General features: G+C 50.0%; 6 protein-coding genes and 1 long non-coding RNA gene across 9 annotated transcripts in view; 1 reads left to right on the top strand and 6 right to left on the bottom strand.

Moving 5' to 3' along the window:
• Positions 1-5,630, bottom strand: part of LOC121448412 (kallikrein-8) — an 8,657-nt gene extending 3,027 nt beyond the window's left edge. The window contains exons 1-5 of one of the 3 annotated variants that reach the window (XM_041652452.1): positions 5,460-5,630; positions 5,010-5,087; positions 4,354-4,513; positions 3,833-4,095; positions 671-804 (exon numbers count right to left, since the gene is read on the bottom strand). In XM_041652452.1, coding sequence (XP_041508386.1) covers positions 671-804; positions 3,833-4,095; positions 4,354-4,513; positions 5,010-5,079 — 627 coding nt within the window. In that variant the 5' untranslated portion in view covers positions 5,080-5,087; positions 5,460-5,630. Of the gene's footprint in view, positions 1-670; positions 805-3,832; positions 4,096-4,353; positions 4,514-5,009; positions 5,424-5,459 lie in introns of those variants that run through there. The other 2 variants (XM_041652435.1, XM_041652443.1) reach the window with 2 other exon arrangements.
• Positions 5,631-6,988: 1,358 nt separating this feature from the next.
• Positions 6,989-11,245, bottom strand: Klk9 (kallikrein related peptidase 9). Its single transcript, XM_041677013.1, has 5 exons — positions 11,203-11,245; positions 10,906-11,062; positions 8,783-9,048; positions 7,471-7,607; positions 6,989-7,147 (listed from the first exon to the last, which is right to left on the bottom strand). The coding sequence occupies exons 1-5, from the start codon at positions 11,243-11,245 to the stop codon at positions 6,989-6,991; spliced, it is 762 nt and encodes a 253-aa protein (XP_041532947.1).
• Positions 11,246-17,727: 6,482 nt separating this feature from the next.
• Positions 17,728-22,001, bottom strand: Klk10 (kallikrein related peptidase 10). The gene is made up of 5 exons (XM_041652477.1): positions 21,148-22,001; positions 19,813-19,996; positions 18,920-19,194; positions 18,549-18,682; positions 17,728-18,164 (listed from the first exon to the last, which is right to left on the bottom strand). Exons 1-5 carry the CDS (start codon positions 21,515-21,517, stop codon positions 18,012-18,014), a joined length of 1,116 nt encoding a protein of 371 aa, XP_041508411.1. The 5' UTR covers positions 21,518-22,001; the 3' UTR covers positions 17,728-18,011.
• LOC121448443 lies at positions 18,024-23,566 on the top strand. The gene is made up of 4 exons (XR_005974365.1): positions 18,024-18,194; positions 18,514-18,660; positions 19,825-20,000; positions 22,232-23,566. It is a non-coding gene; the product is annotated as an uncharacterized LOC121448443 (long non-coding RNA).
• On the bottom strand, positions 23,463-26,201 carry Klk11 (kallikrein related peptidase 11). Its single transcript, XM_041652464.1, has 5 exons — positions 26,135-26,201; positions 25,674-25,830; positions 24,885-25,150; positions 24,320-24,456; positions 23,463-23,860 (listed from the first exon to the last, which is right to left on the bottom strand). Exons 1-5 carry the CDS (start codon positions 26,172-26,174, stop codon positions 23,708-23,710), a joined length of 753 nt encoding a protein of 250 aa, XP_041508398.1. The 5' UTR covers positions 26,175-26,201; the 3' UTR covers positions 23,463-23,707.
• A 2,955-nt stretch (positions 26,202-29,156) lies between these two features.
• On the bottom strand, positions 29,157-33,279 carry Klk12 (kallikrein related peptidase 12). The gene is made up of 6 exons (XM_041656746.1): positions 33,243-33,279; positions 32,705-32,864; positions 32,641-32,643; positions 31,398-31,654; positions 30,474-30,607; positions 29,157-29,312 (listed from the first exon to the last, which is right to left on the bottom strand). Exons 1-6 carry the CDS (start codon positions 33,277-33,279, stop codon positions 29,157-29,159), a joined length of 747 nt encoding a protein of 248 aa, XP_041512680.1.
• A 29,757-nt stretch (positions 33,280-63,036) lies between these two features.
• Klk13 (kallikrein related peptidase 13) overlaps positions 63,037-68,499 on the bottom strand; it is an 11,791-nt gene continuing 6,328 nt past the window's right edge. Inside the window, exons 3-6 of the mRNA XM_041655242.1 lie at positions 68,382-68,499; positions 68,012-68,280; positions 65,905-66,041; positions 63,037-64,367 (exon numbers count right to left, since the gene is read on the bottom strand). The exon at positions 68,382-68,499 is cut by the window's right edge and continues 72 nt beyond it. Coding sequence (XP_041511176.1) covers positions 64,185-64,367; positions 65,905-66,041; positions 68,012-68,280; positions 68,382-68,499 — 707 coding nt within the window. The 3' untranslated portion in view covers positions 63,037-64,184. The remainder of the gene's footprint in view (positions 64,368-65,904; positions 66,042-68,011; positions 68,281-68,381) is intronic.

Below are 68,499 nucleotides of genomic sequence, written 5' to 3' on the forward strand. Positions count from 1 at the left end.
CTCAGGCATGGAGCCAGTCCCTGAGGGTCCATGGGGGGAATCTCTGTGGAACAGATGTGGTCTTTAAGTTAGGCTGGGAACAACAGCATCCTTGGCCAAGGAAGAAGAAAGATCTGCTGTGAGATCTAACCATTAGTGATGGGGGAGGGGCTTCCAGGAAAGAGTCAGGGGAAGTCCTAAGGACACAGACACCCCGCAGTTGACAAGAAAGAGAATGTGACAGCTGTGGAAGAACAAATCCCAGGAGGGCAGGATGGACAGTCATTGAGGGGCTTGGAAGTCTCTAACTCCACTCCCTGGCCAAGTGGGAAGGCAATGTTGGTCCCCGAGGACACAGCGACAGAAGAAGTTCCTTTGGGAACTCAGTGGCAGAAACCACAGCAGTCCAGAGAAGCACCCTGGGAGCAAAGCATTGCCTGCTTCCTAGATTCAGGTTGCCTTCCACGCCCTCTGTCACTTCCTCACAGCTTATGGTGTAGACAAAGACTAGCAGGACACTGAAGATGGTCAGCAAGGCTCCCGAGCCTTCCAACCCCAAGCCCGCTGTGTGACCTTCTGGGAGTAGCTAGCTTTCTCTGAACTCTGCCATGTTGGCTGCTCTATGTACGAGCTCCTTTGGGTTACCCCCATCCGCACTAAACTGTGACCGGTGACTTCAGAGGTCACTCACCTGGCAAGTGTCAGCGCCATTGCTGCTGCCGGCACAGACCATACCCTCGGTGACCTTCCCGGGGTAAGCCTTCTCGCATTTGTTCTGGGAAAAGATTTCCACTTCTGCACAGTTGAGGGTGTCCGGAAAGTTCTCTGAGGAGGAAAAGGCAGAGAGAAACAGGAATCTTTCCCTCCATCCTGTCTGCCCGTGACATCCCACACCAGCGCACCTTCCTCTGTCTAGACAGCAGCCCTCGAGTCTCACCTTTCCTTCTTGCTTTCGGTCATCTTTAAATCTAGGGGTGGACGATGGGGGAAGAATTGGAATACCTCTCTGTGACACTTTCTGCCCGCTCCCAACTTTCTTGTCGCTAGGCCACTTGTCCTTAATTTCATTTACTTTTCCCAAACAGCATGTCCTCCTAGAAGCCCTTCCTGAACACTCTAACTGAGTACATCTGTCTGTCCACACCTGTGATTGTGTATGGGGGAAGGGCCAGGAGGGCAGAGGGAGAAGGAGAGAGAATACAAGCTGAATTAAAGCCCTCATGCGTGTTAGATAGGTCCTGTGAATTAAAGCCCTCATGCGTGTTAGATAGGTCCTGTGAATTAAAGCCCTCATGCGTGTTGGATAGGTCCTGTGAATTAAAGCCCTCATGTGTGTTGGATAGGTTCTATATCGCTGACTACACGCCCAATCCTCTTTTCCCTTAATTTTGTTTCTTTTGAGGGCAGTCTTATGTAGCCAAGGCTGGTTTCCAGCTCTCTGTGTAGCTGAGTGACCACCATCCAAGTACTGGGGTGACAAAGTGTGCATGTCACATCACAGTTTTTATTTTATTTATTTTTATTTTATGAATCTCGGTAAGCTGCTTAGACTGACATTGACCTTGGGCTCGTCCTGCCTCAGCTGCCTGAGCACCTGAACAGATAGATCTGTGCTCCCTCACCTGAGCACCTGACCAGATAGTTCTGTGCTCCCTCGCCTGAGCACCTGACTGGATAGATCTGTGCTCCCCCAGCCGACTGAGCACCTGACCGGATAGATCTGTGCTCCCCCAGCTGAGCACCTGACTGGATAGATCTGTGTTCCCTCACCTGAGCACCTGACTGGATAGATCTGTGCTCCCCCAGCCGACTGAGCACCTGACCGGATAGATCTGTGCTCCCCCAGCTGAGCACCTGACTGGATAGATCTGTGCTCCCTCACCTGAGCACCTGACTGGATAGATCTGTGCTCCCCCAGCCGACTGAGCACCTGACTGGATAGATCTGTGCTCCCCCAGCTGAGCACCTGACTGGATAGATCTGTGCTCCCCCAGCTGAGCACCTGACTGGATAGATCTGTGCTCCCCCAGCCGCCTGAGCACCTGACCGGATAGATCTGTGCTCCCCCAGCTGAGCACCTGACCGGATAGATCTGTGCTTCCCCAGCTGAGCACCTGACTGGATAGATCTGTGCTCCCCAGCCACCTGAGCACCTGACCGGATAGATCTGTGCTCCCCCAGCCACCTGAGCACCTGACCGGATAGTTCTGTGCTCCCTCACCTGAGCACCTGACCGGATAGTTCTGCGCTCCCTCACCAAATTTCCTATCCTCTTGCCCTTCTCAACTTTCTGTCACAGCAAGGGCATCTCCCTAACAAGTGCTAGGCCCTCTGCCAATCTCTAATACTGATAACAAATTAACGACTGAAATTACAATTAACTTTGCTATTAATCCCTTTTTGGGAGAAGACAGCAAAAAGATCTGGAATCTGTCTGCTCGCCAGTGACCCCCACAAAAGCTCCTTGAAGGGGTCAGAATGCATTTATTCATTTTTTTTCATTCATTCATCCGTGCAGGAAAGTTTACCAAGCCTCTGCAGGGTTCCAGGGAACTTCCAAGCACCAGGAACAGATGGGGCCAGGAGTAGTGGCAGACACTTTTAATACCTGATCTTGAGAAGCAGAAACAGAAGAATCTGCAAATTCAAGGCCAGCCTTATCTACACACACAACAAATAAATAAATAAAATGTAATAGAAGTAAAGAAAACAGAGCCTTCATGGCGCTTGCTGCCAACTGGATGCGGAATCCCTAGCCACACTGGGGAAAGTGAGGCTGGGATGGGAAGTGGCTCCCCCAGGGCTGATGGAAAGATCCAGTCAGTTCCTCAGCGTACATTTTCAAGTCAGACTCTCTCCATAGCAGTCAGACATGTAGGGACCTGACTTCTGGCACCGCCAATTCCTGGAGTGCCCCATTGTCTCCCTGAATTGTGTTTGGACTCCTTGGGATCATGGAGGCTGGGTGGTGATGAGGGGGAGTGAAGAAGAAGGATGGGATCAAGCTGAAGCTTGTGCTTGAGTCTGCTAGGGAGTGTCTACAAAGTTCTATACAATGGAAGTGTGTGCAACATGAAGGACTTTCTTTTTCTTTCTTCCAATCTACTTAACAGTATCAACCTGTTTAATCTCTTTCCAGTATCTATCATTCAAGGTTTCTAATGTGGGCCCAGGTGAATGAGTGTGTTCGTGTGTTCAGCAGTTAACCAATGGCGTTGATCCTCAAGACAGATTCTACCTTGCTTTTTGAGTCATCAGTTCAGCTAGGCTGTCTGGCCAGAGCATCCCAGGGATCCGGCTGTCTGTCTATCTCCCCAGCGTTGCGGTCACGAGAGCACACCATGGTTGGCCGAGGTGGCACAGCAGGTGAAAATACTTGCTGTCCAGTCTCACAACCTGAGTTCCACCCCTAGGACTGATTTCTACACACTGCCCTCTGACCTTTGCATGTGTGCATACATATACAGACAAATAAATAAATATGATTTTAAAAACAAACAGTGTCTATTCTAGATATATGCATTAAGACGGGGTCTCTCATTGAACCTGGATCTCACCCTTTAGGCTACGCTTGGCTAATGAACCCTGGGATCCACCTATCTCCACTGGGGTTACTAGCCATGTGGCTACGCTTGGCTTTAACGTGGGTGCTGGGAATCTGAACGCAGGTCCTCACCCTTCTTGGCAAACAATTTACTTGCAATCCTGCTCCCTCCCCCAACATTCTCTCCCCTCCTCCATAAAACTTAATGCCAGTGGTCACTTTCCTCTTTCATGTCTACCCATTAGGGTGCAAGGCTTGAGGTCCTGCCTGCCTTCTCTTCACCCTCCGAGCAAGGGCCCAGCTCATTACCTCGAGGACTGGTGACAGTGCCCCAGCCTGATATGACGCACTTCTGGCCAACTTTGGGACACAGATTGGCCAGTTTGATGGGCTTCACTTTGGGCCCGAGGTTTGCTGAACGGCGCATTCGAACGAGCATTACGTCATGACTGTGATCCTCTGGGTTGCTATTGTTGTAGCAAGGATGCTGGATAGACTGAGCCACCTGGATCTCCTGTTCTGGGGCATCTCGATTCTGCAGGCTGTGATCTCCCAGGCGCACTGAGTACTTCCTGCACAGGGGTGGGGGATGGAGGTTGAAACCCAGGCAGGAGTTGGAGGTATGTAGGCGGTCTCCCCAACCCTTCTCCTTTAGAACCCAATTCTCTTCCACCACCGAGTCCAAGAGGTCCTAGCCTGTCTAACTTAGATCCAGTGATCCTCCCTAACCCTCCTCCCTCCGACCCAGGGCTCTAACTTCCTCCTCCTCAAGGAGAGCCCTCACCCCTTCCCTCCAGTCCCACCCACCTCTGCCCAGGCCCTCCACTCACTGTTTTTTGCAGTGGGCTGCAGTGAGGACCCACTTGTCTCCTACCAGGACACCCCCGCAGACCAGTCGCGGTCCCTGGAACAAGGCTGTCTGCCAAGGCTGGGAGTGGGGTTCACACTCCTGACCCTCCAGGACCTTGGAGCCCTGAGCTCTGGTGAGTCCTGCATCATGAGGGAGAAGGGTGGGTTGCCACCCTCTGGGGGCAGAGCCAGGGCCAGGAAAACCACTGTGGGTTCATATGGACACGCAGGCCAGTTCCTCTGCATGCCATCTCTTTGGACTTCAACAGATGAGGTCCTGGCATCCATAGGAACGCGGCCACGTGGCCGCACATGTAAACTCATTGAGACCTGAGAATCATCAACACTAGGCGCAGCCCTCACCATCCTTCCCCATACATCTAGATGGGTCTTTATGTGTCCCCACACTCAAATTCCACTCCTTGGCTGGCAGGACATGAGTCTCTTCTGCGGTCATGCACCTACGGAAAACTCAGCCCACTACCCCTGCCGCATGTTGCCACCTCTACTCACGTCCAAGAAAGCTCCTCAGTCCCCCAAACCACCACATGCACCCTCATGCCAGCAGGAGCTCGCTCAGAGTTCAGTAACCCCCACCCTACCAAAAGCCCTGATTGGTAGCACCTATTCACCTCACCTGCCCACGCTCCCATCAGCAGAAACAGAAGGATCCATGTCTGGGTTGCACAGGGTGGGGGGCGTCCCATGGTGGCCTCTGAGGAAGAGGGTGGAGCTGAGAGGACGGCGGAGGGAGGAGCCTGAGATCTTGTTTTGAGAACCAGGAGAAGGAGGTGTTGCCGGGAGGATGGAGTTGGGGGACAGAGGAAGCTGGGACAGAGCTCTAGATCGAGGAATTTTCTTGTGGGGGACATCTTCCTGGTTAGGATCCCGACATTCTTAAGGAAAAAGCTCTGACCCACTCGTGGGATGGCGGAGAAAGATCTGAGGCTGTGACTCTAACCTCCTGGGGAGGAGGGAGCTGGGAGGCCTGCTTGAAAATCCTGAGGGAAAGGATGTGAGGCTTGGGGGTCCTGGGCTCAGGGGAGGGGGAGATCCCTACGCTTGTCTGGGGACCTCTGCGCCTCACCTTCCAGAATGCAGGGGGCGGGGTCACTCGGACTGGTGGAAGAGGCCCCCGGACTTCCTTCTCTGTGTTGGGTACACGATTTTGCAGCCTTTTAACTAGGAAGCCCCACCCGCGGCCCCGCCTCCTGCCCGCATCTGGCCGCAGTGCGGCTGAGCCCGCAAGCACGCGAGGAAGGGCGGGGGCTGGAGTGACTTTAGAAGGAGGGGCTGGAGTCTCCGAAGCCCAGGTGAGGACTGGAGGGACTATGCACCGACCCCCGGACTAGAACAGAAAGAGCTGGGTCAGGGAGGGATGCAGCGGGAATCTGCTCTCTTGGGTCTGAGGGAGGAGACTAGGGTCTGGATCCTTGCATCTGAGGGAGTAGGGAAGGGTCTGGACCTCTGGGTCTGAGAGAGGAGCGCTGAATCTGCATCTTTGGGTTCGAGGGAAGAGGGCTGGTATTTGGTATCTGGGTCTGAGAGAGATGGGCAGGAGCCTGGACCCGAGTGTGAGGGAGGAAGGTGGAGCCTGAATCCCTGAGTCCGAGGGAAACGATCTGAATTTTGAATACCTCGTCTGAAACTCTGGATCTGAGGAAGGAGGGCTAAGATGTGGAGCCCTAAGTCTTAGGGTGGAGGCTGAATCTGAAGGAGGCGGAATGGGGTGTTCTCCAGGGTCAGATGGAGCAGGGGACTGTTTTCTGTCGGAACTGAGTTTTGTGGAAGGTGGGGAAGGCATGTGTTCTGGTTGGGGACTTTGAGGGTGGATCAGCAGTCGTCCTGGGGCATCTGGGTAGGCAGGTTAGGGTGGCGCTGTGACCTGGTTTCCCCTTCCCCCTGGGGCGGCGGGACGAGCCCTGGCTGAAGTCCCAAAGTGCAGCAATAGGCTTGTTGTTAGGGTTAGCCCAAAGGTTCGGCTGGTGTCGGTTCCCTCATTTGCCCTTTCCTTCCCACCTCTGAGTACCCTTCATCTAACATATCACAGACGAGAGGAAGTCACCGCCCTGTGCTTTATTCTAATTCATACTGTGACTCTAAAGAGATCAATGCCCCCATCATCCTCTCTCAAGAGTCAAACCCACGACACAGCCTGGGCAGAACTCAAAATCTTCAGAAATCCACGTGGGCGGAGTTAACGCAGTCCTGACATCACCGGTGGTGGGGCTAAGCAGGGTGGAGACCGGAGAAGAAATCTCATAAGGTAGAATTTGGAGTGATGCAGCTATTTAGTGAAAGATATTTCTTGGCGGTGATCGTGAGGGTTGGGCTACCCCAGAGAGTAGTTATTAAAGTCAGTCTGGGTCAAGGGTAAAGAAGGCGTGTCTCTTGGGCTTAGAGGGGGCGTGGTCTTATAATTTATTTGCCTGGGAGCAAAACCCGAGAGGTCAGATGACCTAGGTGGGTGGAGTCTTGGGCGGAGCCTAAGCGGTGGAGTCCGAGTGGAAGAGTGGGGGGGGGAGTGGGGGGGGGGTGGGGGGGGGTTTCAACGTCCAGAGCTGTGATGCAGAGGCAGGAGGTCCTGCATCCATCTTCCTCTCCTGTCTGTCCTTACTATAGACTGTTTTCTTCCATGGTTTTTTGAACCCAGTCCCGGTAGTGGCATACGCTGGTGTAGACAGCGGGTCTCTGGGGTCTGGAACAAGGCTCAGATCCCCCAGACACTATACCCGCCAAGGTTCCGTTGCACACCAGGGGTCCCCCAGAGTCACCCTGTGCAAGGTGGAGAGCAGAGCTGTTAGCTGGGTCTGTTCATGGGAATCGAAGCTTCCTTCTTCTGAGAAAGCCTCCGGTTTCCTGCTGTTCAACACTCTGGAGGCTTGGCTTGCAGTCTCCCCTCCCTCAGACCAAGGAATAAAGGATCACAGACCTTATCCCCACCCCATCATGTAGCATCCTGGGCTCCCAGAATCACTCAGGGCTTAGCCTGGATCCCCAGGACCCTTCTTCCCTAGGTCCTGGAGTCTGTGACTCCAGGCGTCTCCTGCCCTAAGGTCTAGAAAAGGGCCTCCATTTTCCTGCAGGGGGTGGCTCACCTGGCAGGATCCTCGGCCACCCTCCCACAGGCCAGCACACAGCATCTTGTCAGAGATGTGGCCCGGGTACGCCCACCGACAGAGCTTGTTGTCCAGGATGCTGATGTTGGCGCACTGAAGTGTCATTGGGTACTGTACTGTTGGGGAAGAAGGAAGAGGATGGAGGATGTTCCCAAAATCCCAGGCAGCACCCTCCAGAACCTTCCCTACAGCCCTTCCTTCCCCAGGACCCCTACAGAGCCACAGGGCCAAGGTCCAAAGACAGAGGTAAGAGATATCAACCCAGTCACAGGGTTGGAGAACAGATGTCTAAGAGGGGGAGAAGACCAGAAGGAAGAGAAGACCAGAAATAGGAAGATGTGTTTGTGCGCGTGCATGTGGGGGCATGCGTGCATGTGCGTGCATGTGCGTGCGTGTAGCTCACAGGGGTGGGGTGAACAGAGACCAGGGAGGGAGATGAACACCCTTGAGAGAAAAACCACTGTCAGAGACAGATGGCAAGGCAGACACACAGAGAAAAGGGTTGGGAGGCGTTAACGGGAAGCAGACAGCACAGTGGGAGTACGTGGTTTCTTGTAGACAGAAATTCCTGGAGTGTAGTCTCTGTATAATTTGATCTTGCCAAGTGATGCTATTTTGAGAGTGTGAACACCTTTTAGCCAATCTTTGAATTTTATTATTTGTTTATACTTTTTTTGAGACAGATTCTATAAAGCCTTGGGTAGAACTTTCTATGTAGACCAGGCTGGCTTCAGATTCCTAGAGATCTGCCTGTCTCTGCTTCCCGAGTCCTGGGATTAAAGACATATACTACCATACCCTGCCCCGGACTTTCTGAGTGTGTGTGTGTGTGTGTGTGTGTGTGTGTGTGTGTGTGTATGTGGTATACACACATTCGAGCGTACACAGCTGTGTATGAGTATACAGAGGTCAAAGGAGGCCATTGGGCCCCTACTCTGTCACTCTACTTATTATTCCCTTGAGACAAGGTCTCTCATTGAACCTGGAGCAAGGCTGGGAGCTAACACATTCCATAGTGGGGAGGCTTGGGAGGAAAAAAGGAGGAGGATGGGAAGAGGATAAAAAACGGAGAAGGAGGAAAGGAGGAGGAAGAAGGGGAGAGGAGGAAGAAGGAAAGGAAGAGGAAAAGGGGAAAAGAGGAAGAAGATGGAGGAGGAAGAAGAGGAAGCAGAAAAAGGAAAGGGAAAAGAAGAGATTAGTAGGAGGATGTGAAGGAGGAATGGAGGAGGAAGAGGAAGACAGGTGGGGGGAGATGGTTAGGAATGAGTGAGGCTCAAAGGCACATCCGTACGTTTTGAGCTGGACACGCTGCCCCAGCCAGAGATAAGGCACTGGGAGCCCACGGACGGCAGGCTCTGGCTGAGGTTGAGGGGCTGCACAGCTGCACTCATCTGGACCCTCCTGGGTAGCCGGATCAGCATGATGTCATCATTATGGTCATTGGCAGAGAGGTCGGAGTTGAACCCAGGATGGGGGAAGAAGTCCGTGGCCAGAAGCAGCTTCTCAGGGCCTTCCCACTGCCACAGATGATGCTCCCCAAGGCGGACCCACAGGTACCTGTGAGGACAGGTGGCTCAGTCCCTCCAAGACACTGTGTGCCTCTCCACAACCACACACCCTCTCTGAGGCTCTTAGCCCACGTTTTGGAGTCAACCACCTTTTTTGCTACCCCACCTGGGGCCTCAGTGGTGACCTGGGTCCATTAGAACCTTGTGGATGCATGGGGACCCCACCCCTGCCCCCACAGGTCTGGTGGCTTCTGCGGAGGTGGTTTTAAGTGTTTTTAGAGTGTGTGTGGAGGGGATGGGACATGGACAATTTCCAGGTTTTCCAAGAGGCCTTAAGCCACTCCCACCTATAATATCCTTTATCGCCCAGACATTTCCTCTTCAGATCTAACCCAGGTTCTCTTGCTGTGACCCTAGAAAACTTGCTCTGGTCTGAGTCTGTGCTTTCAATATTTGGGGACTTTCTAAGGTCTCCGTGTAGCCTAACCTCCGACCTTCCATGGTGATGATTGAAAACTCAGGATCTGGAAGTGTGTGGTGTTATTTCTATGCCTACCCCTCTCTGACAACCTGGGGGGCAGAAGTTAACCCTTTCGTGCCACCTAGCCTCCCTGACTCTTCCTCCATCTGCACAGCCTTGCCTTTTCTCCTCTTATCGCAGGGACTAAATCAAACATCACTCTCTCAGCCCAAGATGGTACCCATCTTGGCGGGATGCATATTGGAAAATTTCTGGCAAGAATGTTGGAACAGCCTGGGTGACCTTGGCCGGGGCAATGAACAGAGAATTCTTTCACCCCATGGGGTCCAGGACCCTAGAACACCTAGAATCATATGCTAGAATTCTAAGTCTAATACCTAACGCTCTGGGATTGTGTGGTGCTTCACTTAGGGAACTGTATAGATCCACACTTCTAAATATTCTACATCTTATTTCATCACAACGTCTGAGGCCTTAGTCCTGGATGAGGGCCTGTCATCCAGCACTCAGGAGGTGGAGGTCAGAAGAACAGGAGTTCAAGGCCATCTTTGGCTACATAGCAGGTTCAAGGCCAGCCTGGGCTATGTGAAATCTTGTCTGAAAAACAAACTCCAGGATTTTAGAAATGTCTGCATTAAACCTAATGGTCAAAGGTCTTAGACTCCCAGCATTCTAGGACAGGAAGGCAAGAGTCTCACTAGTCTAGCAGTCTGTAAACATTTGCTTTAGAAAATGTTAAGGATCCACAGCTTGAGTTCCTGAGAGAAGCCCTCTTGGTCCATAACATTCTGCAGTGGTGGGATTCTGGGACATGAAACCCACCAGATTTATATGTCCATCAGTCTAAGCTTCTAGAATTCTCTGTGTTCCAAACACTGGCTGAAAAATTTAGCAATTTCTGACTATAGGATTCTGTAATTTTTCCTTCTGTCTTTCCTCTCTCTCCTCGTGTCTGTCTCTCTAGGACTTTCTTCACTCCCTTTCGCCCCCTTCCATCGCTCTTCTCTTCCCTTCATCCTCTCTTCTGTGTTCCCTCCATCACTCTTTCCTTCTTCCCTTTTCTCTCTTGTATTTTTCTTGAGAGAGTCGCACGTATCCCAGCTGCTTTAGAGTTTTCAGTGTAACTGAGGATGATCTTGAATTCCTGGTTGATCTAGGATGCCTATAATCCCAGCACTCTAGAGAGGCGGATGTCTGCGGATCTATGTTCCAGGCCAGTCTGGTCTACCTTGCAAGTTCCAGCACAGCCAAGACTGACTACACAGCAAGACCTTGAAGAGCCTAGTTGTTGGGTCTTAGAATAAGGTGTCTGAGCAGGTCCCTAAGAACCCCGGTCTGCTATCAGACCTCTCCTACCTCTAACTCTGAGCCCCCAACCCCTTACCTCAGCCCTTCCCCTTCTGTTTCCCAGCCCTGGACACTCACGGCTTGCGACAGTGGGCAGCTGTGAGGAGCCATCGGTCACTGATGAGCGTGGCTCCGCAGAGCTGCCGGGTGAGGTAGAAGAGGCCCGCCTGCCAGGGCTGAGAGTGGCGCTGGCATTCCCGGGCTCCCACGGTGCGGGTGTTGGCTCCACAGTGGCCTGGGGTGCAGGGGAGGGCACAGGGGTCAGAACCAACAGGCTGGGAAGAGCTTCGGGAGGAGGATGCTAGGGAATCCAGAGGGCAGAGGACACTGCATAGGGTAGCATGGGGTTGGAGGGCACGGGGCTGGGCTTCTCACCTGCCAGCAGAGAGAGCAACACGAAGGGGAGTCCCAGCTTCATGGCCTTGGGCGCAGATCCAGCGGCCTGCAGCTGGGCGCCTGGCCTTCTTTATGGTAAGCCATAGAGATCTTCCTTCCTCCTCCCTGGGGCCGCCCCAGTGATTAATCAGGGTTGAGAAATGTCCCCGGGGGAGGGGGAAGGCCTGTTGCCAGGGTCCTCTGAGAGGGAAGGTGGGTGCATGGGGATTCTCCATGGGGGCTCTCACCAGAATGGGCTAAGTGGGGAGGGGGCTGGATCTTGGAGAGGTCCCGCCAGAGCTTTAGGAGCATGGGGGTTTGCTTCCCATGACCTTCGGCTGTGAGATCTGGGTCCAGAATGTTCTGTGGTTTGGAGGAAGAGTAGGTGTGGAGGGAGGAGGAGGAAGAGAAGAAGGAACAGGAAGGGGAAGGAAGAAGAGAGGAGGGGGGCAGAGAGAGACAGAGGGAGAGAGAATATGAATGTTACTAGAGAGAATGAATGATGCTCTCTCCACCGAACCAAACCTGTTCTGGGACTGGGATCAGGACTCCTTCCCTCAGGCACAGGGGCCTCTCCTGTGCGGTTGAGCAATCTGGTCCCTATCTGGACTAACCCACTCTTTCCCATAGTCCCAAGCACCCCAAGAACCCAAGAGCTCCACTTCTTTGGTCCCAAGCCCAGGCATCTCTTCCTACCCCTCCCCCCAACATCCTCCGGGCGTCCATTGTCTTACCCATCTCCCTCACCCATTGTTCATTTTTCCTGCTTCTCCCTCCCAGCATAGGGTGAATCCCCTGGGGAACCCAGTCTGCGTCTGATTCATTCCTGTCCCCAGTGTCACCTTGTTCTGGGTGGGGCTCTCTGGAGTCCTCCAAAGATGGTAACGATGGAGTAAATGTCTTTCCCCATATCTTTCTTTTTCTGAGAAACTCTTACTTGTCTTCAAGATCCAACCCAAACGCCCCTCCTCTGGCTTACCTTCTGGGTTTCCCTCAGGCCAAGGCTGACTGGGCCATGACCAACACCGTCCACTTTCTGCTGCCCAGCAGCAGTTGAGATCTGCTCCCTGCAACACTCCTTCCCCGTGACATTGCACTCTGAGCTGGAACGTCTGTGCCCAGTTTTCTTGGGGGTAAAGATTAGATGCATGACTTAGCGGCCGGGGGTATTTAATGACAATAATAAGCAGAGCTTCAGGGAGGGGGCAGATGGCACTAATTAACAGATGTTAATTAAGAATGCCTGGGGGTTCGATGGGTAATACACTTGCTGTGCAAACCTGAGTTCAATCCCCAGTGCCCTGGTTAACACACACACACACACACACACACACACACACACACACAGAAAACAAACAAAGAGGCACAATGGTTCTTGTGCTTTGAATCCCAACACTGGGGAGATGGTGACAGATTGGCAGGCAGCCAGGCAGCCAGGCTAGCCAATCTGTGAATTCAGTGGGAGGCTGAACAGAAAACAAGGAGGATCAATGAGAAGCCCAGTGGCTAAGGCACTTGCTGCAGAGTTTGACCTGAATGTGCCTCAGACCCACCTGGTGGAATGCAGATAGAATTTATTTTTACAATTGTCCTGTTGGGATGAATCCCCTCAGCCCCATCCCATGTACATGCACGCAAATTAAAAATAATTAAATGTAATAAGAAGAGGTAGTGGGGTTAGAGAGATGGCTCAGGGGTTAAGAATCCTGACTGCTCTTCCAGAGGACCTGAGTTCAATTTCTAGCAACCACCTGATGGCACACAACTGTCCAGTTCCAGGGGATCGGACGCCCTCTTCTGGCCTCCTTGGGCACTGCATTCACAGACAAGTGCAGGCAAAACACCCATACATGGTGTTTTTTTTTTTTTAAATTAAAGACATATTTGCAAAAAGAAGAACGGATGGGGAGCAATAGATGGAGGCAAATGACGTAGGACCTCTGACCTACACACACACACACACACACACGTATGTGCATGAACACATACACAAACCGAAAAAAGAAGAACATCTGGCAACTGTGTTTCCATTCACCACAGAGCATATGCAGAGCCCACACAGTCTTCAAGTGCTTGCTAGCCAAGGGCACAGCCACTCCCCATTCTGTCCTGGTTGTCTCTGAATCTGGGACTGGATGCTGCGTGCAAAGGGCTGCATATGTGCTTTAAGAGCATATTCTAGGGGCTGGAGAGACGGATCTGTGGTTAGGAGCAATTGCCGCTCTTCAGAATATCCGGGTTCAGTTCTCAGCATCTACATCAGGTGGCTCATAGTAGCCAGGAGATCTAATGCCCTCCTCTGGCATCTGAAGGTACGTGCTCATCCACACGCACATAAAATTAAATAAAGATAAAATAGATCTTTAAAAAAGTACGTGTTAAGCTGAGTGGTGGTGGTGGTGCTCACCTTTAATCCCAGCACTCAGGAGCAGAGGCAGGTGGATCTCTGTGAGTTCGAGGCCAGCCTGGTCTACAGAGAGTGTTACAGGACAGGCTCCAAAGCCACACAACAAAACCTTGTCCCCCAAAACCAACCAACCAAACAGAAGGGGACATGTTAGTAGCTGTCCTTTGAAGAAAGAAAGATTTGTTTTGTGTCCCAGATGTTTGTTAGTGCCGGGTCTCACTGTGGCTGCATCTCAGAGCAGCAAGGGTCTTTTAACTGCCCAGCCATTTCAGATACCTCTTAAAGATTACATTAATTTATTGTATGTGGGTGTGATACAGACCATGTGTGGAGGTCAAAGGACAACTTGTGGGAGTCATTTCTCTCCTTCCGCAGTGTGGGTCCTGGGGATCAGGCTTGGCAACCTCACATTGCACACTGGGTCATCTCGCCAGCACAGTCGTCTACGGTGAAACTTTGTATAAAAAGTAGATTTTAAGAATTTTATTTTATGGCATGAATATTTTTGCATAACATGCATACTTGGTATCTGTGGCGGTCACAGGAAGGCATTCGGCCCCTGGGACCGGAGTTATGAGTGTTGTGAGCCACTGTGTGGGTGCTGGGAATTGAGTCTGTATCCTCTGGAAGAATAGTCAGTGCTCTACACTGCCTGGACTTAAAGAAGAAGTTTGTTCCAATTCAATTATCTTATTTAATATGCTGGCATCCCTGTTTCAGGGTAGGGGACTGAAGTAGAGAGTGTGAGATGGGAAGGCTGCCATCCAATAAAAACACAAACAGGACAAAAGGAATGGGGGCCACAGAGGACATGGTGGAGCCATTGAGATCAGTAACCAGCACGGGACACTTTGTTTATGGCAATCCGGGAAGGCCTCCTGGCGGAAGTGACCTCACAGAGACCTGAATGAAAGGAATGTGAGACTTGTCTGATGAGCAGCTTCCTGGGGGTGGAGCTTGGTTGGAGTCATCTCTGGGGCCTGTCCGAGGACATGGGTGAATTACTCCAAACATGAGGCTGGTCGGCAAGACCCTGCTTACTGTGCTTCAGATCCCAGATGACACAGAGGACTGACATTTCCTGAGTGTGCCAATAGTATGGGATGGGAGCTGTCGGTCACACTCCACGTTCTGATCTTGGAAAACAACACTTCATGGGCTGTGCTGGGAACAGGGACTGTTCCATGTTCATTGTTGTCCATCCTTCCTCTTCTGGGCCTGGCAGTCTCTCTAATTGTTTGGAAGGGGGAAATGTGCTAATTGAGTAAGCGAACACCTTTCTCTATAGCCTTTTTTTCTGCTGAACTCTTTTTTGTTTGTTCATTTGTTTGTTTTTGTTTTTGAGACCAGGCTTCTCTTTAGCTTTGGTGCCTGTCCTGGAACTAGCTCTTGTAGACCAGGCTGGCCTTGAACTCACAAAAATTCAACTGCCTCTGCCTCCTGGGTACTGGGAGGCACCACCGCCTGGCTTCTGATGAACTCTTATTCATCCTTCCAGACCCAAACTAAATTCTCCTCTGCCAAGATATCTGTGCCCCCTTTCTTTAGGTCTGGGCTAAGTCAGTGTGCTCAAACACATTTCCATTTCATCTGACTTCTGTGGAGAGCCCACCCACTTCAGAATAGAAACATTTACCCACAGACCATATCAGCAGGAGGGAATTAATCTCTTTGACAAAACTGTCAGAACCCCTTAACATAAAGCACAGTGTTTCCTAACCCCCACAGGGAGGCTCCTTGGTGAGGTTAGCAGTGAAGACTCTGATGTACCTGGGAGTGGGCATGGGCCCCCAGGAAGGCAGAGACTGTGCCAGGGACCCAAAGTCAGGGTGGTTCCTTCCAGGTCAGGAAGAACTGGTGTTGGGTGAGCCCAAAAATGAGATCTTTGGGAGGGGGAGAGGAAGTGGTTAAAAGACACCTCTGAAAGCTTAGGGGAATGGAGAGTTTGATTTTCCCACTGTGGATGGGGTGGAAGCACAGCCGGATAGAAAAGGAACATGGTGGAAGAGGACCCTTCTCCCAGAGTCTAATGAAGCTGGATAGAAAAGGGACATGGTGGAAGAGGACCCTTCTCCCAGAGTCTAGTGAAGGTTTCTCACTAGCCAAGTGTCAGGGGTTCCAGCTTCTCCCAGGGTCTGCTGAAGGATTCTCACTAGTGAAGCGTCAGGGCTTCCAGCACAGTTAACCGCTGAGTTTGCTGGTTTAGTTCTTGTTGTAAGAGCTATGTTTTTTATTATTTTAAAACCACATATACCTGTGCATGTCTGTAGCTGGGTACATGGATATGAGTGCAGATGCCTGAGGTGGCCAGAGGCATCTGACCCCTTGGGTACTGGGAACCAAATTCAGGGTCCTCTGCAAGAGCAGTACACACTCTTAACCACTGAGCCAACTCTCCAGCCCATATTGTAAAGTTTCGAGTTTCAAGCGTATTGGCATTTTGTCTTCATGGATGTCTGTGCACCACACGTGTGCCCAGAGACAAAGAGAGCATTGCAGGGAACTGGAATTATTGCTGCTCCTGAGCTGCCGGTGAATGCCAGGAGTGGAATCCCCTCTCCTAGCTGAGCCCTCTCTCCAGGCCCTTCTTTCTTTGCTTTCTTTCAATGTTTCTTACATGTACTTATTTTGGGTGTATTCCCACGCGTGTGTGCACAGTATGTGTGATGGTCAGAGGACAGTTTGCCTAGCTGAGCCCTTTCTCCAGGCCCTTCTTTCTTTGCTTTCTTTCAATGTTTCTTACATGTACTTATTTTGGGTGTATTCCCACGCGTGTGTGCACAGTACGTGTGATGGTCAGAGGACAGTTTGCAAGTGTCTGCTCTCTCCTTCCATCTGCGCAAACCACAGAGGTAACTGGTTGGTTCAATATTGCTTTTATTTGAAATATTTTCACATAAGAGCTCTAAAGTCACAATAATCTGGGCCAAAGGGCTGCATGTGTCTGACCTGGGGCCTCCCTCCTCTCCCAAGGACTTCCCCCACAGATGAGCCCCACTGATCTGCTATAGTCCCACCAGCTGCTCCCAGAAGCTACCCTGTGACCTCAGATATAATGGCACCATTATAGGAACATAATCAAACTCCATCGTAAATTCCATTTCTACTGTTGTGAAAACCAATGAAGCAGATTCTCCGTTGAGAAGCCCATAGCCCTGGGGCAGGTGAGATAAGTCAGTGGGGAGAAATCACATACGGGCAAGCCTGACAACCTGGATTCCATCCCTGGGACCCACATGGGGAAGAAGAGAACCAACTCTCACAGACTGTCCTCTGACCCTCTCCCCACACACAACACCTGCACACCTGCACGCACTCACGCAGATAGACACATAAACATAGTAGAAAGGCCATGCCCACGTCTGAGGTGTGGGTTACTTTCTTCTCAAGTGTCTCTCTTTCTTTCACCCCTGTGCTCAAAATCCATGCTTTAAAAATTCATGCAATAAACTCCAACATAGGCCAGTAAATTGCTCAGTGGGTGAAGACATCACCAAGCTGACAACCTGAATTCAACCCCTAAAATACACATGTGGAATGGAAGGACTGGCTCCGGGGTGTCCTCATGTGGACGCATGTGCCCACATACATGTACATAAATAATTTTTTAATTAACAAGGTCTGTCAAGATGGCTCAGTGGGTAAAGGTGTTCCCAGCTGAGTCGGATGACCTGAGTCCAAACTCTGGGACCCACAGGGTAGGAAGAGAAAACCAAATACCTCTGATCTCCATACATGTGCCATGCTGTGTGTACAAACACAAAATAAATGTGATTGAAACAAAACAAACGTGCAACTCCACTGCACACTGGCATGTCATGAAATCCAGTTTTACCTGAACTGAGGTCCCTAAGAGATGAAGGAGTTCTGAGGACGCCGTGGGCGGCAGTGTGGAGCCTCTTCCTTGCTGCTGACTTATATGAAGGCTGCCCTCTGTGCACACACTGGCCCTGATCCCAGACAGAGGCACACACATTGGAGGTTATATCAGGTAGGATTTAATCAGCGCTCACCAGACTGTGTCTACATCTCTGAGGCAATTACCATAAAAATTCATACATGCACCTTCCATCATAGTCTCTACACACATATGTAAGAGGTAGACAATTCATTGCCCCCATATTTCAGACGAGGAAACCAAGACACAGAGAAAGCACCAGGCTTGCCCCAGTCACAAGAAGAGGGAGGTAGAGGAAGCCCAGCTGGATGACTCTGAAAGCTCTCAGAGACTGGAGACTGTCCGCTTCCTTGAGGTTACTAGAAGTTTCTCAGCCATCATTTCCTGCACGTGTGAGCAGAGGACAGGAGTGGGCGAGGGGTGAGGGGAGAGGGCGCATGCTCAAAGGGGTGAGTGGGCATGACAGAAGGAAAGCGGGCGAGGAAGACGGGCGTGAGAGGCTGGTCACATGGAACTAATGACTCTCCGGATCCAGGGCATGTATTTGCAGACATCAGTGTAGACGGCGGGGTGCGGGGTAGCACCACAGGGGTAAATGCCCCACGAGAGGATGCCATGCAGGGTGTTGTCGCACACCAGTGGGCCACCAGAGTCACTCTGAGGAAGTGAGGAAAGAGACATCATGAGGTGAGAGCTGCCACTATTTGGAGGGCAAATGATGGGTTAGGACACAAAAGATGCTGGCATGGGGCTGGAATGATGTCACAAGCTGGGGTGGTAAGGGGATACAGACTTGGGGGTGGCAGCGGAGATGTGATGAGTTTGCAGTTGGAATCGTGACTCATCAGAGGTGAGAAGGACCAAGGATAGGGGTTGGCAGGGTGTGAAATGGATTGAGGGAGGACGTGGGTGGAGAAAGGGGCTACTAAGGAGTAGGGAGGACTGAGGACTGGGGAGGGAAGTGATGGAAGGCAGTCAGCTCCTGCACTATCTGTCTGCCCTCCAGCCAGGACACAGAAATGCTTCCTGACCTGTCCTTACCTGGCAAGAGTCCTGGTTTCTGTCCAGCCCGGCACAAATCATGTTGTTGGTGATTACGCCCGGGTAGAAGACCTCACACTGCTTCCGGCTAAGGAGAGTTACCCTGGAGCAGGTCAGGCTCTTGTTGTACTTCACTAAGAAGAAACGGCCCAGTCAGTCCTTTCCTCCAGATCCGGGAATCCAGTCCCAAGCCTTCCTCCTGCACACCGAGGGGACCTAAACCCACTCCTCCACTCTTAGACCCAGGAGTTCAGACTTCCAGGGTCCTCCCTAAGCCTCTTCCATGAGAATCAGAGTGCCAGCTTCTCTAGAAACCCAGATATCAATTCAGCCCTCCTCCCTAAGGTAGAGTCTTCCCACCCAGTTCTTGCCTCTGCGGGAGGCTGTGGTCCCCCAGCCTGCGACCTGGCACTCCTGCCCTGGCTGGGAGCACTGGAAGGGCAGTTGCACCGGATGCACGTTGGGCGTTATCACGACAGGACTCCTCAACTTCAGCAGCATGAGGTCATGCTCATCTGAGCGGTGGGGCAGGACCGGGCCTGAGCAAGGCTGGTACTTGGGGTGGAAAACGGGGGAATTTGTGGACCGAAGCTGTTCCTTCTGGAAAAGCAGCAGGTGATCATCCCCAATTCGAGCCCTCAGTGGCCTGGGAGAGAAATAGACAGACATAAAACCTTCATGGAGACGGAGCCTGGTCCTTGGGTCAGAGGGTCGGGAGTGACGTGGGGCTCCTGAGACCAGAGAGATCTGGGAGAGGAGCTGGGGCTACTCCCCTGGTACTGAGGCAGAAAGCTGGCGTCTGAACCCCTGGGTCTGATGAAAGAGACTGGAGCACGGACTCCTGGGTATGAGGGAGGAGGGCTGGGACTGAACCTCTGAGTCTGAGCAAGGGAGTAGGACCTTGGGGGTTGAAAGAAAGCTGGTATCTCAACTCGTTGGGTATGCCAGTCTCTCTTTTCTCCGTGTCACCCGGTCATTTCTCCCTGTGTGACAGGCACATGAAGGGACGACAGTGGGTTTTTGGGGGGCGAGGGGAGGGAGATTGTTTTTGTTTTGTCTTAAATACTGACTACAACAGTCCCTGACTTCTGCGGCGCACAGGTGCTATGGGCCCACAGCATCCTCTGGCGGTGCAGCTCCTATCGTGCCTCTTTTGTTGGATGGCTGCCACCCCTAATCTGAGGGAGCTGGGAGAGTGCCTGAGCCCCATCCTCCCCGCCCTCCGTGGCGGCCCCTCGGTGGCTGCCTCTGGGGCGTCCCTTACTTCTTTCTCCAGCAGTGGGCGGCCGTGAGCACCCAGTTCCGGTCGACGAGGACACCCGCGCACTGGAACTGGAGGTTGTGGAAGAGGGAGACCTGCCAGGGTTGTGAGCCACGCGTGCACGGGACGCTAGCCGTCTCAAGGTCCACCTGCGTGGCGTTTCCCGGAAGCAATAACGCCTGCGCGGCTGGGTAGAGAAGCGGGGGATGAGGGCTCACCTGCCCGGGGTTGGGTACCGGGTCAGTGCCGAGTTTTACCAGATTGGTCTGCAGGGGGCGCAGCTGGATCGTGAACAGTGGGAGAATTACGGAATCCAGAGGCGTGAAAGCGCAGGAGGGGTTATAATGGAATGGGACGACAACACCTCTGGGCTGAGGATGGAGGGAGAAGGTCTGGGGGAAGACGGTGTGTAGGAAAGGCTGGGCTCTAGCCTAGGGGGCAGAGACCAGATGCAGACCTAAGGGGATGGGGGGGGGGTGCAGAGAGGGGCATGAACGGGACTCAGAGGGGTAAGGACAGAATACAGTGGGGCAGTAAAGGGAAGAAGAAACACAATGGAGTAGTGAGGAGCAGAGACAGAGTTCAGTCCAGCTGTGAGCAGCTGGAGCCAGGAAGGAGCAGGAGACAGGACACACAGTAGGGGCAGTGAGGATCAGGAGACAGGACACACAGTAGGAGCAGTGAGGATCAGGAGACAGGACACACAGTAGGGGCAGTGAAGATCAGGAGACAGGACACACAGTAGGAGCAGTGAGGAGCAGGAGACAGGACACAGTAGGGGCAGTGAGGAGCAAGAGACAGGAACACGGTAGGGGTAGTGAGGAGCTGGAGACAGGACACACAGTAGGGGCAGTGAGGATCAGGAGACAGGACACACAGTAGGAGCAGTGAGGAGCAGGAGACAGGGACACAGAGGGACAGTAAAGGGACTGGGAGATAAGGGACTGCGTGAAGCACTAGGCAGGTGGGGAAGGATCTGCAGGAGGGAAGGGAAGGGAAGGGAAGGGAAGGGGAAGAAGGAGGGCTCTGCGCTGCACAGCAGACTAGACTGTAGGACTCGGTTAGGAAAAGGCAGGGGCAGAATGGGTCCGCAGGGGGTGCGAAGGCATGCAAAGCAGGAGAGGAGAAGCTGATGGAGCCAAGGGGCTGGGTTCTGTTCCAGGGAGGCGCGGCCCCTGGGGACAGAGCCTACCCAAGAGTGGATCTTGCTTGGGATGGCTATGTGGGTGCTGGGGTGGGGGGACTCTAGGAGGGAGGGCTGAGTATGGTTGTAGCGGCCACACTCCCTCCTCCTCCCGTCCTGGCCCTTCCCTCCCGTCGCCCGGGCCCCAGGCTCACCCCAGAGTTGCACCATCAGTAGCGGCAGCAGCAGCTTCACTAGGGCCAAGGCACCAGAGGAGGTGGGGAAGTAGAGGAGTGGGACACTCATGGCTGACACCTGGCTTGCCGATGCCGGTCGGAATGGAGGGCTAAAACGGATGTTCCCCGTCGAGACCCCTGCTTCAGCACGCCTGGGATACCTCAGCAGGGCCTCTCCAGGGACCCTCAGGACTTCAGTCCTTGCTCGTCCAGAAGGGGGCGATTTGTGCACCCAGTCTTTCTTTGCCACCAGCCACGCTCCTTCGTATGTGTGTGTGTTGGGGGGGGGGGTCCTGCTGAAAGCCCGTGGGGGCCTCTTCCTAACCTCAGAGCCTAGGGATTTCCCCATGTTACAGGGATATCGAGGCTACAAAAGGGTTGCTGCCCGTTGCCCAGGGTCCCCACCCATCCTCTCGCCAACCACCCCAACCAGGGTGGGGTACATCCCGCTTCACCTGGAAGTCGCCAGTGAGAAGGAGGGAGGAGACTCTGAAGTGTCTCTTGCCCTGCAGTGTGGGCTGCAAACAGAGCTCTGACCAGGGACCCCTGGCCAGACCTTCCCTTTTAACCCCCAAGATCCCGGAAGCTTTCCCCACCCTCCCCTCAGGGATTCACTCCCTCTCTTTCCCTCTCCCTAATTATAACGTGGGTGGGGCTGGCACTCAACCAGGGCCCCAGATTCCTGCTCCGGGAGGGGCCCTGGAATACAGGCTTCTGCTGGTGACAGGAACACCTTTTGGAGCTGGCTTCCTTGGGGGTTCCCCATGCCCTGTTCTGAGAAGTGTTCCCAGGTGTGGTGGGAGAAGGGGAGGTCAAGTCTTCTGGGAGCCTGGGGTGATGGAATGGTGAGTGAGGGCGCGGGGAGGGTGGGAGGGCACGGGGGGGGGGGCTTTTCAGGTCGTGGAAGGCAAGAGAGGGAAGGACATAGAGAAACTCCCAAGGTCTAAACCAAGAAACAGTAGGCTCCTTGTGTCTCAGCATGTGTTTAGGCGGGTGGGGTGGGAGTCTGTAGCTTTGCGCTAAACCTGTGTGAGCATCTTGCATCCTCCCTGCATGTCTCTAGGTGCCACGCAAGCTGGTGAATCACAGGAGGCCCAGGCTGCAAGGGGCAGGCCACATCACTTCAGCTAACACCCTCATTTTGGGTGAGGAATGGGAGGCTCAGAGAGGGTTGTGACTCATCAGAGGTCACACAGCAAGCAAGTCCGCCTAACAACCAGAAGATTCTATCTAGTTCCAGCTCTGAGTCCTTCCTTGTGCCAGCGATCTCTCTCCAAGAGCTGGACAGAACGTCTGTGTTACCTGGGGAATCTCGTGCCTGGCTCAGCCCCGTCCAGAGCTTTTGCTACAGCGGCTACGGAGCCTTAGAAACATGTCAAAGGTGCTAGGAATTTCCGTTCTGCTTTCAGGTCCTTTCACTGCAGATACCAATCAAATCTGACCTCAGTGAACTGAATCCGGACAGTTTGAAAATGACGGCAGCCTTCTTTCTACCTCTTCCTCCACGCATGCAGACACGCTCACTGCTATTGCACTTGCTCATGTGCAATTTCCCATGGAGGATGAGGAACTGAAAGCCGTGAAGGAGCTGAATTGAGTTCTTTCTGCCTGGCCTGCAAGATGGCTTGGTGGGTAAGGGCACTTGCTGCCAGCCCGATTGGACCCTACGTGGTGAAGGAGAGAACTGACTTTACAAGTTGCACACTTCCGCATGTGTGCCGTGGCATGAGCACCCCCTCCACGAATGAGTAAATGTAAAAATAAAAATTTAAGTAACATAAAAAGAAAATGGACTAAGCTGTAAGGTGGCATCGCCCTGAAAGTTAAGACTGTCACGGGGCTTTTAAATTCTCCAGTCTTTCACTTCTCTGGCTGTGACAAATGTCTTCATCTATTTTTCTTGTCAACAGAAAATAGGACCAGTCTCCTGGGGGCGGGGGGGGGGGGTTGAGCATTTAGTTGGTTAGTAACATTTACAGGCTCTGGAGGGCTGAAGAGACAGCTCAGCAGTTCAGAGGACTTGCTGCCCTTGCCGGGGCCCCAGGTTTGGTTCCCAGCACCCATATGGTGGCCAGGGGACCAGATGCCCTCTTCGGGACTTCTCAGGCACCAAGCAGGCATGTGGTGCACGTAGAAATATGCAGGCAAAGACTCAACACACATAAATCACTGAAAAGCCGTCTGGATCAGGATCCGAATGCAGATGACATTGAATTCGAACCATTTTATCATTTAACAAATATTTATTGAAACCCTGGGATAAGCCAGGACTTTAGGACTGGGGACAAAACAACAACAACGACAAAACAACCAAACAAAGCCACTGATGATCGTATTAGGAGTCACAACTTAGGTCAAGGGAGAATTTGTTCCAAGTCCCAAGTTGATCATCAGGTCAGAGCATTTCCTATATATATCCACGGTGGGTAGAAGAGAGTACACGCAAGGGTCCTAACTGAGGGCTTCTTAGGGAGGAATGAACGGAAGTCAAAGCATTAAGAAGAGATGGGAGGGGTGGGTGGTGACAAGCAGGTCCCCTTTAGTTGTTTCTCATAGTCTCGTGGATCCAGTCAATATATTTGCAGACTTTTGTATAGACACCAGGCTTTCTGGTGACTGCACACGGGTCCTGACCCCAGGAGATGATGCCTTGAAGAGATCCATCACAGACCAGAGGGCCTCCAGAGTCGCCCTGGCATGAGAGGAGACACAATGAGTAAAAGTCAAGGGGGGGGGGCTTCTGATGGGAGTGAGGACAGTGGTGGAGGTGGGAAGTAGGCGAAGGAAGAATTCAACAGTGGTGGGATGGGAGATGAAACTGGGATTCTGGGTGAGAAAAAATATATAAACATATTTATAATTTATATATAAATGTATACATATTCATATATTTATATGTGTATATCTATACACATATACATACATACATATACACATATATACATACATACACATATATGTCAGGTTAGGGGCCAGAGAAACTTGATGGGTGGTTGGAGTTTAATGAGGGTAGGCATGGACAGACAGCAATTGTGTTGACATCAGAAATGGCAGCTGGGTTGGGGCTGATTGGGGTTAGGGTATGCCCATAAAAATATGAGTGAGGCTGGGGATGGGGATGTGGCTGGAGACCCAGCCCCTGCCCGCTTACCTGGCAGGAGTCCTTGCCCTCCTTCCGAACACTGGCACACAGCATGGTCTCTGTGATGTTGCCTGGGTAGGCGCTCTCACACTCCTTGTGTTTGATGATGGAGACGTTGGCACATCGCAAGGAATGAGGCAGGCGCACTGAGGGAACAGCAGTGGAGGGTGAGCAGTGAGCACCCGATTCTCCAGCCCCACCACAGCAGCCAACACCATCTCTATGCTTGTGACTATAGCAACAGCCACGCTATGAATAAATTCTTTATACTGCTTGCTCTCTACGCATTATCTCTGACCCCACTGTGATAGGTGGGTATGATTATTCTTTTTATGGAGAAAACCAAAGTCAGAGAGGTAACGCCATTTGCCTTAGATCCCATAACTAGAAAGTTACGGTTTGGGAATCACACCTGTCTCACTCTTGAGGCCCCAACGTGAGACTCCCAGAATTTCCCTTTCCCTCTCTTGATAGCCTTTGAGTGACTCTGGTCTTTATCTCTGATGATTCATCTGGTCTCCATTCCCCACATCCCATCCTCCACCCCGATCATGTTTTCCCCAGGAGCCCCTACACTGGGGGCTGGACGTGGTGCCCCATCCGGAAATGAGGCAGCTGGTGCCCGCAGTGACGCAGTGTGAGGACAGGGTGAGTGGCCGCACAGCCCGGGTAACAACGGCAGGGGATGACATCTTCACCAGCATGATGTCGTTCCGGTGGTCTTTGTTGGGGAGGCTGTTGTTGAAGCCGGGGTGAGGGAAGGACTCGGTGGCCGTCCGCTTCTGCTCATAGCCATCCGTCTTCTCCAGATTGTGTTCTCCAAGGAGGACCAGGTAATGGCTGAGGTGGGAGAGGCGTGGTCAGAGGTGGGAAGGTAGGAGGACAGGGCAGGGGTGGGGAGGGAGAGATGAACACTCAGCCCCACCTCACTCCCAGCATCACTCACCCCTCCATTGTTATCCTGACCAGACTAACATCACCCACACTAAGGCCACCTTATCCCTCTGTCATCAACCCAACTAGATCTTCACTGGACAACCTAACCCCACTCCACCCCCACCCCTCCATCTCCAGTCCCATAGATCCGTGTGTGCGCGCACGCGCGCGCGCACACACACACACACACACACACACACACACGGTCTTGATCACACTCAGCATCCACGCTAATGCACACCATCCCCAATCCATAGATACACACACACACACAGTCTTGATCACACTCAGCATCCACGCTAATGCACACCATCCCTAATCCCTTCACCAGCTACCGCCACCCCCATGTACTCTCTAACCCAGCCCCTCTCCATCCATCTCTCCATCTCCAGCCCCCTCCCAGCCCCGCCCCAGCCCCCGCACCCACGGCTTGCGGCAGTGGGCTGCTGTCAGGAGCCATTTGGGGGCGATGAGGGTTGCCCCACAGAGAAGTCGTGTCTTCTGAAAGAGGGCCACCTGCCATGGCTGGGAATGAGGGGTGCACTCGTAACCCTTGATGATCCTCGTCTCTCCCCCTACATGCCCTGAAGGGGGCAAAAGATGAGGTGTAAGCATAAAAGGAGGTAAGCTGGTAGAGGAACCCCCAGAAATGAGGGTGGGGAAGAGCAAAAGTCTTAGTTGACATGTGCAGACCTAAGACTGTGCTTCTAGGTCATTAGAGCTAGAGCTTTTCAAGTGACCCGGCTCCCCTCCTCCTCTTCTGAGACCCACTTCACCAGGTCTGGTGTAGCTCAGACCAGCTCACAGAGACCTCCACCTAGGTTTCAGAGGGAGGGGACTTGGAGGAGGAGAGGGGAGCCCCACATGTCCCCCTAAGCCCCACCGTACCTGTCACCAGAGCAAGTGCGATGAACCGCAGAATCGTCATGGCCCGAAGCAGAGCAGGATGGGCTCCAGGATCCCCTGGGGACAAGGAGGAAGGCCTAATCACTTTAACAGGAGATCGGAAGGCTGGCTTGTGGCTCTGCTTCTCGACTAGCTGCCTTCTTCTCCCAAGGGAGCCTCCTGATTCTCACACCACCCCCAAAGCTGTAAGAAGAAGCTTAAGCTTCTAGAGAGCCCTTGGCCACGGACTGGGATCCTGGCTGGCAGCTTCCTGGGTGTCGAGGAGAATAGCAAAGCGACTGGGAGGGGCTCTGCTGGGCAGGGTTCTGGGCTCACTTGGTTTAGGTTGCCAGTGTAGGAGGAAGCCCCCTAGGGAAATCTCAGAGAATATTTCTCTTCTCACTCACCTGGGAACCTGGCTTGCTCCACACCTCCGAGTGATGGGAGGACAAAAGGAAAAAGGTCAGCCACTGGGTAAGGACCTCATTTTGGTAATCCCAACAGCAGTTCTAGGGGCCTGTGGGGTCTTTCTGCTATTGATGAAGTCCCTCTCTCCACCTTGCTGAACCCCTGTGAAGGACAGCTGGACAGGGCTGGGTAGAGTTGGCTAAGTGGCAGCCAGTGCCTATGGCTGCCCTGGCTGGTGGGGGTGGGAGAGAAGGGCAGGACTCGGCCACCTAAATTGGGGACAGAGGTCATGGAGTTTGGGGGCAGCAGTTTGATGGTGAGAGATACAGAGAGATGCAGAGAGTGGTCTCGAGTTCTTCCCCATCCTCCAAAGACAGACCATGGAAATGCATGCTGGGACAGAAGAGGCCTAGCTTCTAGGATGGCAGTCTCTTGGAATGGGTTGGGCAGGGGGTGGGGGGAGCCATCCCTTCCCTCCTGACTCACTCATGGGCTCTGAGGATAGGGCTCTAAAGAGGCCAGAGGTGTCAGCTGCAGCAGGTTGGGTCTGAGCAGCAGGCAGTCAGGCAGGCAGGGAGGGGGTTGGCCCCAGGCAGGCCCAGGATGACTGGGCTCCTAGCCCTGCTTTATCGCCCTGGGGAAGGGGTGTGTGTGTGTGTGTGTGTGTGTGTCCCCTCCCAAGGCAGCCTTGGGGTCTGGGAGACAGACCATCGCTCCTCAGTGGCTACGTCTCCTTTCCAGCAATTCCCAAGTCTCAGGGCCTCCCTGCCCCCTCTCCTTTCCTATAAAACTGTGTATGATTTTAGTTTCTCTGCCACTAGGTTTCCGCCCCTGCATGTCTTTGGATCTTTGTCTCCTCTTGTCTCAGCTCTTTGTCCTGTCCCATCCCTCTCTAGATCTCTGTCTGCCTGTCTCTGTCTCCTCTCCAAGGCCTCCATTTCTGCCTCTCCTCCTGCGGGCCTCTCCTTTCTCCCAGCCTGGGCCCAGTGGGGTCCTTGGCCTCCCTTGTCCTTTCCAAAGAGAGAAGGGGGGAATCTGGGGCGTCACAGAGTAGGGGCTGCTTGCCAGGTGAAGGAGCAAGACAGATGGTGGGGGAGGCAGATCAGGGCCTGTGACAGCCGTGGCTCAAGAAGGGAGGAAGAAACCTCAGCAGGTGTGCCAGGGGCCCTGGGCTCCTGTGTGGGCCTCCGTTCCCTACTGACCCTTCCCTCCTCTCCCCAGCCTCCACTGCCCAGGCCTCCAGCACTTACTGGGCACTGTAGAAAATCTCCAGTCACTCTTCAGCCTCCTGGGCCTCCTCATTGGATAGCCCCAAGTTTGAAGCCTCGCTTCTCCCAGCTTATGTTTTCATTCAGATCTTTCTTTCCTGGGCCTTCCTCTCCTCTCTCCCCTAACCAGATGTGGGGCAAGGCGGAGTAGGCCCAGGCTCTGCCGGCAGCCAACCCAGCCAACCACCGTGGCCTCAAACCCTACGGGCTCAGCCTCTTCCTACCCAGGTGACGTTGACGGGCGGCCCCACCCAGGGAAGTTCAGCTCCCTAATCTGTGGCATGGGGGTGCAGGCCCTGCCTTGGGGTGGAGTGGGGGATCAAATGCCAAGAGGATGCTGGGAAAGGCCACCCCTGTGCTTTTCGATCAGCACAGCAGCTCCCCTCTTTGGCATTTTTGAGCAAGGCCTTCGTTTCTGCCTCCTGAAGAGAATGTGGAGACAGCACCTATGGGCGGGCACTGTGCTGCTTCAGCTGGGTCGTCTTGTCCCCAGAGCCAGCCTGGACCATCTCTGACATAGTGAGGCAGACTGGCATTCCGCTCTCGATATGGTGCAGTGAGGCTAACACACCACCCCCACGATGGTCATTAGAAAGCTAGAAACGGGGACTAGAGAAATGGTTCCGTGGTTAAGAGCACTGGCTACTCTTCCTAAAGGATCTTGGTTCGATTCCCAGCAACCACACAGTGACTCACAGCTGTGTGTAACTTCAGTTCCAGGGGATCCAATGTCTTCTGGCTTCAGTGGGCACCAGGCATACAGATGGTGCACAGACATACATGCAGAAAAATACCCGTAACCGTAAGATAAAGAAGATAATAATTTAAAAATTAAGACCAAAAGCTTTGATTTTTGAAACAGATTCTCACTATGTAGCTCTGTCTGGCCTAGAGCTCACTCTGTAGACCATGCTGGCCTCAAACTCAGAAAGCTGCCTGCCAAGGGCAGGGACTAAAGACTCCACCATCAGGCCTGGCCTGTTTGCTTTTGAGACAGGGTCTCATGAAAACCAGAATGGCCTCAAACTTACAGTGTGTTCCAGGATGACCTTGAACTTATCTTCTTCATCTCTTTCTCCTGAGAGTCAAGCGTACAGACCTCTGCAACCAAGCCCAGCAAAAACTCCCACCCTTCCTGGTTTCCTCCAGGCTTAAACGGTACATTAAACAGACAGGTGTAGCCCCTTCCCTCGATTGCATAACGTTTATTCCAGGGTTCCTCAGCCTTTGCTCCACCATCGGGCTCTCGGAAGGATCTCTACACCAACGAGGGTGGGACTTGGAGTGGTGAGAGAGGAGACACGGGTGTCAGAGGGTCAGAGGCCCCTGGGCAGAACCACGTGGTTCTGTTAATTGTTCTTCATGACCTTTCTGATCCAGGGCACGTATTTGCAGACCTTGGTATAGACCCCTGGAATGCCTTTTTGTCCGCAAGGCCCAACAGATCCCCAGGAAACCAGACCTTGAAGAACCCCTCTACACACCAGGGGGCCTCCAGAGTCACCCTAGAAGACAGAAGCGAGACAGCTACGTCAAGAAGAGGCTCCAAGCCACGTCCTGGGAAGGGAGCACGCATAGTTCACAGGAAGAACACTGTAACAGCTAGCCAATAGGAAGGAAGATGCCACCTCACTGGGGCCAATAGGCTCAACCCCAGAAAAGGGGGGCGGGCTAGAGTTTGAGAATAGAGTGCTCTGAGGGGGTGGTTGGTCTCTGAGCACTATGATACAGTGGCCTCCTCTGAGGTGCCCTGAGATCTCTGGGCACTATGATACAGTGGCCTCCTAAGGATGCCGTGTCACGCCGCACATTGACACAGCTGGTTTTGTGACCTTCTTTTCCCAACCCCCCTCTCTTTAAACATGGGGTAACCCCAGCTGCTTGATGGTGTGGAGAAAGCCTTGGGGTGCCAGCAAAGGGGCCCTGACAGACCCCATCCTCGCTAGTTCTCTGTTCGCTACAGCCTGACTGTTTTACCCTCCTTTACAGCCTCCTGCTCCTCCATTCTGGGCTCCTCCCTCCTATCCCCTGTCTCTTCCTCTTTTAGGCTGTCTCCTCTCCTTTTTAGTCCCGTCTCTTCCACAGCCCGTGTCTGGGGCTTTGCCTACTTTTCCTCACTTCTGTAGAATGAAGTCAGAATCCAGCTGCGGCTCAAGCCTCCTCTTCCCCTCTCACAGACAACAACAGGCATTCTACAAAGATACTGACTTCTAGGCCCTGGCTAGCAGAGTTCCAGGTCCCAGGATCCCTCGCCTGGAAGTCCAAGTGAGTATTGGTGGCCATACATGCGTCTGCTGCCCTGCCCTCCCCTGCCTCCTGCCTGGGTACCAGAGAGCCTGGCTGTAGGGGCTTACTGTGAAACCTTTCCCACTCTCAAAAAAGATAAAAAAAAAAAAAAAAAAGAACACCCTCTTCTTTTGCCATGTGGACTCTGGTTCCTCCTCAGAGTCCCATCATGCTCTCTGTCTCCTGTGCTCAGAGCCCCTGCCATGTTGTTGCCTCTCTGTCTGTTTATGGCATTAAGAACTCTACTAAAAACTCCATACTCTGCCTCCAGTCTGCCTCAGTGTCCCTCCTGAGCCACCCCCCAAACCATTCATCTTCCTTCCTTTCTCCATCACCTACTTTCTGTCCCCAATGGTCAACATCACCCTGAGTTGATTCACCTGGCAGGCGTCCTTCCCGGCTTCACCACCTGCACACACCATATTATCTGTCACTCTTCCAGGGAACACGGCTTGGCATGTGGCATTGGAGACAATGGAGAGGTCGAGGCATTGCAGCCGGTCTGGGAACGGGTCTGGGGATAGAGATGGGTGATGTAGACCCTCTGAGATCCCTATCTTGAGGCTGCATTCGTCCCAAGGACATTTGATCCAAACTAGGCCTCCACCCAACCTCACTACCATCCTAAACATTCTCGGTTTCATGGAAGAGCACTGTGGTGACCCTATCCCCAGGCCAAGGCCTGGTCCTTTGACCTCATCACTTCTTGAACCCAGTCTCACTTCTTATCTTCCACCTCCTGAACACATTAACCTCCGACCCCAGTTCCACAGCTTCCAAATTTTCGCCTACTTCATCTCAAAAAAAAAAAAAAGTCTTCTGATTTCAGAACATTTGACCCCAGATTCCTACAACCCTATGACTCCCTAATGTGACATGAGAAAGATTCCGATCAGACTGTGATTCAGCGACCTCAGCTTCCCATCCCTGGTAGAAACAGAACCTAGGACCTTGGGGTTCCACCACTGAGTCACATCTACAGACATTGTTATCTTAATTTGAGACAGGCTCCTGTTCTGTAAGAGAGAGTGGCCTTGAACTTTCTCCCCTCTTACTGTAGCCTCCAGAGGACCTGGGATTAGAGGCCTAGCAGGTACCAGCTCTGTTATGACCTCTGACACCCAAGCCCATGGGTCAGATGTCCTGATAACCCCTGGCAATTACTCTGACCTCTGACCCCTGGCCTCTGACTCCCACCTACCATGACTTTTGCCCCTGGTGTTTAACCCCATCACCATGCTCTGAAGTGAACGACTTGACCTCTTACCCTATACTCCTTATCCCCAACCTCAGGACCCTCTTACCCCATGGCTTGTTTGTGATACCCCATCCTGAAATATGACACTTGGTCCCCATAGGTGCACAGGAAGTGGGCAGGGCCAGGGGCCGGACAGCATGGGTCAGGCGGACGGGTCTGCCCAGTCGCAGGAGTCGAAGATCATGCTCGTGGTTCTGATGGACACCCTTGTAGCTGGGGTGTGTCATGGAGAAGGTGGTGAGCCTCAGCTGCTCTGTCCAATCCAGTCTGGTGAGGCTGTGCTCCCCAAGGCGCACCAAGTACCTGAGGGTGCAGTTGGTCAGTGGGTGGCAGATAGGCCACCCCTTACCTGTCTCTGTCTGTATCTTTCTCTCGCCATAGGTTTCTGTACCCCATCACCTAAGCATGTTGGGTTAATCTTCTACTTCATGGTCTCTCTCCACTGCTCTTTCACAGCTGGGGTCATGGGGCAGGGATGTCGTCTGCTATACCAGCTGCCATATTTGTCCCCATAGCCCATACCAGCAATGTTACCAGGGCTGCTGACTGAGCAATGAGTAAGGGGTACACCTGTCCTGCATGGAGCCTCTTGGTCCCTTGACACCCGGCTCCTCTTTCACAGCAAAGTCTAGACCTAGAAAATGGATCATCTGGGATCTGCGGAGATGGCTCAGGGTGCTGGTTAGTGTCTGTCAGAGTAGTGGAATAATGGGCCCAAAGGAATGGGAATGCCCCCTTAGGAATCTCATGCTGGGGAAAGGTGCCAACCAGAGGGTGACTTGTCAGACACCTGACGGTTGAGGCCCGGACAGCCATGGGTCAATGGCGGTCAGCACATCTTGGACGGCTTAGATATGCATATCGCTAGCCCCTATCTGCACTTGAGTCTCACGTCAGGAGCCTGAGATGGACTGGAGGGCTCACTGGCCTATTTACCTCTTCCTGATGGGGCCACCGTGAATAAATCTCTTTTCTGTTGTTAATTTGTCTGTTTTAATTGGCTTCTCACGTAAGGGTGGCTGAACTTGGCTTCTTGGGGTACAGTTTGTGACTCAAGTTTAGTGACACCCTGAGTCTAACTGGGGTCAGGAGATGCCCGAGGCTGTATGGGAAAGGAGGAGGAAATGGGAGAGGAACAGAGGCACCATCCCAGGTCCTCCACGCCCTGCACACCTCATCCCACCTGGCAGCTCCAGGCCCACTTCAGGAAGTTCTTCTGCACCTCTAACCCGAAGCTGAAGCTGACTGACTCCTCCTAGCCTGTGACACCTGACACCATCAAGGGAGACCTACTCTCCCTCCGGCACCCTGCTTTGCTCTCCCTGAGGCCCCCCCGCCCCGGGGGAGGCTTACTTGCCACCGCAGTGGGCAGCTGTAAGGACCCACTTGCGATCCACAAGGACGCCACCACAGCGCAGGTATTTGCCATGGAACAGCCCCACCTGCCAAGGCTGTGAGTTCTTCACACACTCAGCACCATTAAAGATCTTCAGGCTGTCAGCCTGACTGAGACCTGAGGTCAGGGGTAGGCCAGAGAAATGGGGTTAGACATGAAGATTGTGGGTGGGAGGAGGCGAGGAGGCAGCGCTGAGTGTGTGTGAGGCTGCATCCCTGTCATCTCAGCTCTCTGGAGGCTGAGGCCGGTGTGTGTGGGGGTCTGTCACAGGCTTCAGAAAAACAAAAAAACAAGAAAATGGGAGATGAAGAAGAGAGAGCTGGTCGGTGCCACAGACCTACCCATGCAGCGAGACACCAAAGCAGGCTTGGCTTCTTCCCCCATCCTCAGTACCAGGTTTGGGGTGGGGGATGCATAGGACTTTACCATGAGGGAAGGAAAGGCCACCACTCTTCCCCCGCATCTCCCCACCCCACCCTGGCTCAGAAAACTCACCCACAACACACAGGAACAAGAAGATGCTGAGCCTCATGGTGGGCTGCGTCCAAGGTCTGCCAGGAAAGGTGGGGTATCTGAACTCACCCCGTCCGTGCTCCCACCTCTGCCCCCTCTTCTGCCCCCTTTTCCCCAGGCCACTCCCTCACTGCCTTCATCTGACCCCTCCTCACCTGTTTGCCAGTCTCTCCTTCTCCTCCGCTGTCTCCCTGTTCACCTGCCTGTCTGCCCTTCCATCTGCCGGTCAGCTCTCCTAGTGTCCACCTGTTGCGCATGATGCCCCACCTGATACCTCAGCCTCAGCTCCTCCAATTTCCGTGTGGTGTGGGGTGGAAGAGGATGAGGAAGACAGGACAGGGCAGGGCATGGTTCTAATCCAGAAGAAATTCTCTTCAGGTAATGACACTTAATTGAGCTTCACCGCTCCATGAAGACCCAGCCCCAGCCCCCACCCCCACTCTTCAACCGGCCAAGGGGATGGGCCCAGGGGACAATGACTCAAGGTGTCTGTGGGACTGAATTCTAATCCGCACTCCAGGGAAGAATGAGCCTTAAGGGTGGGGCCCTAGAACACCTTGAGCTGGGAAGGGCAGAGGAAAGAGGTTGGGGACAAGGGAGTGGCCTGAGGGCTCAGTGGGAACTGAAAGCAGAGAAAGATAGAGAGAGAGGAAGAAGGAGGAGGAGGAGGAGGAGGAGGAGGAGGAGGAGGAGAGGGCAGGGGCCAGCAGAAACTGTCTAGCCTGGTGGTCAGGTATGTACAATGTAGGCTCCTGACCTGGGCTTTTCAGGAATTGAATTCGAACTGAATTCCCCTTTAAAGTTGGTTTTTCTTGTTTAAATTATTTTATGTGTATGGGTGTTTAGCCTGCATGTATGTCTGTGACCTCCTGTGTGCCTGGTACCAGTGGAGGCCAGAAGAGGATGGTAGATCCCCTGGAAATGACCGTGAGGTGCCAAATGGGTGCTGGAAATTAAACCTGAGTCCTCTGAAAACAACTAAGGCTCTTAACCCCGGAGTCACCTCTCCAGTCCCCCGAATTTCTTTTTGATCTCATTGTTGTATTTGTTTTAGTTTTGAGACAGGGTTTTGCTAGCCCTAGCTAGCTCTGGTAGTTGCTGCGTAGTCCAGACTGGCTTCAAATTCAGGCAACCCTCCTGCTTCAGCCTCCTGAGTGCTGGGGTCACTGTTACCTTCTGTCCTCCTAGTTGCATCAATGAAAAATTTTTCGCACAGCAAAAATTCTTTTTTAATTTAAAACAGATTTCTTTTCCTTTTTACTTAAGCGTATTTGTGTGTGTTTCAGAGTCTACAGAAATCAGAAGAGAGCATCGGATCGCTGGGAGCTTGAATGTGAGCAATGGGAGTCACTCCACATCGCTGCTGGGAATCAAGCTGGGGTTTTCTGCAAGAACAGCAAGAGCTCTTAGTAGCTGAGCAGTCTCTCCAACACCAAGGAAAACCCTTTTTAAACAAAGATTAGCGTTGTTGGGGGCGTTCACCAGAGAAGACGGCTTGTACATGGGTTTAAGCCAATAGAAAGTCTTTATTAGCTGGCCAGTGACTACACTGGGTGTCCGGGATCCCGGTGTAGTCACGAACCTTTCTCCGGGTGAGATTTTAAGCACAAAAACCATGTCCTGGGTCAACACACTTCAGTTAATGAGAACGGTTAGCCAGAAGCGGAACTAGAGAAGCCAAAAAGCAAGGTCAATACGTTTAGAGACTTTCCCAGGACTATAGATTTTGATAGATTAGACCTTTGTTTTAGGTTTTTCAGGTGGTGGTGTCTACATGCTGGGTTTCACAGCACCTCCATCATGGAGTCAGTTCCATTCCCTTCTAGTCTTAGTGGATGAGTCAAATCTTGGACCCATCCTGCCCTGAAGAGGTGTGGTTGGTCTTAGGAGCACTACTTTACTGAACTGATACATAATTAAACATACAGTTTAAGATTCAGGAACATACCCTTAATCCAATCAGAATGAATTAAAGGCACAGTCAGGGCTGATAGCCAGGAGAACCAAAAGAAAAGAGATTTGTATCAATTATAGGTCTCTCTCTCTCTCTCTCTCTCTCTTTCTCTCTCTCTCCTAATCATTGCAAGATTTTCAATTACTCCTGATCAATTAGCATATAAACAAAAGCTTTTTTCCCCAAAGGCAGATAGTTTCCTTTATTTCGTGAGAAGTCGTCTTTTCAATTTTGTAGAATCATTCCTGCAAGGGAATCTAACTGCTGTTTTACTACCTCTAGGTCCTGACCAACCTGCCTACTTAGTTTGGAAAGCATCAGGAAATGCACATTTAGTCAAACCATGGGTGCATGCCTACCAACCCGTCTAAGATGCCCGGTAAAATTGCTGTTGTCCAGATGAGTTAACCCATAAGTCAGAATAGCAGGTGTCAGAATGAGAGGACGTGCCTATGCTAAAGTTTGGATAGAAAATAATCGCACCCCCATATTCATCCTCGATCACTAATTGGGCTGCCCCCATTACAGTGAGTTTTGTCAGTTAATGGGCTGACAGTCTGGTTAGTTCCTATAGTGGCTGACTGTCTAGGCATAACCAGCACGTGGCCAATCTCTGCCTGGGAATGGTTAATTCTATCCCCGGGGTCCCTTCATGTGACATAGAGTCTGATTCCCTAGGTTTCCCCAGTTTCCCAAAGCTAGACTATTTTTTAAGGAATTTCCAGATTTTAAGTGTATGCTATTTTAAGTTTAAGCTACTGGCTTACATTTTCCTACTGTGCATTTCTGGGGGAGGGGGGAGCACACTTTCTTTCTATACACTCATTCATGTGTTTTAGGAAGCCTCTGTTTTATGACCACAATTTTTGCAATGGAAATTCTCTTATTTTTGGCAACTAGAGTGCCTGGCTGCAGGACATGCATATGTAAACTCTGTATTCTTATCTCAAAAGATAAACTCCCACACCTTTCCTTTTTTAAAGTAGACACCAGTAAGTAAAGGTCAAGATGGAATATGGGTTACTGGTCTGTAGCCACATTAGCTAATATGTTCCCTGTATCTGTCTTTCTCAGTTTCCAGTCCAGGCCTGAGGGCTGGGGGGTGGGCTCAAGATTCTGCATTCACATAATAGTGTAAAACATAAGACTCAGGGGGAGGTAGAGGGTTAGGGAGTAGAAGGGCCCAGGGCCCAATGAAACCTTAATTTCATTGGGTCTACAGTTCAAAGACAATCTATTTGGCAGCAGTATCTGTGGCTTCCATTTTCTTGACCTAGGTGAGGCGGATCCATGGCGGAATGGCAGCTACCTTCCTGCCACAGGAATGGAGAGAATCACCTTATGAAGTCCCTTCCAGATGAGCTTCAGTGCCCATTTGGCCACTTGCTTGACCCGGAACTCGAACAAGGGGAACCTGGTGGTGGACTCAGAGGTCAGCCGTCCTCTCAGACATTCCACTGAACAGTCTGCATGGAGAACTGGAGGGCCTATAATGACTGGGAAAGGAATGCTTAGAGAAGTCTGCCAGCTGCTGTCTCTGAGCCTGGGGAGCAGCGGGGGAGGTCTTCCAAACATAATTACATAGCCGTGTAAATCCCTCCCCCTATGGGGTGCAGTGGACCCAAAGCAAAGGAAGGAGGTCTATCTTTCCTTTTCTGGACTCTAAGGAGAGTTTTGTTGGAGTTTCTTTTAACGTCCTGTTTATTCTTTTTACCTGGCCAGAACTCTGGGGTCTATATGCACAATAAAGTTTTCAATCTACATCTAAAGCTTGAGAGGTTTTGGTTGTAAAAGCTAGGCCATTGTTGGATCTCATTGCTAGGAGAAGGCCAAATCAGGCAACAAGTTCCTGGAGGAGCTATTTAGCTACTATTTGACCAGTTCAGTCTGTTCAAATGCTTCTCCCCACCCTGAAAAGCAATCTATAAGAACTAGCAAGTACTTTTATCCTCTCCCAACAGGTTGGATATTGGTTAAGCCAGTTTCCCAGAGTTTGACAGGGTCTTGGTCACTCATTTGGACCCCTCCTTAGGTAAGGGCTCTCTGTTTTGGATTCACTTGAGCACAAACCTGGCATCTGGCTGAGACATCCAGCACTAGGCTATCCAGTCTGGGTATAACACACCTTGATCTGAGCAATTCAGAAAGTTGTATTGGCCCCAGATGAGCAGCCTGGGGAAGGTCAGTTACCAGAGTCCTGCCAGCTGTTTCTGGGAGAATTATCTTTCCCTCTGGGGTCCTCCATCAGCTTGTGGGGTCGAGCTGTCCATTTCTTCTTTACCATGAGTCTCAGGCAGCACTGGGTTGTGGTGTATCATCAGAACATCAATAGACCCCACTGGTCTTAGAGCCTTATGTTGACCAGTCAGGTCATCAGCCTGGCAGTGGAAGACAGCAATTTGTAGGAGAAGCCAAATAGCCTCGATGAGGCCAAGACTTTTTACAAGTCCCTTTTCCAGCAGTGAGAAGCCCTCTTCTTGTCTATCATCCATGGACATGCATGGTAGTAAAAGCATAGCCATTGTCTGTGTCTATGGCGGTGGACTTCCTTTTCCCCATCTGAGAGCGTGAATCAGACCAATCAGCTCTGTTCTCTGGGCTCGTGAGGTATCTGGCTTGGACCCAAATCGTTTTGGATAAAGTAACTGCTGCTGTTCCCATGTACCTGTCTTCATTTTTTTGTCTTGTGACAGTCATGGGTGAGCACTTGTGGGTCATCAGCAGGCAAGAATGCAGCAGGATTGAAGACAATGAGTTTCTCAAACTGGTCTCGAGGCTAGAATAGGGCCTGGTACTGACACACATAGGCGTTAGACAGCCAGCACTGTGTTCCTGAAGGAGAACCCTAACCTTATTGTGGGGTGCTGAGAGTATAGGAGCTTGACCCAGAGTTAATTAATTAATTCATTTATTTATTTCTCTTCTTTCTTTCTTCTTCCTTCCTTCCTTTCTTTTTTTCTTTCTTTCTTCTTCATTAAACTAGCAGTAACCACCATAGCTCTAAGACGGGTTGGGCCATCCTACTGCTACAGGGTCCAAGTGTTTGGACAGGTATGTCTCAGGGCATTTCCACAGCTCCAAAGTTTGTATTAAAATTCATTTCATCTTTTGTTTCATGGACAAACAGATGAAAAAATTGAGATATCTGGAAGTTTTAGGGCTGAGCCTCAAGTCAGAGGTGTTTTTTTTAAAGCCCCAAGTGCCTTTTGTTGTGTGTCAGTCCAGGTTAGGGACTTAGTGCCCCTCCTCACTTTGTGCTGGTGTGTGGTGTTCTTGATATTTCCACAAAGTCTGGAGTCCAGGGGCAGCAATGCCCACTGTACCCTGGAACTCTGGAACCTGTCTCTTACTCTTTGGAGGGGGCTCTGAAGGATAGCAGCAACCCCACTGTGAGGCAGGCTCCTTTTGTCTCCCCTCAGCTTGTAAGCAAGATAGGTAGCTTTTACAAAACTGGACTTTCTTAACCACCATTCTGTAGCCCAGGGTCTGTAACTCTTGCAGTGGTCTCTCAGTGGTCAATGGCCCTTTTGTAACCCCAGGAAACCTCTGATGGACGGACATGAAGTCTGCATACTAAGGCTAAAGACATTATCTTTAAATCCTGGGGCAACCTGGTCCATGTAATTGCCCACTGTAGCCCCCCAACTGCCCACTGTAGCCCCCCAACTGCCCACTGTAGCCCCCCAACTGCGTGTGTCCATCTAAAAGCAAAGATGGTTGAGCCATCTCTGTTAATGGGAGACTAAAAATGCATCTTTCAGATCCAAGGAAGTGTACATCCGTTTTTCTGGAAGAATCAGACCCATGAGAATGAGTTCCCAAGTATCTTCATGGGCAGGAGAGGTGTCCAGGGTGACTGGCATGGCCAGGATGCCCGTCTCTCCAAACTGGCAATCTCCCCTGTTGTTTCCAGGGTCACTGGGTGTTGTTTAATCTGGAGAGAGGTAGCTGGGCTGGTTAGTTGAACGATTATAGGAACTTGGTATTGGGACACTTCTGGGGTTAGTTTCTTCTGACAGAGGGTAAGACACTACAATTCTGCAGGGTAAGTCTAACTGCATCTCATCATCAGAGAAGGTGAGGGTGGTTTTCAGTTTATGTTAAGAAATCTCATCCCAATCCGTTCTCTGTGGTTAAACACCCACTGAACCACTTCCAGCAACTGGGACCTATTTATACCTTTAAAATTTTCTAAATTTTCTAATTTTTTTCTAATATCTGGGGCTGACTGGGTACCAAAGGAAATCAAGCAAACATTGTTAAAGTCTTCTTGGTCAGTGTTGGATAGAAGATAGAGTCTGTCTGTCCAGGCTGCATTGTCTGGCAGGGATTTCCCATTCCAAGCCTAAGGACAGGTTTTCTACTTATTTTTTTTAGAGAATGATGGGTTTTGAGATTTTTTAATTATATGGATCATTGGTTTTAAAAAAAGGGAGGGAGTGAATTGGTTTAAAAAAAGAGAAAGGAGTGGAACTTTCTTTCTTTCTTTGATCTTAGCCCAGGGGAACTTCTCCCCTTCTGTGGGGCTGCTTAGAGTAGGCATGGGGTAGACCAGAGGGGTGTTTACCTGGGAAACCATTTCCTGTCCTTGTCCTCATTTGGCTCAGATGCCAGGGGCCCTGGGTGAGAGGCCTGACTCCTCCCCACCTCCACACAGGGACCTTGAGCAGGAACTGTGCCACTGTGGGGGTGGGCTTTGAGATGTTGCATATGCCCAAACCATGCCCAGTGTGGCGAGTCTTTCTCTGTCCCACCTGCTAGCTCCCACATCATGACATGGAGCCTTTTTATTAATTACAAAAGCTTGGTTGATAGCTTAGGCTTGTCCCACAAGCTCTTACAACTTAAATTAACCCCTTCTGTTCATCTACATGTTGCTACGTGACTCGTGGCATTTAGCTGTTCTTCTGCATGTCTTACCCCCTCTTCGTCCGGCTGGCAACCCCTTCTTCCAAGTCTTCTCTCTGCCCCACAAATTCTGCATAGCTATTGGCTGTTTAGCTTTTTATTAAACCAATCACAGTGGCATATCTTTACACAGTGTAAAGGAACAGTCCACAATAGCCTAGTGCCTCAGTCCACTTCCTGTTGCCTTCTGATCAAGATGAAGCCAGCACCATGTCTGCCTGTGCACTGCCATGCTCCCCACCATGATGGTAATGGACTGAACCTCTGAACTGCACACTGCCATCTCAATTAAATGTTTTCCTTTCTAGAGTTGCTATGGTCATGGTCTCTCTTCACAGCGATGGAAACCCTAAGACACAGGGAACGAAACTGGCAGAAACACATACAAAGATACAGAGACACACAGCAAGACAGCCAGGGACGGCCACTACACACTTCTGTACCTGAACTGACAGGGATCCAATGACATCTCAGACGTATCTTGGACACTGGATCAGCAGCCGAGTCCCAGACTTATCTCCACAGGTGACAGGCCACATGACTTTCTAATGTGTTTCCTTTTGGGGTGGAGGTGTGAGAACACTTTAAAGCATCAGACAGCCATTGATCAAAGGGAGCCCTGGGGACCTGAAACAGGTCAGGTTGTGCTCCTCCCAGCAGTTCCCTGACCACCGCATTCTCCCTCACCCCAAGGGGCTTTGAGAGGACTCGAGGTCTGGTCTCTGGGATCCTAGGGAGGCCTATAAAAATGTGGGTATTGACCAGAGAAAACTGGTTGGACATGGGTTTAAGACAGTAGAAGATCTTTATCAGTCAGAGGACAACTACAGCGCGTGTTCGGGTTCCAGTGTAGCCCCAAGTCCTTCTCAGGGTGACTTTTTAAGCACAAAAGCCATGTTCTGGATTGACATACTTCAGTTAACAAGAACAATTAGCCAGAAGCAGAACTACAGATGCCAAGAAGCAAGGTTAGTACATTTTCCTGAACTATAGTCTTGGAAGGAATAGGCTTTATTTTAGATTTTGGAGGTGGTGTTGTCTACATGTTGAGTTTCACAGCCGGAATAGCACTTCCATCATGGAGTCAGTCGTGTTAAGGTCTCAGGGCTACTAAGGTCTGGGACCCTATTATAGTTCAATGCCTCTGTATGCAAAGTGTTCTGGAAATAAATGTGTAATCTGAAAATCATTTGTGGGTTCTGGACATGTTTAGCTAATTTTTTTTTATTGGAATAAATGTGTTCATGGGGCAAAAGCTGGTTCTGGTGTTCCACGGAGGTACGGTATGTGGAAGAGGTGGGGGCAGGAGGATCTTGAGTTTGAGGCTTGCAGTGGTTCAGAGGATAAGAGCAACGGTTGCTCTTCCAGAGGACTTGGCTTCAGATCCCCAAACTCACATCATGGCTCACAAGGATCTGTAATTCCAGTCCAAGGAGATATGACACCCTCTTCTGGTACCTGTTGGCATTTCATGAACATAGTACACAGACATACACACAGGCAGACACCTATATACACAAAATAATAAAAATATGTTTTTAATGAAGAAGGACAAATAGCCAGGCATGGTGGACACACCTTAAATCCCAACATTCAGGAGGCAGAGGCAGGGGGATCTCTGAGTTCAAGGTCACCTGGCCTACAGAGCGATTTCTAGGACAGCCAGGGCTACACAGAGAAACCCTGTCTCTACCCTCTGCCCCCAAAAAGTGGCAAAAATATAACATGGAAAGAGTGCCTCCATGGTTCATATTTTTCACTCTGCCTCTTTCCTTGGGTGTGGGACTTTTGTCTGTCTTCAGAACAATAAAACCTCCTGGTTTGATCAGTTATAAGAAGTTAAGTAGGAACCCAGTCCCTCCTCTCCTGAGGATTTTTGAGGAAGCAGGTTTAAACAAAATTCTCTCTCTCTCTCTCTCTCTCTCTCTCTCTCTCTTTCTCTGTTTTTGTTATTTTGTTGTTTTCTTTTTTCGAAACAGGGTTTCTCTGTAGCTTTGGAGCCTGTCCTGGAACTAGCTCTGTAGACTATGCTGGCCTAGAACTCACAGAGATCTGCCTGCCTCTGCCTCCAAACTGCCCAGCCCAAAATTCACTCTTGACTTCAGGCAGAAGCTGACAACAGACGGTGTGTACTGCCGAGACCTCTAACTGATAGCAGACGGTGTGTACTGCCGAGACCTCTAACTGATAGCAGACGGTGTGTACTGTCGAGTCCTCTAACTGATAGCAGACGGTGTGTACTGCCGAGTCCTCTAACTGATGATAACAGATGGTGTGTACTGCCGAGACCTCTAACTGACAACAGATGGTGTGTACTGTCGAGTCCTCAACTGACAACAGATGGTGTGTACTGCTGAGACCTCTAACTGATAACAGATGGTGTGTACTGTCGAGTCCTCTAACTGATGACAACAGATGGTGTGTACTGTCGAGTCCTCTAACTGACAACAGACGGTGTGTACTGTCGAGTCCTCTAACTGACAACAGATGGTGTGTACTGTCGAGTCCTCTAACTGATGATAACAGATGGTGTGTACTGTCGAGTCCTCTAACTGACAACAGATGGTGTGTACTGTCGAGTCCTCTAACTGACAACAGATGGTGTGTACTGTCGAGTCCTCTAACTGACAACAGATGGTGTGTACTGTCGAGTCCTCTAACTGATGATAACAGATGGTGTGTACTGTCGAGTCCTCCAACTGATGATAACAGATGGTGTGTACTGTCGAGTCCTCTAACTGACAACAGATGGTGTGTACTGTCGAGTCCTCTAACTGACAACAGATGGTGTGTACTGTCGAGTCCTCTAACTGATAGCAGACGGTGTGTACTGCCGAGTCCTCTAACTGATGATAACAGATGGTGTGTACTGCCGAGACCTCTAATTGACAACAGATGGTGTGTACTGTCGAGTCCTCAACTGACAACAGATGGTGTGTACTGTCGAGTCCTCTAACTGATGATAACAGATGGTGTGTACTGCTGAGACCTCTGACTGATGATAACAGATGGTGTGTACTGCTGAGACCTCTGACAATAGATGGTGTGTACTGCTGAGACCTCTGACAATAGATGGTGTGTACTGCTGAGACCTCTAACTGATGACAATAGATGGTGTGTACTGCCGGGACCTCTGACAATAGATGGTGTGTACTGCTGAGACGTCTGACAATAGATGGTGTGTACTGCTGAGACCTCTAACTGACAACAGATGGTGTGTACTGCTGAGACCTCTGACAATAGATGGTGTGTACTGCTGAGACCTCTGACAATAGATGGTGTGTACTGCTGAGACCGCTAACTGATGACAATAGATGGTGTGTACTGCCGGGACCTCTGACAATAGATGGTGTGTACTGCCGAGACCTCTAACTAATAACAGACGGTGTGTACTGCTGAGACCTCAAACTGATAACAACAGATGGTGTGCACCGCCGAGACCTCTATCTTTCCAAGACTAGCTGGGAATATACACAACGGTGAGACATTTGCTGACTTTAAAATAATGGACATAGAGCAGCAAGGTGGCTCACGAAGTAAAAGGCATTCGCTGACAAGTCTAAGGACCTAAGTTCAATTCCTAGGCCCAACATGTGGGGTTGAACCAGGTGACCCCAGAGCCTTTGCTCCCATTCCCTATCCAGATAGATGAGTAGTCAAAGGACTAGAACTGGGCACATGGCTCACCAGAGCCCATAGGGTCTCTGTCTGTCTCCCCTACCCGCGCCCCAAGCTCAACTTGCTTGTGTAATAGCGCCCCTCATACCATCAAGAACACAGGAAACAAGGGAGCCAGCATCAGATGGGGTGACATGCTGCTTGTAGCCCATCGTCATGGTTGCTGGGGAAACTGAGGAAGGATGATTGTAAATTAAAGGCTAATCTGACCTACAGAGTGAGCTCAAGGCCAGCCTGGACAACTTAGTGAGAGCCTGTCTCAAAATGAAGAGTGGAAAGTGGGCTGGGCTTGTACTCAGTGGTAGTATTTGCTTAGCATGTCCTGGACTGTAGGTTCAAACCCTAGTCGGGGGGGGGGGGGGTGGTGGGTGGGTGGGTGCTTGTAGTAGGAGGAGCAGCGGGCCGCTTCCCGCCGCCTGGCTCCCAGCTAGCTTTACCTGAAATAATTACATGGAAACTGTATTCTTTTAAACACTGCCTAGCCCATTAATTCCAGCCTCTTATTGGCTAACTCTCACATCTCAATTAACCCATTTCTAATAATCTGTATAGCACCACAGGTTGTAGCTTACCAGAAAAGATCTTAACCTGCATCCATCTTGGAGCGGAGAGGCATGGCGACTGCTTCACTGCCTTCTTCCTTCCAGAATTCTGTTCTGTTCCGCCTACCTAATTTTCTGTTCTATCAAAGGCCAAGCAGTTTCTTTATTAATTAACCAATGAAAGCAACAGATAGATACAAGACCCACCTCCATCAGGTGCTTAGCTTAACAGAGATATTACCAAAATGGACCTTATTGGGTTCTTTAAGATGTTTTTAGTTGTTTTTGAGACAGAGTCACATGTAGCCCAGGCTTGCCTTGAGTCCCTTACGTAGCCAAGGATGACAACCAAACCTCTTCTTTTCTTTTCTGAGACAGGGTCTCATATAGCCAGTGGTGACCTTGAATTTGCTAGCCCCAGAGGACATCTTTGAGCTCCTGATCCTCTGATCCTCTTGCTTCCACCTTCTGAGGACTGGAGCCATGGTGTGAGCTATATCCTGGTTTGGGACTGGAGACTGAACCAAGCGCTCTTCCAACTCTGTCACACGGTCACACCCTCAGCCCCCAACATCTTTAAAGCAGTCGCAGGTTGACTGGCCGCTGGGTCACTCGGACTGCCTACAGTCAGGCTGACTGGCAGCTGGATCTCTCGGACTGCCTACAGTCAGGCTGACTGGCAGCTGGATCACTCGGACTGCCTACAGTCAGGCTGACTGGCAGCTGGATCGCTCGGACTGCCTAGCTGGGCCCACACTCCCCGGGACGTCCTCAGAGGCCAACAGGAATCTCTCTGCTGTGGTGAAGGCCTACACCCACAGAGTCCCAGGGAGGAGATGCCACCGCTGCTGTTCAATTAGCTGAATCTAAGGGGAACCAGGGCGCCTCTTCTGGTGGCTAGTATCCTCTGCCAATTTGACTAGGTTTCTTTTTCTTTTTTTTTTGTTTGTAGGTTTTTGTTTGTTTGTTTATTTGTTTGTTTTTTTGCATGTACATTGATGTTTTGCCTGCATGTATGCCTATGTTAGAGTGTCAGGTCCCCTGTAAATATAATTACAGACAGTTGTGAGCCACCCTGCGGGTGCTGGGAATTGAACCCGGGTCTTCTGGAAGAGCACTCAATGCTTTGTGACTGCTGAGCCATCCCTCCTGCCTCCTCTGTCAGTTTGATGGTATATCCGTGAAGGCATTTCTTTTTTCTCTGTCTGTTAAAGAAAAGTACTGTGTGGGGCTGGAGAGAAGGCTCAGGGATTAAGAGCCCTGGCTGACTGTCTACTTTTCCCGAGGATTTAGGTTTAACTCCCAGTCCAGCCCGATGGCTGTAGTTTCAGGGAACCTCTGCAGGCCCTGCATGCATGTGGTGCCCACACAACAAAATAAAAGTAAAATTATTTTTAAAAATAAAAGAGAAAGTCACTCTTTAAAAAAATAAAAAGTAATGCCTTGATTATTTTTTGAGAATTTTATACAATGCACCTTGATTATATTCAACCCCCCTGGCTCCTCCAAGATCCTCTCTATCCTCCCTTCCCACACAAGTTCAAGCTCCTCCCCTCTCTTTTTAAACCCAGTAAGTCCAGATCAAGTGGGATACCAGGAGTCACATGGTTAAAACATTTCATCTAAAGCATTAAATCGAATGCTAACAGCTCCTCAGCCAGGAGTGGGATGCAGCCTGTCTCCTACTCCTTGCTGGGATTGTGTTGTCTTGAGCCTGAGGAGGTGTGGGCACACTATCACAACCACCGTGAGTTCATCCGTGCACCGACCCCAGTGTGTCTGGAAAAATCGCTCCCTTGAGGTTGTCTCCACCCCTGACTGACAGCCTGCGCAGTGGACGTGTCTTGCAAGCAGGCCATTGTTTCAGCGCATGGTTCCCAGTCCGGAAAGACAGATCACTTCCCTTCTCCAGCAGTGAGCACAGCACCTTCCCACACGGTGAATGTTAGCTGGTAGGGATGAGGCTTCCAGGTCAGTACCGGCTTGATTCCTTCGTGTTGTCTGATTGAAGTGTGTGGTGTCTTTAACTATAGCATCCTGCTGTCAGTCAAGTCCGGGGGATAACCAAGAGCATTGGGCAACAGTTTACAATGTCTGAAGCACCTATGGGACCCTGCTGGCAAGCAACTCAAAAAGAGGCACCCACTCTTGGTATCTGTAGTTTGACTTGCTGGGGTATTATCTTCCCATTTCAGGGGAACGCCATTAAACCTCTACTAATATAAGTATATATGATTTCTTCAGTAATTCTTAGCAGGAGATATTCCTTCCCATATTCTTGCCTCTACTCCACACTCCCATCCCACACTGTAGTTAATCCTTCTTGATAATGTTTCCCCTTTCCTAGTTTAGGGTGCTGTATTCTATTTTCCTTTTCTTGAAGGAGCCCACCCTGTTGGAGTGTGGACTGGCTAATTTGTGTGTCAGTCTGAGATTGAGAAAATGTCTCCAGAAGATGAGGCTGTAGGCGAGTCTGTGGGGCATTTTCTTCATTATCAGTTATTAAACTGATGGGAGAGGGTCCAGCCTGTGGTGGGCAGTCCATCCTGGAGGGCAGGCTGTCTAGAGTGGTGACAAACTGACCAGGCCACGATGAGCAAGCCAGTAAGCAGCGTCCTTCTACACTCTCCAGTTTCCTATCCTGTCCTGACTTCCTTCAGTGGTGGCCTAGGGTGTGGAAGTGTGAGCCAAAATAAGCCCTTTCCTCCCCAACTTGCCTTGGTCATAGTGTTTCGTCACAGCAATAGTAACCCTAACTAAGACAGGCTACAGCTAAAGTGCACGTGTGTGTGTGGATGTGAGCAGGTGCGTGCACATACATGCACATATATGTGGAAGGCAGAGGTCAACCTCAGGTATCTTCTCCACTTGTTCCCCACTTTATTCTTTTGAAGACCAGATATCTCTCTGGACTCCAGGCCTGACAGCTGAATGTCTGAATGGCTGCAGGCAGCACATTGGTCAACTTTGCTCACCAGGACCTGGGGTTGTCCTGATGCACATCAGGGTGAACGGGACTATTTGTGCTTTTAACCCTGGAATGGTGTGTCAGCCCTGGGCTCCCATGAATGCCCCTGTTCAGAAAGAGGGAGAGGGAGGATTCCTATGGGAAGCTTTCCCAGCACTGGATGGCTTAATCCCCCTTTGCACAGTCCCTACCTGTCTCAAACACACTTCCACAAGCCAGGTCTAAGCCAACCATCTGCCATGGTCTCTGATGGAAAAAGAGATGAAGTAAATGTTGGATAAATGAGACAGGCTCATTTGGGGGTGTGATTCAGTGGTAGAGCCTCTGCATAGAATCCCCCAGTGAGGGGCTGGGGTATGGCTTAGTGGTAGAGCCCTGCCTAGAATCCCCCAGTGGGGGGGTTGGGGTATGGTTCAGTGGTAGAACACCTACCTAGAATCTCCTGGTGAGAGGTTGGGGTGTGGCTCAGTGGTAGAGTATTTACTTAGCTATCACGAAGCTCTGGATTCCATTCCCAGTACCCAGGTAAAAACAAACAAAACAAAACAAACAAAACATAAAGAAATCTTTGTGCGCTGTGGGGTGAATGACTCCAGCTAGTTCACACGCACACCGCACACCGATGCATGGTTGTCATTGCTTGGCAATGACGGCACTAGAAATCCTTTTAGCTTTTCTCAGGACACATTGCCCGGGTGGGAGCTAAAGTCAGCATCTTGTGCAATGGAGTTCTTGAGTTTCTTCATCCACCTAGCTTTTAAGAATTCATTTAGAGGTGTTGTAATTTAAACTGTTTAGTGACCGGATACACATTGGAGTGGGGTGGCTCTCCTCGGACACGCTCGTATTGGTACGTCCTTATTTTCCTCTAGTTAACCCCACGTCAGTGTTGTCCTGATTGTCACAGCTATGGGGGACTGAATGTGTGGATGCCCAGGTTCAGTTAGGTTTAAATGGTCAAGTGCTGTGTGAGGTTGTGGGAATACAGTGGGATGAAGCAGCAGAGGCACTTTGTAGAGACTCAGCTAACCATCTGCCCACTGCGGGGTCTGACCTCAGTCTGTGACACGGTAACTGCCCTTCAACAGTAGTGGCCATGCTATGTGACTTTCCTAGGGAGACACCAGACACACATATCTACCTGGCCCAGATAGGAAACCCACAACAGACCAAAGTAAGGCAGCCCGAAAATCTAACTTGGCAAATGAAAGAATATTGGGCTTTTACAGGAATAGGGATGACTTAAAGACAGCCGTATCACCAGAAAGCCCACCCAGTATGGGTTACAGCTCACGGTAGCCCTGGATCTCTCTGCACAGCTTCCAGGCAGCTCCACAGATCAGAGTCTCCTTTCTGTGGCTGACCTGGTGTGTGCTTGTAATGTCAGAGCCGGGAGGTGAAGACAGGAGGATCCATGGAGCTCCGCGCAGTCAGACTAGCCTATCTGTCAAGTCTTGGGTTAGTGAGAAACTCTCCAAGGTAAGGCTGGGTATGGGGACACGTACCTTTGATCCCAGCACCTGGGAAGCAGAGACAGGTAGGTCTCTGTGAGTTCAAGGCCAGTTTGGTCTACACAGAGAGTTCCAACTTAGTGAGACCCCGACTCAAAAACAAAGGAGAAAAACAACAACAACAACAACAAAACAAATAGCAAACATAAGGTGGGTAACTAAGGTGGATCATCTAAAGTACCTTCACTCTCCAAAAATTAGTGCCATAAAAAAAAATTGAAAAATGCAAGGTCGGTGTAATAGACTTTCTGTTCCTTGATAATAGGCTTCTCCACCTACATAGTAAGTCATATCAAGTTGAACTGAAAAAGTAAAAGAGCGGGTTTATTTGATCAAAGCAACTCCTGGGTGCGTCCTCTAGACCCAGAGAGCAGGCTCGAGAACAAAGGCAGGGAGCTCATCCAACCTGTAGGTGAATGGTGATGTGTCCACCACAAGCTGGGTTTGTGCCCAAGTGTGGTCAAAAGCTGAGCATTTTAGGTGGGGACTTGGGCAGCTGGCAACTTCAGCCACCAAGAATGTGGAACTGGGCTTTTCTTTGTTGGAGATTCTCTGAGTGGGCAGGGTATGGAGAGAGAGACAGCTGGGGCTTCTCAGACTGTGCAGGAGCAGCTGAAGTTTCCAAAGAACAGGTGGCCCATGATGAATGATACTTAAGGTTGTCCTCCGGCCTCCACATGCATAGACATGTACATACACATGAACATACACAAACACGAACAAAACCAAGTGTGGTAGTACATGCGTGCAATCCCAGCACTCAGGAGGCTGGGGCAGGAAGAGAGAGAGCCAAGGTTACAGTGCAAGATCCCAACTTGGAAAAATCAAACTAGCCAGGCAGTGGTGGGGACAGCAAAGGCGGTAGCAGCTGCAGCCATGGTGCACACCTTTTTTTAATCCCAGCACTCAGGAGGCAGAGGCAGGTGGATCTCTGAGCTCAAGGCCAGCCTGGTCTACAGAATGAGTTCCAGGACAACAAGGGCTATTACACAGAGAAACTCTGTCTCAAAACAAAACAAAACAAAACAAAAAACCACACACACACACACACACACACACACACAAAACAAAAAGCAAAAAGCAAAAAGCAAAAAAAAAAATCTTAACAAAACCAAAACATAGGCACATACGGAGCCAAGCCAGAAACACAAGCCAGGGCCACTTGAAGAACTGTCCCCATCCCACATCTTCTGACCACAGTTGGTTCAATCCATACCAGAGCAAAGTGCACAAAGTATCCCAGAGCGTCTGCACACACACATACAGGGACCCGTGGTGACCCCGCTCGCAGTATCCCCCCCCCCAGCACAGGGACCTGTGGTGACCCTGCTCACAGTACCTTCCACACATAACACAGGGACCCGTGGTGACCCTGCTTACAGTACCCCCCACACATAACACAGGGACCCGTGGTGACCCTGCTTACAGTACCACCCCAAGAACCAAGGATCCATGCTGACCCTGCTCACAGTACCCCCCCCACACACATACAGGGACCTGTGGTGACCCCGCTCACAGTACCCCCCCCACAGGAACCCGTGGTGAGCCTGTTCTCTATACTGCTCCCCCATAACACAGGGACCCGTGCTGACTCTGCTCAGTGTACTCCCCCACACATACAGGGACCCATGGTGACCGTGTTCACAGTACCCCCTACACACAGCATAGGGACCCGACCCTATTGTCTATACTGTGCCCCCCATAACACAGGGACCAGTGATGATTCTGTTCACAGTATCCCACAGGAGCGTTGCTGGGCTACTGGACCTCCCCAGACCTACCTCTGAGGTAATTTTGTAAGCAGCCTAGCAGGAATGAAGAAATTCTCAAGATACACTGTGCTTCTCCTATTGGAGATTGGACTACTGAGCTGATGTCCGCCAAGAAGCTTGGCATTCCCTAGAGTCTCACGCTGGGAGAAGAAAGGGGGGTGGCAGGTGCAGGTGCCAGACAGAGGAGGAGCTTTTCTCTTGGAAACAGATTTAAAAAAAAAAACAACCTTAATTATTTCTATTTTATTTGTATGGGTGTGGTGCCTCTGTGTCTGAGTGTCTGGTGCCCTCAAAGGTCAGAACTGGGTGGTGGTATTGTATACTTTTAATCTCAGCACTTGGGAGGCAGAGACAGGCAGATCTCTGAGTTCAAGTCCAGCCTGGTCTACATAGCTAGTTCCAGGAAAGTCAGGGTGACACAGAGAAACCCTGTTTCCAAAAACAAAGCAAAGAAAAGAGCATCAGATCCTCTAGAATTGGAGTTATAGGCAGTTGTGAGTCACCATGTCTGCTCTGGGAACTAAGCCCTTCTCCTCAATAAGACCAGTCAGTGTTCAAGAGACTTTTACATTTTGAATTGTGTGTGTGCACCTGTGTATGCAAATGGACTGTGTACAGGTGTTCATGTCCATATGGCGGTTAGAGGGTAGCCCTGGAGAGCATTTGCCTGGTGTTTTGTTTGCTTGGTTGGTTTGGAGATAGAGCTCCCATCCTTTTGAAGTCAGAGCACCTGGGGATCCAGGAATCGGCCTCGCTTCCCCAGTCCTGGGGTTACACACGCATCACCACGAGATGGAACTCTGGTCCTCACGGCGAGTGCTTTACTGACTGAGCCATGTCCCCACACACTGATTTCACACAGTTCTGAGAAACTTTCAGAACACTGCAGGGCAACACTACAGGGGAGCACTGCTTGGTTGGGACGGCTCAACTGTGGGTACCATGTAGCCTCTACTTCACATCAGGACTGGGAGGGATGAGTCCTGGCGTCCTTTTGCCCCTCTCCCCACACTGGATCCCTTTTCTGCTTTCTCTATAACTTTATTTTCTCTATAACTAGGGCTCCTAGGACCCAGGCTCTGACCCTGACAGCCTTCCTGGTCACCTCAAGTCTATAAGCTGAATGTTTTCCTCATCTTTTCTTCAAATGGAGACATGAACCCACTCTTTTGCCTCTCCTCTCTGCCCCCTCTCTTGACTCTCTCTTCAGGCTAAAAAATGTTTTAGAATGTGACCCCATTAACCTGGATGAACCTGGGCTGAATCTTTCTTGTTCCAGGTCTAGCCTTCGGTAAAGCAGAGTCACGGCCCCTCACCCTTGGGAGAGAAACTAGAAGGGCTTCTCACATCGTAGGAGTTGGACGCCTGCCAGGATGTGCAGCTACCCTTTGACAAAGCCGCTCCAGTTCGGGAGGAAGTCCTTCCCCATTTCTCTTCCCCGGCCTCTTCTTTGAAACTCTCTGTAGATTCCATCCTCCCCTGCACAGGCTTCCTTTGTTACTAAAACTCCCTTGGGCAAAACAGGAAGATGAGGCTAGAAGTCTGTGAAACTCAGGAGAAGGAGGTAGGAGGAGGAAGCCTGCCACCTGGCTGTCTCTCCGACTCAACTATGTCCTTATTTTCTGTTCCACAGGAAGGATTTGGGCGTCTGCCTCCTACTTGCTCAAATCCCCAGCTGTCACTCACGACTGCTGGCTCTGGCCCTGGAACCTTGGAGACACCGGCATCGCGGCAATTAAATGCACAAGGGTAACTGCTACAATAACAATGATGACAGCTACCACTTACTAAACACGCGCTCTGCAAGGCGTTCTCCGTGCTTTCCACACAGTAATAGGCCGGCTAATCCTCCCAGCAACCCTCGGAAATCTGTGTTATTATTTTTTACCAATTAAAAAAAATATCTACAGCTGGGTGTGGTGGTGGTGTGCACCTGTGGTCCTGGCTATGCCGGAGACCAAAGCAGCTGGCTAACCAGAGCTCAGGAATTGGAGACCAGCCTGGAAAAACCAGCAGTGGAGACTTCCTCTGCAAACAAGAGCATACATGACTTATGCCTTTGTTCGGGGTTAGCTGGTGGCGTTTTTTTCTTTAGTGATAGTGCTAAAATCGTGTTTTTCTTTATTTATATGATTGCCTTTGATCTTTATTTGATCCTGTCTTTATCGTTGTGTGTCTGTCACAATCATCTTTATTAGTGTGTCTCCCTCAGTGTTGTTTTTATTAGCTTTGACCACTTATCTTCGTGACTGTGTATCTTTACCTGCTATGTCTGGTTTGTTTTTTTCTTTAATTAAGATGTGGGCAGGGGATGTAGCTTAGTTGGTAACATGTTTTCCTGTCATCTGGAAGCACCGGGGCTCAACCCAGCCCTGCATGAACTGGTGTGGGCCTGTGATCCCAGAACTTGGAAAGAAGAGGTGGGAGGATCTGAAGTTCAATCATCCTCAGCTACATAGCAAGTCCGAGGTCAGCCTGGGCTACATGAGTGTCCTGGTTCCTCTTTCTGTCAACTTGACACAAGCTAGAACTACTTGAGAGAAGAACCTCAGTTGAAAAAATGCTTCCCTCAGATTGACCTGTGTGCAAGTCTGTGGAGCATTTCTTGATTGATGTGTGAGGCCCAGCCCACTGGGGGCAGCGCCACCCCTGCTCAGGTGGTCCTGGGTAAAAAGAAGCAGGCTGAGCAAGCCGTAGGGAGCCAGTCATCAAGCAACCACCTTCCATGCCCGCTTCATTCCCTGCAGTCACTTATGGAAACAGGTGCAGTGTTTGCACAGAATCGACAGATCGCTCTCAATAGCCTTTGGGGTTTAAGTAAATAACTCGTTGCATGTGACTCAAGGATGTGCTGTGATTGGACAGTATGCTGTGTGTATGTGTGTTCATGTATGCGTGTGTTTGTGTTTGCATGTGCATCTATGTGTATCTGCACGTATGTGTGTGAATGTGTTACAGTGTGGGGAACTTCCCTCGGTGTGTGCACGTTTGGGCGGGAGGATGATCTCTAGACTCATCCTTCTGTTTTGACCGTGTTTTCTGGGACAGGGTCTCTCAGCAAACCTAATTTGATGAGTCAGTAGAGTGATTGGCCAGCAGCCCCTGGGGTCCTCCCGTCTCACTGGAGTTGCAGGTATGTTCTACTTCCTGTCTTTTTCCGTGAGTACTGGAGATCCGAGGTTAGGTCCTTGGGCTTACTGTTTTAAAGAGATACTTGATTGATCAGTGTGTGTATGTGTGTGGGCCGTGAATGCAGAGTGATTGATCAGTGTGTGTATGTGTGTGGGCCGTGAATGCAGAGATCCGAGGACACTTGAGAGAGTCGGTTCTCTCCTTCAGCTATCAGGTCATCAGGCTGGTGGCAGGGGGACTTTGTACACTAAGATGCTTCTTTGGCTATGGTTTGTTTGTTTTGACAGAGGGTCTCACTGTTTTACAGAGGTCTGGCTCAAAGCCGTAATCCCCCTGTCTCAGTCTCCCAAGCGTCAAGACTGCAGCACTACACACTGCTTGTCCCTACATTTTCATGGTTCCACTGTTCAGAATGCTTCAGAGCCACACTGTGAAGTGCTGTGTAACAGCCTGACAAGCGTGTGAGAGCATCAGAGAAGCACACACGTCAGATGAGCGTCTAGGCTGAGAGCCCTGGGCTCTGGGTCCTGGTGAACGGAGGCATGTGGGAGCATATATGTGGTCAGTAGGAAAACCCGTGCGGCTTTCCGGAGCCTAGCCCGAGTTTCCTGTTTGGGCAAGGCTCAATATTTGCTTATTTGATGTTCAGGAGGTTCTGCTAGAACACCACTATGAAGATCACAGCTGATTGTATTGTTCAATTTCACTGCTATCACTGCAGAGCTCTTTGTCTGTGTTGTAGAGTGTATGTCCTGTGCATGTGTGTGTGTGTACATGTGTGGAGGGGTGCATAAGGGGATGCGTGTGTGTGTGGTGGGTTGGATGTGGGTGCGTGGGGGGTATGGGGATGTGTGAGGTACGTGTATGTGGTGCATGTGTGTGGGAGGGTACATGTGTGTATGGGGTACATGTGTGTATGGGGTGCATGTGTGTATGGGGTGCATGTGTGTATGGGGTGCATGTGTGTGGGGTGCATGTGTGTGTGGTATATTGTATGGGGGTTGTATGTGGGAGGCATGTGTGGGGTGTGTGTGGGGAGTATGTGTATGTGGTGCCTGTGGGGGATGCATGTGTGTATAGTGCATGTGCATGTGGGGGCGGTGCATGTGTATGAAGTGGTGGTGTATCATGTGGGGGGTGTGAGTGTGTGTGTGGGTGCATATGTGTGTGGTACATTGTGGGGGGTGCATGTGTGTATAGTGCATGTGTGTGGGGAGGTGCATGTGTGTGAGGTGGGGGTGCATCATGTTTGTGTGGGGTATGAGTGTGTGTGAGTGCATTGTGTGAAGTGGGGTTGTATCATGTGCAGGGGGTATGTGTGTGTGGGTGCATTGTGTAAAGTGAGGGTGTATCATGTTTGTGTGGGGTATAAGTGTGTATGTGAGTGCATGTGTGTGTGGTGCATTGTGGGGGTTTGTATGTGGGGAGCATGGGGGGTGGAGGTCAGAGGTCCACAGTGTCTTCCTCAATCACTTTCCACCTTAGTTTTCGAGACAGGGTCTCTTGCTCGCCATTAGGCTTTCTGGCCAGCAAGTCCTAGGGCTTCTCCTGATACTGCCTGCCCAGCTCTGGGACTTCAGGTACACACCACCTTGGCATTTTCACATGGATTCTCATCATCAAATTCTCATCTCAGTGCCCATTTTTGTACAGCAAACACTTCACCATGTGTTGACCGAGGTTTCTGTCCCACCCGGTTCTTCAGTCGTTCAGTCCCAAAGGAAAACACACAGAGGTCTACATTAATTATAAACTGGTTGGCCTGGTAGCTCAGGTTTTTCTTATTAACTAATTCTTACATCTTATATTAAGCCATTATTCTTGTCTGTGTTAACCACGTGGCTTGGTACCTTATTCGGCGAGGCAGTTATATCTTGCTTCCTCTGTCTGGGTGATGGCTGCAGACTGAAACTTCCCTCCTCCCATAATTCTTGTTGCCCTGCCTCTACTTCCTGCCTGGATACTGGCCAATCAGTGTTTTATTAAAAATAACACAAGTAACAGGATAAAAGACCATTGTCCCACAGCACTTCCCCCCTTTTTTTAAAACAAGAACTCTGAATCTAATATCCTTTGTTTAGCTTTTCTCCCAACCATTATCCATAACAACTTTGTAACCAATATTCTAAACAAAGGAAAATATCCATAGTATATTTTTAGGGAATGTGGGCATAGTTTTTCAGGCTACTTCCTACTGATTGGGGATGATAATCTTACAGGGACCTACAGAAAATTTAGAATTATGGTCAAGTCCTGAATGAAAAATTCTATGAGTCTTTATCATCTCAGACAGCAGTCCTGAATCTGTTCTGGATGTAGAGCTCAGACATCTGGGCCATCTGCTCCTATTGGAGATTTCTCAGGAGGTCTTTCTTGCTCAAACCTGATTTTTCTTAACCCTGAATGAATCCACAGCCTTTCATTTCCTGTGGAAACAAATTAACGTACCTTTTGACTTCAATTTGAAATCAAGGTATTTCCAAAATACCTATCTTGGATTAATTCAGCAGCATTTATAACAAATATCTTTTAGCAGCTGTTGTTCTTTCCTCAGCACTCAAACAATTCAAAGAGAACATAATAACACAGTATACAGATTCTCTGTGTATTTTCCATCTTTATGTGTCTTTATTTTAACCTCTATTTCTTTTATTTTTATTTTTAATTTTTGACTTTTTGAGACAGGGTTTCTCTTGTGTATCTTTGACTGTCCTGGAACTCACTCTGTAGACCAGGCTGACCTTGAACTCACAGAGATCTGCCTGCCTCTGCTTCCCAAGTGTTGGGATTAAAGATGTGTGCCACCACACCCAACTACTCTCTTTCTTTCTTTTTTATTTTAAGGACTTTATCCTTTTTTTCTTTTCTCTCTCTCTACATATATTTCTCTCTACATATATTTTTAACACACTGTAAACCGTTTAGAGGTTTTCTTTGTCTTTGAATCTATCTTTAATGTATATCTCTCTTTTTCTGATCACATGAGTCTCTAATTTGCTAAGTGACTAGGATTAAAGCTGGAACCTTATTGCTGGATCCACCCCATTTCTTAGCTTTCTGAGAATCTAGCCTCATGGTGGAGGTACTGGCTGGAGCCATGTTTATTGCCACAACTCTATGGTATTTCAAGGTCCCTGCCACCACCAAAAAGTATGTAGTCAGTTTTTCATCAACACCATTTAAGTGGGTTTTTTTGGGGGGGGGGCAGGACCTCTTAAAAGAACTGCAAGGTTTTGCAATTAAAGCTGAGTCAGGAAGCCTCTCTTAAATGAAAGTGCTTGCCTCTAGCAAGCAGAGCCCACCCAAGAAAGTGCTATTATGAAGAAGCCATGCTAAACAGTTATTTTGTGTCTAGAATTACTTTCCAAGCTCTCTAAGGTTTTATGTGGATACAGTTGTCCACAGGTTAGGCAGCATTCTGTTGATTAGGCCTTAGCCAAAGTTGGTTGTTTCAACATTGCAAATAAGACTTTGGGTGATTGCTCAGGTAGTCAGTTGTCTCTGTCATGTACTGCATATTTTGGAAGCTGCTTGATTGCACTTCCTGCCTACTCAAGTAATATTATCTCCCTTTTCAGGAGTTGAAGATTAGATAGTCATAGTTACCATCCTCTTATTATCTAGCCAAGCCATTTCCAATACAAGACTTAGACTCCTTAGGATAGAATGTTTATTAAAACATTTAGAATTAAGAATACTTAATATTGTTTATGCTGGTTGTAATTCTAATCTTATAGTTGATATCTGTTCCTAGTGTACATAGTTTTGTATTGGGTTTTGAACTCTCTTATTTAAACAAAGGAGGAGGTTGTGGGAGCTCCTTCTGCTCCATCAGCCAATAGCCTTTAAGATACCACCCCGCTTGTGTGTGGTCTCTTGTACTATAAACACAGCTATAAAACGTGCACTTGCTCTCTTGCTTATGGCTCTCACTTCCAGCTGCTAGACTTTGTTTCTGTTTCCCGTTCATGCAGAGGATTGCGACTTAGGACAGTGATCTGTAAGTCTTCCCTAAATAAATAACCCTTTATTAGACATAATTCTGAACTAGTGTGGGATTATTTTGTATCTTCTGCCATAAACCATGGAAGAGGAGTCATTTCTCTAGCTCTGCAGAGCTTCCTACCTAGATTTATTTTTATTCTTTGTGTATGCATGTTTGCCTGAAAATCATGTGTGTGCCATCAAAGACCAGAAGAGAATGCAAGATCACTTAGAACTGGAGTTACAGACGTTGGGAGCCACTCACTAAACGTGCTGGGGACTAAATCTGGGTCCTCTGCAGGAGTGTTATTAACCACCCTACCCCTTGCAAAACTTTCTCTCTTTTAAGAGGTTCTAAAAGTTTTTCTTTGAATCCTCTTGCATCAGCGCCCCGTGTTGAAAGCATTGTAGGTGTGCACCATTGCAGGCATGCACATTGCAGGTGTGCATCATCGCAGGTGTGCAGCATTTTAGGCATGCACCATTGCAGGTGTGCATCACCATGTCCCCTAACCCCCTTCAGCTCCTACCTAGCCCAACACTGTCCTCTTGCCCAGCCTGATATGACAGAAGTCTGTTCACTCATCTGTGTTTTCCACAGCCCCTGCCCCTCACTTAGCACCCAGAATGGTGCCGGACCTCAGAGAAGAGTCTCCCATGACCCATCCCCCTCAGGGTCTCCTCAGTGTTCCTAGTGCAGCCTAAAAACATCTTTGGTATTTGGCCTCATGGATTAAGAAAACTCCAACCTTCTGCTGAGTACAGGCGAAAGCAGATGCTCTCCCTCTTACACTTGTGTGTAAGCATCAGAGTGCACCATGGCCCGCCAATCCCAGCTTTTCTGTATGTGTGTGTCTTAATTACTCTTCTATTGCTGTGACCGAGGAAATTTTTATAAGAAAGCAGTTAGCTGGGGGCTTACTTACAGTTTTAAAGGGCGGGTCCATGACCATCACGGCAGGAAGCCTGGTAACTGGCAGGCAAGCACGATGCTGGGCAGTAACAGAGAGCTCACTTCAAGATCTGCAGGTGGGGCCCACCCCCAGTGACACATCCAACAAGCCCACACCTCCTACTCCTTCCTAAACAGTTCCCCTAACTGGGGACCAAGCAATCAAATGTGTGAGTCTATGGGAACCATTCTCACTCAAACACTACAATGTGTCTGTGGTTTCTTATCTGCCTGTCGTCCCAGTTGGGATGCATGGCCATGCATGTAGAGCCATGCTTTCTCAATGATAATCAATACAGAAGACTTCTGCTATCTCTCCCCAGCCAGTTCTGCAGTGGGTGCCATGGTCTAGTGCATTAATGTCATATTAGTTATCTTTGGCATTGCTGTGACAAAGGCCACTAGTTCAGTGGTATAACTGTCACAGCAGCAGGCAGCTGAGATACCTGGTCACACTGCGTTTGCAGTCACAAAGGGGTGACTACTTTCTCAGCTCATTTTCACTTTGTGCTCAGGAGGGAACCCCAGTCTCTGGAGCGGTGCTGCTGGTGTTTAGGATGGGTTCTCTCACCTCAGATAACTTCACAGATGTGCCTGAAGGGTTTTCTCCAGGGCAGAAGATGCTGTCAAGTTGACAACACACGTTTGTCTGGAAACAGCATGGGAGCCACAGGGCATCTCTCATCAGCTCACACCAGTTGCCAGCTCCAGGTTGTTTTGACTGTGTGACTACAGACTGGGTGTTCTAGCTTTGTTCCTGTTACTGTGACAAATACTTTGACCAAAAGCAGCATAGAAAAGACAGCGTTTATCTGGCCAAAACTTCAGGTTACAGTTGCTAATGACATCACATCCACAGTCAAAAGCATCTAGCTTTCTCTGCTTAGGGACTGGTGCTGTCCACAGTGGGATGGACCCACATACACCAGCTAACCATTGGGACAATCCCCCAGAGATGTAAAAGGAGACTGTGCCTTGATTTCCCGCCTGCCCAGACCCAAATAATCACACAGAAACTATATTAATTACAACACTATTTGGCCAATAATCCAAGCATATATCTGGCTAACTCTTATGTCTTAAATTAACCCACTTCTATTCATCTATGTATAACCACGAGACTGTGGCCTACCAATAAGGCTCTGGCCTGGTGTCTATCTCCTTCGGCAGCTACATGGCATTTTCTTGACCCCGCCTACTTTCTCTCTATACCTGTTTGGATTTCCCACTTGGCTTTACTCTGTTAAGCCTTCGGCCAAAACAGCTTTATTCATCAACCAATAAAAGCAACACATATACAGAAGGACATCCCACGTCACAGAGACAGTCCCAGGAGGCAACCTGGTAGAGATGATGCCTTGCCTAAGGCTTTCTTTTCAGATGATTCCAAGTTGTTGCAAGTTGGCATGAAAATGAACCAGGATCCTGTTTATACACATGGACGTCTGTGGTCTGCTAACTTAAGAGCCCTTTAGCAAATGCCCAGCAGTGGTGCACTGGGTAATAAAGGGGTTCTGTGTTAGTTTCTCAAGTTTACCACCCACTCCTGACTTGTTAGAACAGTTCATGAGGTTCAGGGAAACACTACATTTACTGAATTATTACAAGGGATATTTTATTATCAGCTTATATTTATTGTACAAAAGAACAAATTCGTTATGACATTTTGACATTTACGTTCCTCAATTGTTCTTAGGTCACATTTTTGTCTCTCATCCCTGTTCCTGTCCTTGTTCCACGTGACAAAGTATCCCAACAAAACAACTTTAAAGTAAGATGTGGTGATGCAGGCCTCTAATCCCAGCACTTGGGAGGGAACGGCCAGCTTCGTCTATAGAGTGAGTTCCAGAACAGCCAGGGACACATAGAAAGAGAAGCAACACAAGAGCCATTCAGAGGAAGAGTTTATTCAGCTCACAACTCCAGGTTTACAGGCCATCATTCTGGGGCTGTCAGGGCAGGAGCTTGAGGCAGTTGGCTGTGTGCACAGTCCATAGCAGTAAGACAAAGTGAGCATGTCTGCTCTCAGCTCACCTTTTCCTCTTTTGCACAGTCCAAAACCCATACCATTGGCAGAAGAGGTCTTCCCATATCGACTAACGTTATCCAGACACTTGCCTGCAGACGCGCGCCTACAGGACAGCTTAGTCCTGCGGAATGGCGAGTTTGAGGTCAGCCTAGGCTACATAGACCCTGTCTTAGATAGTGCATTTGAAAGGACCTGTAAGTGTATTTTTTCTGGGTGTTGCAACTATTAAAGGACATCTTCAGGAACCAAGGATGATGGGATAATCACTTTAGGGTTTTAGGTCCCATGAAGCAGGAATCACAGACAAGATAAGACAAAATGCAAACCAGGCATGGTGGTACATGTTTGTAATCCAAGCACTCAGCAGGGAGGATTGTTTCAAGTTCAAGGGCCACATAAGTGACTCCAAGGCCATTCTGAGCTATGTGGTAAAAACTTATCTCACAAAAAGAAATAAAAGCCAAAATACACAAAATATACACACCACAATGTCCTATGTCCCTGCCCTGCATCATTGTTTCATAGTCACACTGTCAATTCTTGGTCTAGAACAGCTGAATTCTAGGATTTTCTCAGAGATATACTCCCTACACTCTATAAAACCAGGCCCTGGGACTGTCGAAATGCCCCAGGGCTCTTGCAGAAGACAGAGTTCTGTTCCCAGCACCACAATTGCCTGCAACTCCAGCTCGAAGGGATCCAGCCCCCTCTAATGGTACTTGTGGTCACTGCACTCATGTGCGTATACACAGAAAAACATATATATAAAATAAATTTTTTTTAAACCAGTTCCTCTTATACGTGGATTCTTTACCCCCATGTTGCCTACCCTGAGAAAGTCTCAACTCATCTCATTTGAACCAGCTTTCCCCTAATTCCAGAATGAAAGCCCTGTCCATATCCTTTGGAGAATGACATACTTTGTGAGCCCATAGATATCCCACAACACTTGGGGAGCAGGACAGCTTTCCAGCTGGGTGTCAGATGGTATTCGAAGCAACAGCCTGGAATCTTCTCCCCCACAGATTGGCCACTCCTGTTTGCTTCCACCGGTTATTATTGGCCACTCAGCCTTTTGCTTCCCTTGTGCTGCAGGGAAGAATTTCAGCCTTGAAGCAGGTGGCTGGTTCCTCTGGAAACTGATACAATCCTTAACACACAGCGAGTTTACTAGGGACTTTCCAAAAGTCAACTTAACATTATCATCATTATTGTCCATTATCTTTTTTTAACTTTTTTTTGAGACAAAGTATCACTTTGTATTCCTGACTGACCTCAAGCTCACAGACTGACTGCCTCTGGCTTCTAAGAACTAGAATTAAAGGCATGCATGAACCACTATGTCTGGCTATCTTTTTATTTTTTTTATTTTTTATTTATTTTTTTATTTTTTTTGCTTTTTCGAGACAGGGTTTCTCTGTGGTTTTGGAGCCTGTCCTGGAACTAGCTCTTGTAGACCCGGCTGGCCTCGAACTCACAGAGATCCACCTGCCTCTGCCTCCCAAGTGCTGGGATTAAAGGCGTGCGCCACCACCGCCCGGCTGGCTATCTTTTTAAAATTAGATTTATTTTAGGTGCATGAATATTTTGCCTGCTTGCATGTATGTGTATCATGTACCTGCCTGTTGGATCCCTTAGAACTTGGGTTAAAAGCCAAAGTGAGCTACCATGCGGGTGCTAGAACTTGGGTCTTCTTGCTCTTAACCAGTGAGCCATCTCTCTAGCTCCTCTTTTAAATCCACATGTGCGTGCATGTGGTGTGTGTGTGTGTGTGTGTGTGTGTGTGTGTGTGTGTGATGGGTGTGCACTAGTACACCTGTGTTGAAGTCAGAGGACAACTTGTAGGAGTTTGTTCTCTCTTTCTGTCACATATACCATGGAGACTTGAACTCAGGTTGTCAGGCTTGGTGGCAAATGCCTTTACTGCCGAGCCATCTCAATGGCCTCTGCTATTATTGTTTGAGACAGGATTTTGCTTTGTAGTTCAGGCTGGCTTCAAACATCATCTTCCTGCCTCAGTCTTTCAAGTGCTAGCAAAACAGATGTATGCCACCACATTTAAGAGCGCTTCCCGTTCTAGAAAATGCTTGCTCTCTCTTGTGGCTCAGAATCTACCCTCATGAGAAGGCTCATAAGGTAAATGATGAACCCATTGTAAAGGCAAGAGAGTAGAGAGCTGGGTGTGGGTGGCACACACCTGTCATACTCACACTCTGCAGGGTGAGGCAGGAGGATGGTCAGGAGGATTCCAGGCCAGCTCAGGCTGCCAAGCAAGCCCATGTCTCATGTAGAACAAAACAAAACAAAAAAAAAGAAGCAAAGAAATTTCAGGTTTTATGACTTATTCAAAAGCAGGGATTAACATTAAGCAGATGCAGGGTCATAGGCAAAGATACGAAAACAAGGACTGCTGAGTAAAGACGCTCATGGACGAGATGAAAGGAGACTGGTAGGGGTGATGAGACCTAGAAAGGAGGCCCTTCGGCTCCTGGAACTGCAGGGACCAGAGAACTGTTGACCTGCTGTGGCAGTGACCAGAGAGGGGCAGAGTTGACAGGGGCTGGGCCTTGCAGAATGTGGGATGTAGCTTGTGTCGGGATGTCAGAGCAGGAATAGACTGTGGGATGTAGCTTGCGTCGGGATATCAGAGCAGGAATAGACTGTAGAATGTAGCTTGTGTCGGGATGTCAGAGCAGAAATAGACTGTGGGATGTAGCTTGCATCGGGATTTCAGAGCAGGAATAGACTGTGGGATGTAGCTTGTGTTGGGATATCAGAGCAGGAATAGAATGTAGGATGTAGCTTGTGTCGGGATGTCGGAGCAGGAATAGACTGTGGGATGTAGCTTGTGTCGGGATATCAGAGCAGGAATAGAATGTGGGATGTAGCTTGTGTCGGGATGTTGGAGCAGGAATAGACTGTGGGATGTAGCTTGTGTCGGGATGTCGGAGCAGGAATAGACTGTAGGATGTAGCTTGTGTCGGGATGTCGGAGCAGGAATGAGTTATGAAGAAGGTCTAGAGTAGCTGTGATGAGTCATCTTGAAGAGTATAGGATATGGTCAGGGCAGAGGATTCTGGACAAGAGAGACTTTCAGAATGCAAGTAATCTAGAACCTTCTTGAATATAAAACATACAGTGTTGTCACGGGGTAAATATTTTGAGGGTTCCAAGAAGCTGTCAGGGAAGGTCTATCTACGAACGCTACTGAGATGAGTTCACGAGGGGCCTGAAGAGGGTAAACAGATTTGGGATGTGTAGGCATCAACTTCAGTTTATGGTAGCCGTGATGATGTAGCTGTGAACTTGGCTGGCATTTGGGTTGGGGTACTCTAGCTATTGAAGCATTTCAAGCCTAGTAGAGGGGGTGTGGCTGGCAGCGAATGTGAGTGCATGATTCCGAGGGGACACTTAGGGCACAGGGGACAGAGAAGGGAGGAGCACATAGTGAGATAGGCACAGTAGGGGAGGGAGGCAGGCAAATTAACCCAGTTTTATTGTCTGCCCCTTGTCTGTTTCTGCTTTGGAGTGTTTCTGATTGTCTCCCAGATCCAACGCAGATATTTTGAGACTCGTGTGTAGACACCAGGTCGGTTGGGCTGCCCACATGGAAAATCTCCCCATGAGATGATGCCATAGAGTTTGCCGTTGCAAACCAGTGGGCCCCCTGAATCACCCTGGGTGGGGGAAGAGAAAGAAGGACTCTTGATACATCTGAATAGAAGGTAGAGATGGAAGACATATGGGGAGAAGAGTGAAAGGTGGAGAGAGACAGATGTGAAAAGTCAGGGAGATGGAGAATCACAGGGATGGAGAGTCAGAGGGATGGAGAGTCAGAGGGATGGAGAGTCAGAGGGATGGAGAGTCACAGGGATGGAGAGTCAGAGGGATGGGGAGTCAGAGGGATGGAGAGTCAGAGGGATGGAGAGTTAGGAAGATGGAGAGTCAGAGGGATGGAGAGTTAGGAAGATGGAGAGTCAGAGGGATACAGAGTCAGAGGGATGGAGAATTAGGAAGATGGAGAGTCAGAGGAATGGAGAGTTAGGGAGATGGAGAGTCAGAGGGATGGAGAGTCAGAGGGATGGAGAATTAGGAAGATGGAGAGTCAGAGGGATGGAGAGTTAGGAAGATGGAGAGTCAGAGGGATACAGAGTCAGAGGGATGGAGAATTAGGAAGATGGAGAGTCAGAGGAATGGAGAGTTAGGGAGATGGAGAGTCAGAGGGATGGAGAGTCTGAGGGATGGAGAATTAGGAAGATGGAGAGTCAGAGGGATGGAGAGTTAGGAAGATGGAGAGTCAGAGGGATACAGAGTCAGAGGGATGGAGAATTAGGAAGATGGAGAGTCAGAGGGATGGAGAGTTAGGAAGATGGAGAGTCAGAGGGATGGAGAGTTAGGGAGATGGAGAGTCAGAGGGATGGAGAGTTAGGAAGATGGAGAGTCTGAGGGATGGAGAGTTAGGGAGATGGAGAGTCAGAGGGATGGAGAGTTAGGAAGATGGAGAGTCAGAGGGATACAGAGTCAGAGGGATACAGAGTCAGAGGGATACAGAATCAGAGGGATGGAGAGTCACAGGGATACAGAGTCAGAGGGATACAGAGTCAGAGGGATACAGAGACAGAGGGATGGAGAGTCACAGGGATACAGAGTCAGAGGGATGGGGAGTCAGAGGGATACAGAGTCACAGGGACGGAGAGTCAGAAGGATGGAGAGTCAGAGGGATGGAGAGTCAGAGGGATACAGAGTCAGAGGGATGGGGAGTCAGAGGGATACAGAGTCAGAGGGATGGAGAGTTAGGGAGATGGAGAGTCAGAGGGATGGGGAGTCAGAGGGATGGAGAGTCACAGGGATGGAGAGTCAGAGGGATGGAGAGTCAGAGGGATGGAGAGTCAGAGGGACGGAGAGTCAGAGGGATGGGGAGTCAGAGGGATGGAGAGTCAGAGGGACAGAGAGTCACAGGGATGGAGAATTAGAGGGATGGAGAGTCAGAGGGATGGGGAGTCAGAGGGATACAGAGTCAGAGGGATGGGGAGTCAGAGGGATACAGAGTCAGAGGGATGGAGAGTCACAGGGATGGAGATTCAGAGGGATGGAGAGTCAGAGGGATGGAGAGTCACAGGGACTGAGAGTCAGAGGGATGGAGAGTCAGAGGGATACAGAGTCAGGGAGATGGAAAGGATGGACTGCATGCTTCCAACATTCTTCGCGTCTCACCTCACAAGAGTCCTTCCCGCCTTCTTTGGTACCAGCACAAAGCATGTTGGCCGTGATCTTTCCGGGATACACCTGTCGGCACTCCTCGTCTGAGCGCAGTTCAATGTTGGCACACTGCAGGGTTTTAGGGTAATTCACTGGGGAGGAGAGAGACCATCTGAGGAGGCTTGTCCTGGATGTTAAAGAGTCAGAGTGGGCAGGAAATTGAGATGGGATAAGTAAGATGAAGGGAAGGATGAGGCAGAAAGTAGTAAAGAGACAAAAATATAGACAACATGGGAAACGAATGAGGATAAAAGGAGGGGAGGATGGGATGGTTGGGGCAGGATGACAGGGATGGGGAGAGATAACAGGCCTGAAGGTAGGGCACTGGGAAGGTACCCCAGTATTTTCCATGCAAGTATGAGTTTAGATCCTTAGAACTTATGTAAATGTTGGGAGTGGGCATGGTGGCCTGCCTGTAATTTCAGCTTTAGAAGAGTCAGGGGATCCTCCAGAGCAAACTGGTTAGCAAGGCCAGTCATGATGGTAGGCTTGGGGTTTGATGGAGAGACCCTGCCTCAATGAATACAGTGGAAGAATGATCAAGGATGGTTCCCAACATCAACCTCGAGACTCCACATGCACTCCACATGCACTCACACACATGTTGCCCCCACACAAGCAAATGCACATACACACATGCACACCACATGCGTGTGAAAATGGAAAAGGGGAAAAAGACCTCAAGGTGGGTAGGAAGCAAGGAGTGGTGGGAAGTGAGAGACCAGGTGCTGGGGGAGGGGAATGTGAGGGGGAGAGAGAGGCAGAAAAGAGATGGGAGAGAGCCAAGGATTGCTGTGGAGACGCCTGCTGACATGTTATGCTGTATGTTAGTCACGTGTATAAAACATACCTAAAGATACACTTTTTATAGTTCACCCACCTCCATACGATATACTTATCTAATGTATTATAAATTACAAATATGTAAATTATAAATATATATTTCTTAATGTATATAATAAAGTATGAGATATTACAGAGCAAACATTATCACCTAACATTTAATTTTCAGTGCTCGGGACTGATGCAAGACACACTCTCTACAGCTACGCCACACTCCAGCCCTTTTAATTTAATTTAATTTTTTAAAAAATGTTTTGTGCCTGTGTATGTATGCTAAAATAGGCGTGAGGAGTCAGGGAACAACTTTTGGGAGTCAGTCCTCTCCTTCTACCAGGGGGGGGGGGGGTTGAATTCAGGTGGTGGCAAGCACCCTTACTCACTGAGTCCTCTGGCCAGCCTTATTTTACTTTTTTAAAAAGAATTTTTGAGGCAGAACTCTCTGTGGAGCCCAGGCTGACTTCTCTGTAGCTTAGGCTGACCCTGAACTTGTGATCCTCCCAACACAGTTCCCTAGGTGACTGGCATCACAGGTCGGTGTCAGCAGGCCCGGCTTTTATATAATTATTTTTCTGAGTCTGGACAGTTGGCTCCGAGATTAAGAGCACTTGCTGCTCTTCCAGAGGACCAGAGTTTGACTCTCAGCTCCCATGTCAGGCAGCTCTAGAGGAACCCTGGGCCCTCTTCTGGCCTTTGTGGGCACTGCACTCATATGCACAAACCCACACAGACATACTCACAGAATCAAAAATGAAATAAATTGTATATATAATCCCAATACTTGGGAGGCAGAGCCAGGTGAATCTCTTTGAGTTCTAGGCCTGTCAGGGCTACATAGTAAGACTTTGTCTTAAAAACCAAACACACACACACACAAAATATATATATATATATATATTGATATGCATATTCATACATTTGTAATATTAATATTAAGGAGATACGTGCCTTCGTTTATATAGACTTATTTTTATAAAGGGACTGGAAAAGTGCTTGCAGTCAAACCTGAGGACCTGAATTTGATCCCAGAGCCCAATGATGGGAATTTCACAATTTGTTCTCTGATGTCCCTTTGATGGCTTTGGTATAAGCGCCTTACCTCCAGCACACACCCCAAAGCAATACAAATATAATAAAAGGAATCCTCCGACTCCCCCTGCTTATTGCTGCCTCAGTTTCCCCCACCACCTGCGAGAACTCCAGCAGCCATGCAGGCACTTACCCTGGGGACTGGTGGTGGTACCCCAGCCGGAAACGCGACAGCAGGTGCCAGTGGGCAGGCAGTCGTCCGGGGAGAGTGGCAGAGTACGGATGTGGCTGCTGAGCTGGACTGGGGACTTCAGCTCCAGAAGCATGATATCATGGTCGTGGTTCAAGTGGGTGGGGCTGACCTGGTATTCAGGATGGGGGATAGAGCGGACCACCTCCATTGTCTGCTCGCCATTCTCCACACGCCCCAGGGCATGCTTGCCTAGGTGAACTGTGTACCCACTGTGGATGCAGGAAGTGGTGGGAAAGAGACAGATGAGCCCATCTCTGTCCCCACCCCAGTCCCAGCCTCTTCCCATCCTGCACTCAAAGGCCCCACATACTCTTTCCTACAGTGAGCTGCTGTGAGTATCCATTTGGGGTGAACCAGAACACCTCCACAGAGAAGCCGTCCACGGACCAGTAGAGCTGCCTGCCATGGCTGAGAGTGGGGGAGGCAGG

The sequence above is a fragment of the Microtus oregoni genome, unplaced genomic scaffold, assembly GCF_018167655.1.
Source record: "Microtus oregoni isolate MIOR12 unplaced genomic scaffold, Mior012 000000F_ref0000247, whole genome shotgun sequence".
NCBI lineage: Eukaryota > Metazoa > Chordata > Mammalia > Rodentia > Cricetidae > Microtus > Microtus oregoni.

Bases quoted from the DNA above. Each gene is read 5' to 3' on its own strand.
- Klk9 (XM_041677013.1), bottom strand. From the start codon at position 11,245: ATGAAGCTGGGACTCCCCTTCGTGTTGCTCTCTCTGCTGGCAG. The intron at 9,049-10,905 runs GTGAGTGTCCAG...CTGTCCTCACAG, and splicing joins GCTGCCCACTGTCGCAAGCC to GTACCTGTGGGTCCGCCTTG. The intron at 7,608-8,782 runs GTACGGATGTGC...CTTCCCCAACAG, and splicing joins CAGCGTGTCCAGCTCAAAAC to TACAGTACCCAATGACACTT.
- Klk10 (XM_041652477.1), bottom strand. From the start codon at position 21,517: ATGGGGAAATCCCTAGGCTCTGAGGTTAGGAAGAGGCCCCCACGGGCT. The intron at 19,997-21,147 runs GTGAGCCTGGGG...TTCTCTACCCAG, and splicing joins ACTGATGGTGCAACTCTGGG to CCGCGCAGGCGTTATTGCTT. The intron at 19,195-19,812 runs GTAAGGGACGCC...TTTCTCTCCCAG, and splicing joins GCCCACTGCTGGAGAAAGAA to GCCACTGAGGGCTCGAATTG.
- Klk11 (XM_041652464.1), bottom strand. From the start codon at position 26,174: ATGACGATTCTGCGGTTCATCGCACTTGCTCTGGTGACAG. The intron at 25,151-25,673 runs GTGGGTGCGGGG...CTCCCACCTCAG, and splicing joins GCAGCCCACTGCCGCAAGCC to CCATTACCTGGTCCTCCTTG. The intron at 24,457-24,884 runs GTAGGGGCTCCT...CTGTTCCCTCAG, and splicing joins CACCACGTCCAGCCCCCAGT to TGCGCCTGCCTCATTCCTTG.
- Klk12 (XM_041656746.1), bottom strand. From the start codon at position 33,279: ATGAGGCTCAGCATCTTCTTGTTCCTGTGTGTTGTGG. The intron at 30,608-31,397 runs GTAAGAGGGTCC...CTCTATCCCCAG, and splicing joins TATCACAAACAAGCCATGGG to ACCCGTTCCCAGACCGGCTG. The intron at 29,313-30,473 runs GTGAATCAACTC...TCTGTCTTCTAG, and splicing joins CCGGGAAGGACGCCTGCCAG to GGTGACTCTGGAGGCCCCCT.